The following is a 71,675-nucleotide window of genomic DNA, read 5'->3' as shown; positions in this document are numbered from 1 at the left end:
CCCAGGCTAAAAAGCTCCACCATACAACCAACTACCAGCACAAGAAACACGCTGTGCTCTTGTCACTGACAGTTTCTGTCTCATGGTTGAGATGAACCAGAAGTGGAAAGTGCCTGCAGGGAGCCCCACACGACGAGTCACACAAGCTACTGAAGGAGAAGGTGAATCAAGTGCACTTGCTGAACTCAAAGCCATTCAGCTGGCCCTGGACACTGCTGAAAGAGAGAACTGGCCAAAGCTCTACCTTTATAATGAATCATAAATAGTAACCAATGCTCTGTGGAGTTAGCTAGAAAGGTGAAAAAAGGCCAGCTAGCAACATAAAGGAAAACCAATTGAGGTTGCTGATGAGTGCAAAAACATTGCCACTCAGAAAAACTCTCTGTAAAAGTCCATCATGTAGATGGCCACGTCCCCAAAAGTCAGGCTAATAAAAAACACTAAAACAAGGAGCAAGTAGATCAAGCTGCAAAAATAGAGATGTCAGAAATAAATTTAAATTAGTAACATAAGGGAGAGTTGTTCCTAGCTCAATAGGCCCATACTGCATCAAGCCATCAAGGCAAAAATGCCACCTATAAGTAGGCACAAAACTGAAAAGCAGATTTAACTATAAATTGCATTTCTCAAGTTGTCCATAACTGTAAGACATGTGCTAAAATAAAGCAAACCAAGCCAAAAAGGCCTCTCTAATATAGGCAGCAATATTCCAAATACAAGTATAAAGAAGTCCAGCAAATGAACTACATCACACTGCCTCAAACCCCCCAAGGCAAGTGCTACATGAGCACAATTGTAGAAGCCACCACTAGATCATTAGAAACCTACCCTGTACCTCACACTACTACTCAAAACACCCTCTGAAGCCCAAAAAAGCAAGTCCTATAAAGACACAGCACCCCTGAGAGAATCATCAGACAACAGGACCCATTTCAAGAACAGCCTTAGAAACACCTCAGCCAAAAACCAGGATATGGAATAAATAGATCATATCCCCTATCACACACCAGCTGCCAGGAAAGTTGAACTGTACAACAGACTACTTCAAATTACCCTAAAGGCACTTGGCAGGGAAACATCCAAAAATTGAGAAATGAACTCAACAAAAGCCACCTAAATAGCCAACACCTGAGAGTCCATCACTCAAGCAAGTCCTGCCCAGTCTGAAGCCTTGCACACAGTGGATGGGGATAAAGTCCCTGTAGGACACATAAAAGGTATTTTAAGACTGTTTAGATTACGCCCATCTCAAGCAAAGGCAAACCAATCTGTACAATTGTTTTTTGCTCAAAATCCCAGTTACACTTAGTAGGTAATGCAGACAGATAAAGAAACCCATTGAGTACCACAGAAAAACCTAATCTTTAGTGAGAACTGTGTGTAAAGTTTCAATGTGCATAAAAATATACAGCAGAGTTGAAAGAAGGTATTAATTCAGGTAGGATGCAGATGGTAATAGAATAAGGAGTAGATCCTGTCTGAAGTTGCAATGCAAGATGCAAGCAGAAGTATACATTCTATCACCATCTGCTGAAACCAGGTGGAGCAGGGCTCCTTATCTCTGCCATGACCCATCCCTCACAACTCCTCCCCACAAGGAGTTATACCTTATGGGTACAACCAAGGAGAAAAGCCAAGTATTTCCTACCTAAATAAAATCTGAAATTTGAAACATCAGAGCAGCCTTTCCCACTAAATTCCCAGAAGAAGACCAGGCCTATCTTCATCACCACTAGATGTTAAAAAAGTAACTACACCCTTCTCCAAAATCATTGGTTTAACAAAACCACATCTGTCACTCCAAGAAAACTACAGGTACCATTATTCAGACTGTAACCAACACCCTGAGCAACAGGGTTACAGGCTGCATTCTGACCTTGCCAGTGTTTTGGTCTTTGTATTACTATAGTTTTATTTTCATTTTCCCCTATCTTTGCCTGAGAGCAAATCTAAATCCCCTATCTTTGCCTGAGAGCTCCTTAATTTCCAAGTCATATTAATTTAGAGGGAGGGAGTTTACATTTTCCATTTCAAGAGAAGCTCCAGAGCTCCTTAGCAGACACCTGTCTTTCAAACCAAGGCAGTGCCCTGCTGCAGCTCCATCCCCATGGCAGGATCCGCGCTGGATGATCCCCAGGGACCCCCGGTGGGCAGAGCCCCCCTGAGCCCTGGTGCTGCTGATCCGTGTTGGGAAGACACCTGGCTGGGGCTGCACACCCTCCCCGTGGCCTGGATTTTCTCTGCATTTCTCTTTGTCCTTCCCAAACACCCAAAAACAGAGTAAAAATAGAGATGTTAAATAACGACCTGCTTGGGGACACGGGGGGATCTTCCAGGGGATGCGGGGGACGCTCGGTTCCAGGGATTTGAGGGGTCCTGGGAGGGATCTGGGGGTTGCTCAGGGCGTTGGGCACCCCAGTTCCAGCGGCTCTGGCTGCGCTGGGAGACGGCTGGGAGCGGAGGAGGAGCGGGAGGAAGAGGAGGAACGGGAAGAGACGGAAGAGAAGCAGCGGGAGGAAGAGGAGGGACACAGGAGGAGCGGCAGGAAAAGGAGGAGCGAGTTTGAAACCACTCGCTTCTCTCTCCCCTTCGATCACGTCGCAGCTTCCCCGGGTCCGGCAGCATCGCCTCCGAAATCCCGCAGGTGAGCGGGGAGAGGGAGCTCGCCCCAAATCCATCATGGGGGGCTCCAGGAGGGTTTTACTTTTCGTTTCAGGGGATGTTTGGATTTTGCAGGAGCCCAAAGCCGAGCGGGAAATGGCCCTGGCGAGATCCTGGCGGCTCCCCCGTGGCGATGGCCCGGTATCGGCGGGGAGGGGGCGATATCGGTTCTGGGGATCCCCGGCAGAGCCGGGGGGGAAGGCGGGAGCCCCGGAGCGGGGAGAGCTCCGAGGGGCGATCCCGAAGCCGGGGGACCCCCGGCAGCCTGGAGGGGTGCGGGAGGTTGGTGCTGAGCGGGCTCCGGGCCCCCGAGGCTGAAAGGGGCGCTGACTGCTCCAGCTGCCCTTGGGCAGCGCCACCATCAAACCCAACGCACTCAGCCCTTGTTTTCCCCCCAAACCAGGATTTCCCAAACCTTGGCTGCATTGAGGAGGAGGAGGAGGCTGTGAGGACGAGGTCGATGGCCCGGAATCCCCAGGCAGGTGAGGAGGAAGTCAGTGCCCCTTTCTCCCTGTGTCCTGCTCCATCTCCCAGCCCAGCACGGCCCCGGCTGCAGCACAGCCTTGGGGGATCTCCTTGCCCTTGCCTCTGGCACAGAGGCAAATCCCATCCTGTCCTTGTCCTTCCTCCCCCAGACAAGGAGCTGAGCACGGACAGCAGGGAGGACAAATCCCCGTGGCACAGCCTCGGGCAAGAGGCCGTTTGCAGCGGCTCCACGGCGCAGGAATGCAACGGGGAGGAAAAGCCCCGCAGATCCCGCAGCAGGAGGGGCTGCAAACGCACAGCCCGGGGATCCCAGCAGGAAAGAGCCAGCCCGGGCCGGGGAGGCGGCCGGAGCTCGGAGCTGGGGCTGTGTGAGCAGCTTCACCATGGGGAGAAGACCCACAAGTGCTCGGAATGTGGGAAGGACTTCAGGAGGAGATGGGACATGATCAGACACCAGAGAATCCACACGGGGGAACGGCCCTACGAGTGTGAGGAGTGTGGGAAGAGATTCATCCAGAACTCAGACCTGACTGTGCACCAGAGGAGCCACACTGGGGAGAAGCCCTACGAGTGTGATAAATGCAGGAAGAGGTTTGAGAGCAGCTCCAGCCTTCTGAAGCACTATCGCACTCACTGGGATGAGAGGCCCTTCTGCTGCCCCGACTGCGGGAAGGGCTTCAAGAAAAACTCCAACCTCGTCAGCCACCGGTGCATCCACACCGGGGAGAGACCCTACGAGTGTCCCGAGTGTGGGAAGAGCTTCTCACAGCGCTCTAACTTGACCAGACACCAATGGACTCTCCACTGAGAGAAGCCCTGCGAGTGCCTTGAGTGCAGGAAAAGCTTCGTGCTGGCTCCCTTGTGGCCTGGATATTCTTTGCATTTCTCTTTCTCCTTCCCAGACACCCAGTACTGGGGTAAAAATGAAGACATTGAACTAAGACATGCCTGCAGACACAGGGGGATCTTCCAGAGGATGTGGGGGACCCTGCGTTCCAACGAGTTCAGGTTTCCTTATGGGTTGCTCAGGGCTTTGGGCTCCCCAAGTCCAGTGGCTCTGGCTCCACTGGGAGATGCTGACGGAGCTTCTGGGGCAGCTGATCAAGGACCCACTGCCCTGACACCCTCCCCGTTTCCCCCTGACCCAGCTCCTGCTGTCCCCTGTCCAGGATCCTCCTCTCCCCACTGTCACTGCCCTTGCCCCCAGTCCATTCCTGTCTCACACCACTCCTGCCCCTGTCCCAGTTCAGATCCCATTCCCAGTATCATTCCCTGTCCTGTATTCTCTGCCTGGTTACTGTTCACATATTCCCAGTCCCATATTCCCTGTCCTGTTCCCCTTCTAGTATTCCTGATCCCAGTCCCATTCCCATATTTCCATTTCTATATTTCCAGTCCCCTTCCCATATTCCCATTCCCAATCCTGTTGCCTATCCCCATGTCTGTTTCCTGTCCCATATTCTGAATCCCCATCCCATATTTTCTCCCCAGTTTCTATTTCCATATTTCCTGTTCTGTTCCCATATTCCTATTCCCTGTTCTTGTTTTCATTCACATTCCAATGTCCTTTTCCTAGTCCCCACTCTCAGTCCCTGTCCCCATTCCTGGTTGTTGGAGAGTGGAACAGAGAAGCCTCTCTGACTCCCTCTGAGGGAGAACAGTATACAAGAATTAAATTTAAAATGTTTTCAGAAATTAAAATACACGAAACCACACAGACATTAAATAAAGGTCTAAGTTTTAGTTTAAGGAATTAGAAATATTAAGTAGCATAGATATGAAGTAGAAGTTTAAATCTTAGTATGAAGTACATAGAAATATGTGTTAAATACTATGAAAATTAAAAGATGTGGAATCTCCTATAAAATACTGGCTGCATTGAGACATTAAAAACTTAGTTCTAGAAAAAATAAAATTGCAGTAGGAATATTTTGTATATTCTTCACATAGAACAGATAGGCCATATGCACAAGTTATGTGTAGACTTTAGTATTACGGAATTCTGACAGGTTTAGGAGAAATTCGTCAGGTTCACGATTTTGGCTCATTGGGTAATTTGTTAATAAAAATCTATGTATTGGATCCAGTGCTCTCTCTTGCTTCTCTCTCATCACTCTTTCTTCTTCCACCACCATCATCATCACCACTACCAGCACGGGAGAGAAGAAGAAGAGGAAGATGAAGAAGAGAAGAACAGAAGAAGAAAGGCCAGGGAGCATCTGCCTCTGGAGACTCTGCACCAGCCGCAGCTTCGGCCTCTTGCAGCAGAGAGCTGCTCCTGCTTCCATCGGGACTTTATGGCAGAGAGATTGAACAGGGACTGGAGAGCCTTGGGCTCTTTGCCTTTGGAGCCTGACGTGCCTTCACAAGAAACAACTTTACAGCAGCCAGCAGCTGCTCTGCTCTGGGAAGATCTAAAGCCACAACCAATCCCCACAGCCGGTGCCAGTCCCAGTTGTGGACACTGCTGGAGGCCTAGGCACATTTTAGCTAGGCCTTTTTTCTCAAGTTCTAAGTATTTTTCTCAGGCCATGAAATTTTCTCAGCCTCTATCCAGGATTTTTCCCAAGCTGGAGACTTTTTCTCTATTGTAATCATAAGACAAGGAATCATAACAGAGATAAACACCTGCAAGGTCCATGAGAAAGTCAGGGAGGAGAGGTGTCTCCTTCTCTGACCAATGATCTGTTTGTATTTTGTTTTCCACGAATTGTCATATTTAAGGCAATGGTTTCTTTCAATAAATTGCTCTTTCTTGCTCTTTTCTGCACCAAGCCAGAGAGTGTCTTGTTCCTGGTTTTTCACTGCTCCATAACCCTTCCATGGCAACAGAGCCAGACACAGCATCAGCAAATCACCACTGCTGTGTTTTGGCAGGACTTTGGTTCTGCACGTGCAAAGCAACAGCAGCTTGTGGCATTTTTGTCACTGAAGCTCAGCACTGACTGAAGTGGCATTTTTAATGCACTCCCTAACTGCAAAACACCTTCTGACACACTTTAATGACAGACAGGCAGCAGGAAAATCTGTGCTTTGCTGCTATGAGACAGGTCAGAGGGGCAGAGCATATCAAATAAAGGGACTGCTGCTTTAGCTGCCAGGCTGTGCAGAACACAGCAGCACTGCAAGTTAATTCACTGCTCTCACATTCCAGTCATTGGATTGCAGTCTTTACACACCAGTGGTCTTTGAAATACTAATTATTTATTAAAACTCATCTTCAGAAGATCTTCAACAGCATGTGACTGACAGACACTGCTGTGAATACCATGAACTGTGTGGACCACTCTGAAAACTTAAGCTTGATGAAAGTAAGATCAGCAACTTCTGTTTCCCAAAAGATCAAAAGGCACTGTAAATGCAGGAAACAAAAGAATTATCTTTCAAAACAAGATAATTATCAAATTCAAAAGAACTATCTTTCATCTTTCTGCTGATGGCAGTTTCCCTAAAACTCTCCTTACTGCACTCAGAGGAAGCAACAAGTTTCCCCCTGCCCAGCACCCGGTCTTGTATTTCACACTGCAGTACAAATGCAGGTATCCTAACAGGACTGTGCAGTCCATGTGCAGTTTTTAAGGACATGCCCAAATGGATGATTGGCTGTATTTACACTGACCAGGACACAGCCATGTTCACTAAGTGTGCCTGACAAGGAAGAATTTTCTCTAGCATAAATTTGGAGGTTTTTATTACTTATATCCATTTTGTTCTTAGTGACAACAGAGCAATTGCTCAAATTTAAGTTTCTGTTTTCTTCATCTCCTTAATGCATGCAGCAGAAGAACCTGCATCCTTTAATGCAATGGGAAGCTTTTGACAGCCATGACAGAACTTAAAATTGGAGTTTGAGTAAACCAGACTGGATGTCAGTGTGACTCTCCTCAGTTTTGGCCATGCTAAATTGTATTAGAATCATATATTCTGACATCTGCACAGTCTAACTAAAAAAGTGCAGAGCCCTTGGTGTTATGGGATTGCTGATGTAAAAGACCTTTGCTTCCACACCACTTTTCACTGCTGACTCACAGCTTTCTTTCAACTTCCTACAAATTCCTGCAATCGAATCTTAAGAGCAGATAGAACTCTGTTTCATGCCATTTCTGTGTAGGATTCAGTAAATTATTTACAAAGATATAATAGCTGCAAAATCTCTGCATGGAGCAGTGCAAAAAAATACTTTGGCATTTTCCTGTCTTCATAAACAAATGTAAATGTCAATACTAACCACCTCAAGCCAGTGCTGCAATCAAAATGAAATCACAAAAGAGCTGATAGCCTAAGTAAGCCTAGGCCTTGCTTGCATTTAATCACTTTGTAGCTGATGTCTGCCTAAGGCAGCCAGGAAAATCTGTTTTATTTGGAACATTTTATCCGGGCTTGCTGTAGCTGCCAGGGGCCATCCATGTATTGCAGTATCATTACTTGGGGGAATTTCTCTTGGGTGAAAGTATCCTTGCCATGTACCATTGGCACATTGCTGGGGAGTTCCACATCCCTTGTGGCAGGACGGTCCTATGGTGCCTTTTCAGCAGTGATTGTTGATGGATGGAAGGTATGGAAAAGGAGAATCTTGACACAAACTCTGGATGTAAAGAGATCCTGAAAAAGCAATCCTTCAGATCAATAATCATTAACAACCAGTCCCTGGGGATTGTGTAAGGAGAGGGGCAATCCTGTCTGCAACAGTCCATCTCCTCAATGGTTTCATTTATTCTTCTCGGGTCTTGAAGCAGCATCCACTTCTCACTATGTGGCTTTCTGATAAAGAAAATGGGGATATTCCAGGGATTATATTTAGGGACAGCATGCCCTTTATCCAGTTGTTCACAAGCCAGAGACTCTAGTGCGGACAGCTTTTTGATGGGAAGGAGCCACTGATCAACCCAGACAGACTTGCCTGAGGTCCAAGTGAGTTTCACAGCACCGTGCTCATCAGTGGTCCTTGCTAAAAATTTTTCTTGAGTCCCAGTCCCCAGTGGGATAGGAGGTCCCTACCCCAAACATTCACTTTGTCTTTAATAATAAACGTCTTGGTGGTGGCCACACGGCCCCACAATCCTTTAAAGGAAACAGGATGTAAACTCCTCATTGTGTTGCTGTGCCCCCCAATTCCCACAAGTGTGTTGAGTGAAGAAACAAGAGTCCACTCTGGTGAGTTGTGTGAGATAATGGTCATGTCTACTCCCATGTCAAAAAGACCCATACATGTCCCGGCTCTGAGGGTCTCTTCAGGTGTGAGACCTCCCCAGAGAGGGCATGCAGGTGGTCAGAAGTCTGGTTCTCTCAGAGACACCAGCAAGAAAGCAGCTTGGGATGACCTTGTGTTGTTTCAGGGCTGTTTATTTATCTTATCTTTAAAAATGTTTCAGCCAGCCCAACACAGGTCCGCTCTGCAGGTTGACCATTGCAGAAGAACCCCTGGGAGGGCTGTGCCAAGGTCTTTATACTCTAAACTACATATACAATATTTACATATTTTCCCCAATGCCATGCAACCTCTTTACAATATCCAGTTCTTTCCCCATCTAATCTGTGGTTCCCAAAGTGCAACTTCAGCATGGATGACACAAAGAAGAAGGAGGAAGAAGCCCACCACACCCAAGATCCTCCATCTTGGCCACGTGGCCCTTAATATAAACAATCTAAAAACCTACTTACAGTACATCCTAATATTCTAATTTACACTCTACTCATCATTATTTTCTGTGTCTCTTCTCTCAACGTGAGCAAATTCTCCCAAGGAGCCAAATCCAGCCCCTGCAGCTCCTGGACAGCACTCGAGGGTCTCTAAGGAGTCTGCCAAGGGAGTCTTTGCACCCCAAAAGAGCCAAGTATACCCTGGACTCCCACAATACAGATGAGGGTTTTCCCCATGTAAATGACATCACAGGTGATTTTGATTTTTCCAGGCCAATCTGCTGGGTCCATGCAACGTGGTCAGTGTCATCATTAACCATAGGCAACAAGAGAGCCTGAGTGAAAGGTATTTCCTTGGAAATAAACAAGGAGGATTAGGGCACCTAGCTAACACTGATTTCTTGATTAGAGGTAACTGTTAAAACAGTGGGCAACACATAAAAACCTTCAGTATTACATTGGTCAAGTCCAATAATGAGAAAACTTCTTGTCTGCAGTTCTGGTTCTAGCTGGCCTGTAGAGATAATGAGATGGATAAAATCAGTTATCATTACTGACCGGGCAGGTGACAGCTCCAGTCAGGAGCTGCACGGTACTGAGGCAGGCAGGTGCCTGAGGAGGTGTTGCAAAAAGAGGTTTGGTGGGTTCCAATGTCTGTTTTGCCAGTGTTCAGCCATGGGGGTTCTTGTGTCTCCACGTGCCACTGTCCTGTGCTCTGCTTGGAGTTTCCTCATGGCTGCAGCAATGTACCTGGACTTCATGACAAGAGTTTGTATCTGGCCTGGTTTATTCCAGTCACAAAGTTTTTGAGAGTTCCCTTTTTGGGTTTGCAATAGTTTCTTTCCCAGTGTCCCTTTTGACCACAATTAAAGCATTGTCCTGGCTTTTGGTTCTGCTGTCTTTGAGGATGCTTTTGAGATTTAATCAAGGCATTAGATAATACTTTTCCTTGGAAGGAGGCAACATGCTCTGGAGTAACCAACTTATTGCAAGCCCCCAACATCTGGGGGATGGTGGTCTCAGGGTCAAGGGACAAAGCCTTTAAGCCCTTCTTACATTTGGGGTTAGCATTGACCACTGCTAGCTGTTTCAGCTTCCCAAACCTGGTCCTCAGCCACTTGTTTATCAAGAGTGAGTTTAACCTTAAACAGAAAAGTCATATAAGGCTCTGTAGGGTCTTGCCTTATAACAGCAAAGTTCAATTGCAGCTTACTGGCCTCAGGTACTTGTAAAAAGGCCTTTTTAGCCACTTCCATCATGTCATTTAACACTGGTCTTTGCAAATCTCAGGCCTGCTGGTCTGGGTCAGTTCCCTCCCCTGCCAATTGGGCAAGTGTAATGCCAGCCCATGCTCCAGAAAGCAATTTATTTAACTGTCTCTTCCACCCCAACTTCCATAGCAAAAGCTCAGTAGGGGATAGCAGCAATGCCATTAAGTATTTTATGTCATGGTGTCACGATCCGCCCAACCCGATCGGGAGTCGTGACGGATTCTTTTAAGGATCTCAGTGCGCAAAAGACACAGCAGGGGACAAAACCAGTTTACTTCTACAGAAATGCACTTTATTTAGTGCCAACCAAAATGCGATAGTGGGACAGAGAGAGAGAGAGAGAGAGAGAAAAGGGGGTTGGGATTGTAGCTACCAAGATGGGTAGACCAATCCTCGTGGAGCCAGCCAATAGATGTCTGTTGCCATCTGGGGAGATCTCGGGGGTCTCCTCTGAGAAAGTCACTTTTATAGTCCTTTCCCAAAGCGAGTGGCTTCTGGCCAAAAGGTGGGAAGATTTATGGACTATTGTATGTGGAGCTCGTTATGCTGAGGAAACAGGACATCTCAAGGCACACCCAACCATCTTTGTTGTTATGAACACACACAGGGCAGCCCATACTGACCAGTCCATTGTTCTTCCATCTGTGGGAGCTTTGTTGAGTCAGCGCCCCGTGACTAGTTGTCATGAGAAACCAGTCCTGGTAGGCATCACCTGCTTTTCACAGTCACTTGGCGTTCCTCCCATCCCTGGCCAGCGCAGGCCTCAGGCGAGGGTCATTGGGCAGAAACAGACGAGAGGCTCACACGGACTCTCACATCACCCCGTGACCAACGAGCGTCGCTGAGAAACTCCATCAGCATGATGTTGTGACCTTGTAGCATCTTCAGGACCCGTCATTGGTAGCACATCCCGAGAACAGGGAAAACTAAAAACCAGGGATAAGAAGGAAAATGGAAAAGGAAAAGGAAAAGGAAAGAAAATAAACAGAAAAATAATAAATCAATATAACCGCAACAAAATTGATTAAAATAATTTTTCAAACAAATCACAATGCTATTAGCTAAAATAACTTTCAAACAATCAAAATTAATAAATGAAATAACATTCAAAAATTAAAATTCAAACAATTAGAATTAAAACAAATCAATGAAATAACATCCAAACAATTAAAATTCAAACAATTAAAATTCAAACAATTAGAATTAAAACAAAATCAATGAAATAACTTCCAAACAATTACAATTCTAACAATTAGAATTAAAACTCTAACAACTAGAATTAAAACAAATCAATGAAATAACATTCAAATAATAAAAAAATCTAACAACTAGAATTAAAACAAATAAATGAAATAACATTCAAACAATTAAAATAAAACCAAACAAAATTAAAACAAATCAGCATCCATTATAATATGTTTTTATGATTAAAACAATTATTTTCCAAAACCATTTTCAATCAAAAGCTTAACATTACTAAAACTAATCATACCAATCATAACAAACAACAAACAATTCTAATCAGTTTGCTGTTAAAGGCCTGACTTTTACTGCTCGTGTAATTTGTCTGGTGTCAATAACTTTAGGGGTATCTTTAGCAGATGGAGTAGTGATCAAATTATGTGCTTCCATTGTTGATGCCAATTGTGTCAGCCGTTTTACCATTCTCCAATTCAGGATGTATAGAATACCTGACAAAACAAAACCGATCAAAACCAAAATCAAAAGTACAATGATGGGATGACACAATTTGTTTAGGATGCCGGTAGCAGTAGGTGACCACCCAAAAAGAGTATCCCACCACCTGGGTTCAGCATCCCCTTTTACCCTTTCTAAAACCTGATATATTTCTTTCACATCGTGATGAACTGTCACCAGGGTCTTCTGTCCATTTTTCTTGATTTTTCCCAAGATCCCAATTAAGTCCTGGTGAAGCAACAATTGTTTAATCAAAGTGAAGTTCATCTCGATGGGAGCAGGCACTAACTGATGAATCAGTGTAAAATTGGATTGCAAAAGGTGATAAGACATGACCGGAGCAGTATAGGAAAAGTCACAGCCCATGATCGTGATAAAATTACAAACACAAAAATTTAAATTATTTTTTAGATCCACTGTTACATTTTCTACAAACACTAAGTTGCAAGCACTTCTTACACACACACATCCATTTCCTATGTACACCAGCACTGTTGTAGGAGTCTCATCGAGGTGTATTTCAAAATGACAGATATTTTGCTCTGTGTCTAAACAGATGTCTTGGGCCACAATGGCATTTGCTTTCACAAATGAAACCTTGTTGCTCCCGAACAACGCAAGATTCCAAATTAACAGTTTGTCATTTCTCACCAATTTGACTGACCCATTCTCTGTGCTCGAAAGGATAGAGAATAGTTCCATGGTGATTGAACCCTAATGCAATGATGGGGTATATCAAATGCACTGAAGCGTTGTGTATTGTTGACACAAAGGCTGTGGCTGTGTTTGTGCTGGGGTTGTAGGTAAAGTTTACCAGATTCCACCAGGACTGAAACTTCCTTTCAAAATCATTAGCATTGTCCCAAATTATTGTCCGGATTTCAGTAGGGAAGATGCCTTCTTCCCCTTCCCTTATAATTGAGGCAACACCTGTTTGCATCCAAAGCTGTGCCTGGATACAGCTGAGGGCTAAGGAGATGTTGTTTTGAGCAGTACCAAGAGCATCAATTATCAATTTGTGATCATTTACATTTGCCTTTTCCCAATCTGGTAAAATGTTTGATAATAACCACTGTTGCATCCCCAGGGCTGTTAAAGAGGACTGCAGAGGTTGTTTCAATTTGGTCAGGTCTCTGGTGGTGGCAACCAATTTTTTCATTAATACCTCTGAATCAATGTTATTTAAAATTCCCGATCCTGTTCCCACAACTGTGGTTATGTCTCTTGCCATGCATTTTTTGGAAGGAATCTGCTTCCACAGCCAGGTGGACCACCCCTGAAATGGAGATTGTAAAAAAGGTGAACATTTTAGCCGAATTTCTGAAATTTGTTTTGCATTGGCAATTTGACTTGTTTAAAAGACCATGTCGAATTAAACGATATTTGCTGTTGGCCAGTTTTCTGAATTACCCAAGGTCCAATTTCAAAAATGTTCAGGCTCAGTATAACCAGTGGTTGGGTAGTAGGTGTTACAACATTAACATTGAGTTCTCCCCAGTGTTTAGTGTTGTTCTCACCACACATAATTTTATGGGAAAATTGTACAACAGTTCAATTTTGATTTTGAATCTTCACAAAATAAAACACAGCTGTAAAGTCTGTGCGGTAACTGTATACAGGTTCAAAGAAGAACTCAGCAATTAATCTTCACATTCCATGGTGTTATTCAGTGAAAAGTCAACACAACAGAATCTGCCACAAAGAGGCAGGAGGTTAAAATGATGGAACTATGCAGACATAAATTCTGTTAACTTCCCAATCTTGCTGCCAAGAAGGAAGCCACTCTGTCCCTCTTTTAAACACAGCATAAGAGTCAGTGAAGTTGCAAACAAAGGAGGCACTCTTCACTTCAAGCTGGAAAACACTGCAAAGAAACATCAGCACACCAACCCAAGAGTCATCCCGTCCCCCAGCAATAATTTGTTCAGCAGAAGCATCAGTGAACAAAGAATTAGTAAACAGAGATTGTTTGGGGGAGAAAGCAGAGGCTACTTTAATTATTGAGGCAGGTTTGTCATTGCTGTTGCCCAAGTTCTCAGTTTCTGTTATTGCCAGATTTTTTACAGTTCCTTCTGTTACTGAGGATTTCTGGGTCACCTCATCATGGGGGGTAGTCCCAGTAGTAGCTGTCTTAAAAAACTTCGCTTCCTGAGAAGCTTTTTGAATTTTCCCTGAAGGAATGTTCAAACCAAGGCTTTCTAGGTGGGAAATTGTTTTCTGTTGCACATCCCTCACTTCTTCTTTTTCTTCTCCTCCTATCAATACATCATCTATGTATTGGTACACAGCTACAGTGTCAGGTTTGGGGTTTTGGATTGGCCATACAGGGGAGTTTTGCAAGTCCTGTATAACTGGTTTGATCTCTACTTTGGCACCAGAGAGAAAAAGGTATTGTTTTACATTTACAGATAATTGCATAGGTAATTTATGGCCAGCAGTGAATTTTATTTCATGTATAATTTGCAAGCAGGCAGCTTTGGGAATGTTTTTTAGGAGTTGGTCTGGGGTGCCAGTTATGGCTAGAGGATCACCTCTTTTTAGGGTGCTAAGTACCCCAGCCCAGTAGGCTGCACGCTGTGTCAGAGACCACGGAACACGAGAGTTTCCAGTTGTTAAGAAAACTCCAGGCCCCCAGTACCCACTGGCTTCTTGTTCACTTAATTTAATTTGATCTCCTCCAGTGAGTGAAACTCTAAAAACATACTCGGTCTCAGATTCTTGGGGGGGACGTGAGTATTCTTTCTTTAATTTGGCCAATTCTGTAGCAGTGTATGGGATTTCTTTGGAGGTTATGTGGGGGTCAAAATCCTCGTCATTCAGGTATCTATATTCTGTTTTAACCAGAGGTCTCATTTTAGAGCAGCAATTTTCCCCACAATTTTGTATGTGCACTAGTTCTCTCTGTGGGTATATCTGCTTCATGTGATATGTTTCCTTTTCTTCTGTTTCATTAGGTGTATCTGCATGTTGTGAGGTATGTGATAGTTGTAGCAAATAGCTGTGATTTCTTTCCTGCTCTATTTGGTTTTGCAGAGTTTCTACCTGATTCCTTTCCTGCTCTAGTAGGTTTTGCAGAGTTTTTACCTGATTTCTTTCCTCCTGTTATAGTTTTTGCAAACATTCTGATGTGATCTGCCCAACCCGAGCGGGAGTCATGACTGGTTCTTTTAGGAATCTCAGAGTGCAAAAGACACAGCAGGGGAAAAAACCAGTTTACTTCTACAGAAATGCACTTTATTTAGTGCCAACCAAAATGCGATAGTGGGACAGAGGGAGAGAGAGAGAGAGAGAGAGAAAGGGGGGTTGGGATTATAGCTACCAAGACAGGCAGACGAATCCTCGTGGAGCCAGCCAATAGATGTCTGTTGCCATCTGAGGAGATCTCGGGGGTCTCCTCTGAGAAAATCACATTTATAGTCCTTTCCCAAAGCGAGTGGCTTCTGGCCAAAAGGTGGAAGATTTATGGACTATTGTATTTGGAAATCGTTACCCTGAGGAACAGGTGGAAACAGGACGTTTCAAGGCACACCAAACCATCTTTGTTGTTCTGAACACACACAGGGCAGCCCATACTGACCATTCCATTGTTCTTCCATCTGTGGGAGCTTTGTTGAGTCAGTGCCCTGTGACTAGTTGTCATGAGAAACCAGTCCTGGTAGGCATCACCTGCGGAACAGTCACTTGGCGTTCCTCCCATGCCTGGCCAGCGCAGGCCTCAGGCGAGGGTCGTTGGGCAGAAACAGACGAGAGGCTCACACGGACTCTCACAGGGTGGAAAGTAAAATCCGCTGTCCCAAATGAATTCCTGATGTCAGTCTGCATCCCAATGGGTTTTTGGCCTGCTGAGTCCAGGTGCCCACAGAGAGCCAGGAAGATGTGGAGACCACCAGCCAGGTCAGTTCCCAACATGGATCACCAGGACCATGGACCACCAAGGCTCTGCCCAATGAGGGTCACTGGGGAGCATCCAACAGGGTCCAACAGAGGGGATTGAGCTGGAGCAGTGCAGGAACCTCTTCGCACACGCGGGGCACTTACAGAGCTTCCCTTGCCAGTGCCCCCATTGGTGCTGGGTCATGGCAGAGTTCTGGGAGAAGCTCTTCCCACACTCAGGACACTGTTAGGGCCTCTCCCTGCTGTGGATCCACTGGTGGGTGACAAGGGTGGAGTTTTTCTTAAAGCCCTTCCTGCACTAGGGGAAGCAGAAGGGCCTCTCCTCTCCTCTACATGAATCTGCTGATGCTTTAGCAGACTGCATCTCCTCTGAAACCTCTTGCCACACTCAGGACACTCATAGGGCTTCTCCCTGGTGCGGATACTCTGGTGGACACTCAGGTGGGATCTGTGCCTGAAGCTCTTCCCACATTCCCCACAGTTGTAGGGCTGTTCCCTGGTGTGCACTGTCAGGTGTTGCCTAAGTTCAGAGGTGTCATGGCAGCCCTTCCCACATTCCCCACACTTGAAGGGCCGTTCTCCAGTGTGGATCCTCTGGTGGCGGATCAAACTGGACCTCACGCTGAAGCTCTCCCCACATTCCCCACATTCATAGGGCCGTTCCCCGGTGTGCACTGTCAGGTGTTGCATTAATTCAGAGGTGTCTCGGAAGCCTTTCCCACATTCCCCACACTCGTAGGGTCGTTCCCCAGTGTGGATCCTCTGGTGGCGGATCAGGCTGGAGCTCTGGCTGAATTCCTTCCCACATTCCCCACACTTGTAGGGCCGTTCCCCGGTGTGCACCGTCTGGTGGCGGATCAAACAGGACCTCATGGTGAAGCCCTTCCCACATTCCCCACACTCATAGGGCTTCTGTCCAGTGTGCATCCTCTGGTGGCAGATTAAACCATAGCTCTTGTGGAATCCCTTCCCACATTCCCCACACACATAGGGCTGTTCCCCAGTGTAGGTCCTCTGGTGGCGGATCAGGCTGGAGCTCTGGCTGAATCCCTTCCCACATTCCCCACACTTGTAGGGCCGTTCCCCGGTGTGCACCGTCTGGTGGCGGATCAGCTCAGAGGTGTTTCTGAATCCCTTCCCACATTCCCCACACTCGTTGGGCCATGCCCCAATGTGCACTTTCTGGTGGCGGATCAGCTCAGTGGTGGTTCTGCAGCCCTTCCCACATTCCCCACACGCATATGGTCGTACCCCCGTGTGGATCATCTGGTGGGCAATCAGTTTGTGGTTCTGGCTGAAGCTCTTCCCACATTCCCCACACACATAGGGTCGTTCGCCAGTGTGGATCACCTGGTGGACAATCAGGTTGGAGTTCTGGCTAAAGCTCTTCCCACATTCCCCACACACATACGGTCGTACCCCACTGTGGATCCTCTGGTGGTGGGTGAGGTCGCTGCACATCCTGAAGCTCATCCCACATTCCCCACACTCGTAGGGCCGTTCCCCAGTGTGGATCCTCTGGTGGCGGGTCAAACCGGACCTCACACTGAAGCTCTTCCCACATTCCTCACACTTGTAGGGCTGTTGCCCAGTGTGAGTCCTCTGGTGGATGATCAGACTGGAGCTGCACTTGAATCCCTTCCCACATTCCCCACACACGTAGGGCCGTTCCCCAGTGTGCACTGTCTGGTGCCTGATCAGATCTGAGGTGTTTCTGAATCCCTTCCCACATTTCCCACACTCATAGGGCCGTTCCCCAGTGTGGATCTTCTGGTGGCGGACCAGGCCAGAGCTTGTGTGGAAACTCTTCCCACATTCCAAACACTGAAGGGGCTTTTTGCCATCCTGAAGCTGCTCATGGACCTTCAGCTCAGAGCTCTGGCCACATCTCTGGCTGCCTGCCCGGCCCAGGCTGGGTCTTTCCTCCTCGAATCCCCATGATCTGCGTTTGCAGCTCCTCTTTGTGCGGGATCTCCGTGGCTTTTCCTCCCTGTTGGATTCCTGCACTGTGGAGCCACTGCAAACGGCCTCTTCCACGAGGTTCTGCTGTGGGGATTTGTCCTCCCTGGTCTCCGTCCTCAGCTCCTGGTCTAGGGGAGGAAGGACAAGAAGAGGATGGGATTTGACTCTGTGCCAGAGGGAAGGAGAAGGAGATGCCCCCAATCCTCCCCAGCAGGACAGAGGGGGAAAGGGGCAGTGACTTCGTCCTCACCTGCCTGGCTGTCCAGGGGCATCTTCCTGCTCCTCACAGCCTTTTGCTCCATCTGGATAAGACTTGGGATTGGAAAATCTTGGTTTGGGGGAAAAACAAAGTGACTGATAGGGCTTTGAAGGTCCTGCTGCCTGAGTGCACCTCTAGAAATGCCCGGGCTGTCTGGTGTCCATAAAAACCTCCATAAATCGCGAAGGAGCCCAAAAACACTCTCCCAGAAGATCCCTGTTCACACTCTTCACTTTGTGGTTATGGGGGTTCCTGTTCTCAGAGCTGATGGGGACCCGTGGCTCCTGGGGATTCCCCCTCTCCTGGCTCCTGCTCAGGCACACTGAGGGAGTTTTGTGGGTCCCAGGGCTCATCCTGCCCTGATCCTGACTCAGGTCCCAGGGTCCCCTCTCCAGCATCCCCCCACTCCAGGCACTCGGGGCTTCCCCCGTTTCCTGTCAGCCCTTCCAGGCTCGGGGGGCCCGCACCCCACTCATCTCCCGGCTCCACCCCCCCTCCAGGCTGCCGGGGGTCCCCCAGCTCTGCTGTCGCCCCTCTCCCCACGCCGGGGCTCCCGCCTTTCATCCCCCGCCTCTCCCGGGGATCCCCAAAACCGATGTCCCGCCCCGCCGGGACCGGGCCATCGCCACGTGGGCCCCTCCAAATCCCCCCAAGGAGCATTTACGGCTCAGCTTTGGATTCCTGCAAGAGCCAGAAACATCCCCTCCTCACATCAATAAAACAATACGTCTCCCAGGGACACCCAAATACATTTGGGACTCGATTCCCGAATCTGCGAGGCACAAACACCACCCCCCCATTCCCCCAAGAATCCGAAACCCAACCAGCCGTGCCGGAGCTGCCGCGATAGCCCCGGGCCGAGCTTCCCCTCCGCGCTCACCCGCGGGATGCAGGAATGCGATGCTGCCGGGGCCAGAGGAGCTGCGGGCTCAGCGGGCTCGCCCTGCAGCACCGCGATTCTCTGCCTGCGCCTGCTGCCCCTCTCCTGCTCCTCCAGCTCCTGCTCCTCCCTTTCCCCTCTCCTCCCCTTCCCCTCTCTCCTCTTCCTCCCGCTGCTCGCCCGCTCGCATCCCGGACCCCCCTTTGCCACCCCCTGTGCCCCACGGCCGCCGCAGCAGCGGCTGTTGGGGAGGGGGCAGCACCCCCTGAGCCTGCAGGGGAGACAGAGCAACTGAGAGTTAGGAATCGAGCATCGAGAAATGCTTGGACTAGAAGGGGGCTGACAAAACCCTATGTTTGCTGGAATTTACGGTACTTACAAGAACAGGGGAGAGCAAGGCTGCAGGATAAGATAAAGAGCTGGGGTGGGCGAACAGGATGCAAGGACAAAGGCACCACAGGATAAGGGGGATTCTCCAGATCCATGAACCCAGGAAAACTGGTATCAAAGTCCAGAAGATGGGCAAAGGAGTAAATAGAATGTGTGCAAGGAGACAAGATGAAAAGTGCAACTGAGAGGAAGACTGTTTACTTTTTCCCAAGGAGCAGTGTGGAGCAGAAAGAGGCGTGTAGCTAATTTTAATATGAAGCGGGGACAGGCAATGAATATGTATTAGGTGTATTGTACAATCCTAGTTCGTAGAGAATAAAAAGAGAGGTGCAGGCCGCCAAAGGTGTGCGTGGTTTTGGAGGAGCTATCCCCCTCAGCGCTGAATAAATACATTCCTACTCTTATACCTTATTTTGTGCGGTATAGAGAGTTTTTCCGCGCTTCACAGGGCTGGGCAGGGGGCTCGGGGCCCCCCAGTGCAGATCGTCCGTGCCGTCCCCTCCCCCCAAGCCCCAGTTCCGCTCCCGGGGGTCGCTGGATGCGAGAGGGTGGCGCAGGTGGGGTGGGAGTGGGGAGCGCTGGGCGCTGCGGCTCTGCCGCTGCTACAAACACATGTTATGGCATTGGCTTCTCCTGGATATTCAGATAAATACTGTATGTATAGTGTTAAAATAATTTTCTAAAAATAGTTTTCTTTGAAAGTAGCATAGATTAATAAAGAGTATTTGTAATAAAGAAACTACTTACTTAATTAAATAACACTCAATAAAAACACCTTTTGCTAATATACCAGTTACCAGCACCAACCGTCTCTAAAAACTAAAAGCCACAAATCAAAACTTATTAAAAAAAATAAATTAAAACCACAAATGCTCTTAAAAACCAAACTCATAACATAACCATAAAAACAAATCCTAAATTATAAAATATAATTTATAGAACAGTTTGAAAATATACAATGTCTGTAAATGTACAAGAAGCAAATAAATTCAAAAAATATACCTCAAAAAAAAGTGTATTCTTAACCAAATACCAAACTCCCAACCATTATAACCTTTTACTTTACTATTTGTCTCTTATTTTCTTGTATTACACCTTTTTAAATCAACACAAAGAGGAACACATTTTTCATGCCACTCTCTGGGGAGTCACCACTGAGCAAATTGTTCAGTTTGGGCTCTGGGTGTGCTGGTGAAAGGCGCTGTGCTCTGTGGCTCTTCCCAGCAGCTGCCCAGTCCCAGCCTCAACTCTTCCCTCTTTCTTTTTCTCTATTTCCTATTTCTCTACCTCACATTTCCAGTTCAATCAAATCCATGTTCAATGAAATTCATAGGTTGTGCTCCTATGGTCTCATTTGCACCTTCACTGGGCTTGAGGTGTCTCACCCTGCTGGGCCCCTTCTCAGCACCATCGTTCTGGGATTCTGTCAGGGCTGCTCTTTCCTTTTCTTCTTCCCTCCGCTTTGAGCTGGGAATGGGCTGGAAAATGTCCAGCATGATATAAATCCATATTATGATATTGGTTTTTTGCAAATATTAAAATGCATGCTGTATGTATAATGTTATAGCATTTTTCTATAACGATATAGTTTTTATTTCTGCTATTAACTAAACTTAAACATAGTAGTGAAATAGCTGATATAGTCATGCTTGTGGGAATTGAACTGCCTGCTTGGTTGGGATTCCAATGAAGAGGTGATGAAGTCCCCTGCTACAATCAGCACCAAGTATGGACCGAAGCCCAGGCTGGAGGTGATAATAAGAACAGACTAAAGCCAAGAAATGTGCAGGCTCTAAAAAGGTAAACCCGAGGAGGAGCCATGCTAAACAGTTCTTGGAACATGTAAACTTCTTTGGTGGAAACTGGGAGGGGTTGACCAAGTATCCCAAAGCATATGATGTATATAATATTATATCATATCATATCATATCATATCATATCATATCATATCATATCATATCATTAATCTTATCCCAAGGCCATGGTATTGAGAAGTTTGAAAATGATAATATCAGTAATTGGTGGATAACCAGAAGCACACCTCATAGAAAATTGGTAACTACACTACAGTTGAGAGTCAATGTCTGCCCCAGGAGAGAGATCATGGCCAGGGGTACTTGTGGAAACTTGATAATATTGTGGTGCTGATAATGAAACATCAGCCCATATTAAAGGGAGCTGTCCAATTACTCAAAACACCAGGAATAAAGGCACAAAGAGACACAACTGTGAGCTGTGAGGCAAAAAAGAAGAATTGGACTGTGTTTCAAGAGGTGATGACAACAAGTTATACAAGCCAGATTTGATATTTGTTAAAGGAAGAAAGGCATTCATGGTGAACATGACAGTCAGATACAAGCACACCAACTCCTCCTTGAAAGTTGCTGCCAATGACAAGGTCAGGAAATATCAGTGCCTTCACAGACTAACTCAAGATCTTACAAATCCAGCAGACATTGAATTTTTGGGATTTCCCATAGGAGCGCGAGAAAAGTGGTGTGAGAAGAACTCTTCTGCTGTTGGCCCTAGGTCTCTCTAAGATGAAGCAAGAGAAGACAGCCTGGGCCCAGAGCATCCAGAGCACTGCTCTTCTCCATTGGTATGGTACATAATTTTGTGGACAAAGCTCGATGGATTGTTTCTGTTCATGAAAATAAAAAATAAGGCTGAACAGCATATCTGGACAGTGGGTAGGACATGTGGGAGCAATACAATTCTTTCAATCATACTTTGTTGGCCACTGCCCATATTTGAGATAAATTTACCAATTTGGCCCAGGTGGATGGGCCACCACTACTTAAGCTGGAAAAGAAATCTATTATCATATCTATTTATAAGAAACCATGAATGATCACGATTGGTTCCATCTTGTTAAGACTGTTCTCCAGAATAAGATCAGCAAGGTTAACTGAGGCATGCTCCCTCAAGCCAAGGCAAAGAGGCTTTATGAAGCAGTGGGATGCTCTGAAAAATTGATACTCCAGCAAAAAATAATTTGATCTGCCAGAAGAGAACACAGGCTGCTGGGTGTTGTATTCATGGATATTGGCTAAGGCTTTTGACCACCAGCACTTTCTACGTGCTCTGCAGCAAAGGGAAGTGGACTGCCATGTCACCAGCTTGGTGAGTAACGTGTCAGAGCATACATCTTCACATGAAAACCTCTTCGGAAAACTGACATAACCCAAAACATATACACCATCCCTAGACAAAGATACTTGGCAGACCAAACGGATGCAAAAGCAGGGCTCCTTGAATCCCCTGACCTCCAGATTTGATCAACTGTCAAGGAACGGCAATGCCTAACACCGTGCACATGTGATGTCATCCTGCACTCCAGCATGAAGGATGGAGTCTGGGTATCCCAACATTGATGGGACTCAATCCAATATCTAGGCCCGAAGATTGCAAAGACTTGCCCAATGTTTGGATGATAAATTAATGCTGTGGGGGGATTTTTTGTTAGGGTTGGGATTAAATGTGTGAGATTTTATTTTTTGTTTGGATTTAGATGTTTATTACTTTTTATTTCTATTCTAGTTTTACCAAAGGTGAGTTTTACAGTACTTTAAGTTAAACAATTTAAAATGAAGACTTTTTTTTACAGGTATTTTAAGGATAAATTGCTTAATTAAGAAATGATGCTTAAATTATTTTTACTTTTAACTTAATAACTTAAAACTAACAATTTGTGGCTTGTAATGCAGACTTTTTATTTAACTATGAAATATTACTTAGACTTATGAAGAAGAAGGCCAAAAGGACAAACTTTTGTTCTAAAAGTTCTACTTGTTTTAAATATATATTATTCTATTCTAAAACTTTAAAATCTTATTTCCAGCATTTTAAGATTGTTCCTGGAAAAAGAATGCTTAGGTCAAGTATATAGGAAATTATGGATGAGAGCCAGAGGGCATCAAGAAAAGATCCTGTCAATATGGGAGCTTGACCTAAGATTGAACTGCTGGATGGTTCAGTTGGTGACACAACACCAGAATGGGCAGTAGCTACTCCGAAAACTCAGTATTCACAACTGTGTAACTGGAGGAAACAGGAGTTCTGGTCCTCCCAAATTTCCCCTGCCCTAATCATGCAGCGACACATGGGGAGGGGGACTGGCTCAGGTACCTCATGATGCAGCAGAGATCCACTTGCAGCCCATGGAGGCTCAGAATGCAGCAGGAATTCGCCTGCATCCAGTGCTGGATCCTGCTCTGCAGTAGATCAATTCCCAAAGGAGGCTATGACCAAACAGGAAGCCTGTGATGGAGCAGAATCCTGCAGGACCTGTAGAACCCTGGTGTCCTGATTTAGGACAAATTAAGAGGAAAACTTCTGGAAGGAGGCCCCCCCCCAAAAATCCAGACCCCCACCACCGGGTTCAGGAAGAATTTCCTCAGAGGAAAAGTGGATAAAACCTATTTATTTAGCAAACAAAAAAAAAAAAAAAAAACCCACTCCCCAATACAAGAAAAAAACAGCCACAGATGACAAAAGAAACTCTTTCACCAGTCTGAGAGGATGAACAAACTCAGAAAGTCTCTGGTGCCGGGGAGGGCTGAATGCTTATCATGAAAATGCAGACTCCAGGGGCTCCTCGATGTTCCTAGGTTCTGGTACGGAACAGGTTCAGATGGTATTCAGGAAAACAGAAGAAGGAAAGCAAAGAAAACAGTCCAGAGAAGGAAATTGGGCTGCCTAGCTAAACGAACTAATAAGGAAAAAGCAAAAGCAAAGACAGCGAGCCAAGCCAAGCCAGCAAAGGGAAAGCAAAGCCAGTGAGCCTCCCTAAGCCCAGACGATGGTGGAGGGGCACCCGCTAACTAGACAAAACAAACCTTCACTTTCAGAGTCAATTCTGAAAGCACCAAACATAATTCCAGAAATGAACAGCACACACAATTGGGGATACAAAGCATCGTAACGTCACCCCAGGACACCTGGGGAGAGGTGCTCAACTGGAGCAGATTCTTGGTTTTATTAATGTTCACACGAGATTCCTCAGTAGCATCCTTGGTTCCGTTGGGTCCTATGGGGTCAGAATGGCCCCTTGGTTCTGTTAGGGCCCATGATGTCACAATGGCCACTGAGTTCTGTTAGGCCTCATGGTGTCACAATGGTCCCTTGGTTCCGTTAGGTCTCAAGGTATCACAATGTCTCCTTCCCCATGCTGCCATAATGACTATTTTTATCTGTTACTATCCGTGGTGCTACAATGGCACCTTGGTTCTCTTAGGCCCCAGGGTGTACCAATTCCCCTTTGGTTTTTGTGGTCCATTGGTGTCACAATGGCATTGTGGTTCCACGAGACTCCATGATGTCAAAATGGCCCCATGATTTTTTTAGGCCCCAAGGTAACACCATGGCCCCTTGCTTCTCTTAGACCTCATGGTGTAACAATGGCCCTTGGTTTCATTAGTTTCCATGGTGTCTACATCACCCCTTGGTTCTCAGAGGCCCCATGGTTCCAGAATGGCCCCTTGGTTCTATGAGGCACCAAAGTGTCACAATGGCCACTTGATTCCATGAGGTTCTATATGTTTCTAGGTGTTACAAGGGCCCTTTGCATCTATGAGCCCCCATGTGTCACAATAGACCTTTGGCTCTGTTAGGCACCATGTTGTCACAATACAGCCTTAATTCTATGAGACCCCGCGGTGTCACCATGGCCCCTTTGTTCTATTAGGCCCCATGGTGTTAATAATTGCCCCTTGGTTCTATGAGTTCCCATGGCGTTCAAAATGGGCCATCGGTTCCATGAGCCCGCTTCATGTCACAATGGCACTTTGGTTCTGTTTGGGTCCATGTTGTCAAAATGACCAATTTGATCAGACATACCAGATGGTGCCACAACAGACCCATGGTTCTGTGAGGTCCCATGGTGTCACATTGGCCCCTTGGTTTTATGAGGCCATGATGTCAAAATGGCTCCTTAGCTTTGTTAAGTTGCAAGGTGTCACAATGGCACCTTGGTTCTGTATGGCCCCATGGTGTCATCATAGACCATTGTTCCATGAGGCTCCATGATGTCAAAATGGCCGCTTGGTTCCATGAGGTCCCATAGTGACGCAATGGAACCTGGGATCTATGAGGCCCCATGGTGTCACAGTGACCTATTGATACCATGAGATCCCATGGTGTCTCAATGGACCATTGGTTCTATGAGCCTTCACGGTGTCACAATGGCCCTTTGGCTCTGTTAGGCCACATGGTGTCACAATACACCCTTGGGTCTATTAGGCCCCAGGTGTCACAATGACCCCTTGGTTTTCTGAGGACCTATGGTGTCACAATGGACCCTTGGTTCCATGAGGTCCCATGTTTTTACAATGGCCCCTTGGTGTAATGAGCTCCCATAGTGTCACAACAGCCCCATCATTCTGATAGGCCCAATGGTGTCACAATAAACCCTTGCATCCATTATACCCCAGGGCATAAAATGGTCCCCTTGGTCCTTTTAGACCCCACAGTGTTCAAAATGGCAACTTGGTGCCATGAGACCCTATGGTGTCACAACGGCACCGTGGTCCAGTCAGGCTCCATGGTGTCACAATGGACCCTTGGTTCAGGGAGGCCCCATGATGTCATAATGGCCCCTTGATTCTGGTGGACACCATGGTGTGAAAATGGTCCCTTTGTCTGTTAGGCTCTATGGTGTGACCCAAACCCCTTGCTTCTTTCATGCCCCATGGTGTCACAATTTCCCATCTGTTAAGACCCATGGTGTAACTATGGCCCCTTGGTTCTGTTAGGCCCCATGGTGTTAATAATTGCCCCTTGGTTCTGTGAGCTCGTATGGTGTTCAAAGTGGCCCTTTGGTGCCATGAGACTACTTGGTGTCACAATGGACCTTGATTCTGTTTGAGTCCATGTTGCAACAATGACCACTTAGATCAGACATGCCACATGGTGTCACAATGAACCCATGGTTCTGTGAGTTCCCATGGTGTTATAATGGCCCCTGGAGTTCTATGAGCCCTCATATGTCACAATGGACACTTGGTCCTGTTAGGCGCACTGGTGTCACAATACACCTTTGGTTCTATGATGTCCCATGGTGTCACAATGGTATCTTGGTTCTATGAGGTCCCATCAGGTCACAATGGCAACTTGGTTCCATGAGGCCCGTTTTGTCAGAATGGCCCCTTTATTCTGTTAGGCCCCATGGTGTCACAACGGCTCATTGGTTCTATGAGGTCCCATCAGGTCACAATGGAACATTGGTTCCAGGCAGCACGTTGGTGTCACATTTGTCACATGGTTCTATTAGGCCCCATCGTATCTAAATGGCCCATTGGTTTCATACAGCACAATGGGGTCACAATGGCTACTGTGTTTCCTTAGGCCCTATGGTACTCCCAATAGACCCTTGGTTCTTTTAGGACATATGGTGTCACAATTTTCCTTTGGTTTTGTTAGGACTCATTGTGTCATGATGGACCCTTGGTTCCATAAGGCCCGATGGAGTTACAATGGCCCATTCGCTCTGTTTGGCCTCATGGTGTTACAATTTCCCCTTGGTTCTGTTAGGACCCATGTTCTCACAATGGCCCCTCGGTTCATATAGGCCACATGGTGTCACAGTGGATCTGTGATTCGCTGAGGTCCCATGTTGTTACCATGGCCCCTTGGTTCTATGATTGTCATGTGCCACAATGGACCCTTGGTTCTATGAGGCCCCATGGTGTCACAATGCACTCTGGGTTCTATGAGGACCCATCGTGTCACAATGTCCTCTTGCTTCTCTACGGTCCCATGGTGTCACAATGGCCTTTTGGTTCGGTTAGGCACCCTTGGTTTCAAAATGGCCCCTTGGTGCCATGGGGCCCTATAGTATCAGAATGGCACCTTGCTTCTGTTAGGTTCCATGGTGTCACAATGGACCCTTGGTTCAGATAGGCTGCGTGGTGCCACAATGGGCCCTTTGTTCTCTTAGGCTCCATGGTCTCACAATAGCCCCTTGGTTCCAGTGGACAGCATTGAGTAACATTGGCACCTTGGCCTGTTTGGTCCCATGGTCTCACAATGGCTCTTGGTTCCATGAAGTCCCATGGGGGCACAATGGCCCCTTGGTTCTGTTAGACTCCATGGTGTGTCAATACCCCCTTGGTTCTATGAGGCCCCTTGGTGTCACAATCCTGCCTTGATTATCAGAGGACTCATGGTGACACAAAAGTCCCTTTGCTGTATTAGGCCCCATGGTGTTCAAAATGGCCCCTTGGTGCCATGAGGCCCCATGAAGTTACAATCTCCCCTCAGTTGTGTTAGGACCCACAATGTCACCATGGCCTCTCAGTTCTTTTAGGCCCCATAGTGTTCAAATTGGTTCTTGGTTCTATGAGCTCCTATAGTGTTCAAATTGGCCCCTTGGTGCCATGAATCATCTGGGTGTCACAGTGGCACCTTGGTTCTATGAGGCAAAATGTGTCAATTTGGCCCATTGTTTCCACAAGGTCCCATGATGTTTAAATGGCCCCTTGGTTCTATGGGCCCCCATGGTGTTACAAAGCCCCCTTGGTTCCATGAGCCTCCATGTGTCACAAGCAACCCTTGGTTTCATTAGGCTCCAGGGTGTCTAACTCATCCCTTGGTTCTTTGAGACCTCATAGTGTCACAATGTCCCCTTGGTTCCCTGAGGTCCCATAGTTTTACAATGGCCTCTTGGTTCTATGAGGCCCCACGGTGTCACAAAGGCCCTTTGGTTCTCTTAGGCCCCATGATGTCACAATGGACCATTGGTTTCATACGGCACAATGGTGTCACAACAGCCCCTGGGTTTTGTTAGGCCCCATGGTTTTGCAAAACACCATTGCATCCATTATGCTCCATGGTGTCACAATTTCCCCTTGGTTCTATTAGCACCCATGATGTCACAATGGCCCTTTGGTTCTTATATGTCCCATTGTGTTCAAAATGATTCCTTGGTGCCATAATCCCCCATGGTGTCACAATGGTTCGTTGGTTCCATTATGCCCCGTGGTGTAACAATTTCCCTCAGTATTTTTAGGACCCTTGGGGTCACAATGGCCCATTGATTCTATTAGTCTCCATGGTGTTTAAAATGGCCCCTTGGTTCTATGAGCTTCCATGGTGTTCAAAATGGACCCTTGCTGCCATGAGGTCCCATGGTGTCACAATGGTCCCTTGGTTCTATGAGGCCTCGTCGTGCCAGAGTGGCCCCTTATAATGTTAGGCTCCAAGGTGTCACAATAGACCATTGGTTCCAGATGGCACAATGGTTTCACGTTGTCCCCTTGTTTCTGTTTGGACCAATGGTGTCACAATGGCCCTTTGGTTTCATACAGCACAATGGTGTCACAATGCTCCCTGGGTTCTGTTAGGCCACATGGGGGTCACAATTGACCCTTGGTTTCATGAGGCCCCATGGTGTCCCAATGGCCATTTATTGTATTAGGCCGCATGGTGTCACAATGAACCCTTGGGTTCCATTAGAGTTCATAGTGTCACAGTGCACCCTTGCTTCTATGAGGCCTCATTTTGTTTAAAGGGTCCCTTGGGTATCAAAGGGCGCATGATGTCACAATGGTCCTTTGGTTCCCTGAGGTCCCCTGGTGTCACAATGGCCCCTTGGTTCTGTTAGGCTCCGTGTTGTCACACTGGTCCCTTGGTTCAGATGGGCTGCATGGGGTCACAATGATGCCTTGGTTCCGGTGGACACCATGGTATGACAATGGACCCTTCATATCTTAGGCCCTATGGTGTCACCAAAGCCTCTTGGTTCCATTATGCCCCATGGTGTCACAATTTCCCCTCAGTTCTTTTAGGAACCATGGTGTCACCATGGCCCCTTGGTTTTATTAGGCCCTTTCGTGTTCAAAATGGCCCCTTGGCTCAATGAGGCCCCATGGTGGTACAATGGCCCCTTGGTTCTGTGAGGCCCCATGGTGGCACAATGTTGCCTGCATTCTGTTCATCCCCATGCAGTCACGACGGCCCTTCGTTCTATGAGGCCCCATGGTGTCACTATGACATCTTGATTCTGTCAGGCCAAATGGTGCCACAATATGCCCTTGGTTCTGATATGATCCACAATGTCACCTTGGACATTTGGTGCCATGATGCCCCGTGGTGTAACCATGTAGCCTTAGTTCACTAAGGACCTATGGTGCTACATTGTCCTCTAGACTCTGCGAGCTTCAATGGTGTCACAAAAGCTCCTTGTTTCTGCTAGGGCCCATGGGGTCATAATGGACCTTTGGTTCAATTTGTCACAAAGGTGTCCCAATGGCCCCTTGGTTCTCTTAGGCTCCATGGTGTCACACTGTCCCTTGGTGCCATGACACCCCCTGGTGTCACATGGGCCCCTTGGTGAACTTGGGCCCTATGGTGTCAAAATGGCCCCTTGGTTCTGTTAGACCCAATGGTGTTATAATGGCCCCTTGGTTCTGCTAGTCTTCATGGTGTCACAATGGCCCCTTGGTGCCATGAGTCCCATGGTGCCATGATGGGCCCTTGGTTCTGTGAAGCCCTATGGTGTCACAATGGACATTGGTTTCATGAGACACAGTGGTGTCACAATGGCCCCTTGATCCCACGAGGTCCTTATGGTGTCTGAAGGCCCCTTGGTTCCTTTGGGCCCTGATGATGCCACAATGCCCCATTTTTCTCTGAGGCCCCATGGTGTCACAATGGCCATTAGGTTCTAAGAGTCCGTGTAATGGTTCTGAAAAAAAAACTAGTGAGACACTCCACATCAGAAATCAAATTTAATAAGAAAAAGGAGAAAATACAAGCAGTAGTACAAAAGAAAATTCACTGACCTTGTGAAAACACAATCTGACACCCTATTACTTAGAGTGGTGGTAGCAGTCCAGATGAAGTGGTCTTGAAGCCGTGATCCTATAGAAGTTCTAGGAGCTCTTGTTCTTTGGAAACCAGTGGCTAAGGGCTGCTTTGGTGTTCCAAATCTCAGATTTTATCTAGGTAGGAAACACTTGGCTTCTTCCCCTGGGTGGAGCTCCTAACAATGGGATGATGAAATTTTATCAGTCATGCAGCGGGACTCTGTCACGGTCCGTCCAACCAGAGCGGGAGTCATGACGAGTTCTTTTATGGATCTCAGAGCGCAAAAGACACAGCAGGGGACACAACCAGTTTACTTTTACAGAAATCCACTTTATTTAGTGCCAACCAAAATGCGATAGTGGGACAGAGAGAGAGAGAGAGAGAGAGAGAGAAAGGGAGGTCGGGATTATAGCTACCAAGACGGGCAGACGAATCCTTGTGGAGCCAGCCAATAGATGTCTGTTGCCGTCTGGGGAGATCTCAGGGGTCTCCTCTGAGAAATTCACTTTTATAGTCCTTTCCCAAAGCGAGTGGCTTCTGGCCAAAAGGTGGAAGATTTATGGACTATTGTATGTGGAGCTCATTACCCTGAGGAACAGGTGAAAACCGAATGTTTCAAGGCACACCAAACCATCTTTGTTGTTATGAACACACGCAGGGCAGCCCATACCGGACCAGTCCATTGTTCTTCCATCTGTGGGAGCTATGTTGAGTAAACGCCCCGTGACTAGTTGTCATGAGAAACCAGTCCTGGTAGGAATCACCTGCGGAACAGTCACTTGGCGTTCCTGCCATCCCTGGGCAGTGCAGGCCTCAGGCGAGGGTCGTTGGGCAGAAACAGATGAGAGGCTCACACGGACTCTCACATCACCCTGTGACCAACAAGCGTCGCTGAGAAACTCCATCAGCATGATGTTGTGATGTTGTAGCATCTTCAGGACCCGTCTTTGATAGCAAATCCCGAGAACAGGGACAGGGAAAACAAAAAACTGGGGTTAAGACGGAAAAGGAAAAGGAAAAGGAAAAGGAAAAGGAAAAGGAAAAGGAAAAGGAAAAGGAAAAGGAAAAGGAAAAGGAAAAGGAAAAGGAAAAGGAAAAGGAAAAGGAAAAGGAAAAGGAAAAGGAAAAGGTAGGAATATAAGCAGAAAAATAATAAAGCAAAATAATCACAACAAAATTGATTAGAACAATTTTTCAAACAAATCACAATGATATTAGCTAAAATAACTTTTCAACAATTAAAACAAAAATCAATGACATAACCTCCAAACAATTAAAATTCAAACAAATAGAATTAAAACAGATCATTTAAATAACATTCAAACAATTGAAATTCAAACAATTAAAATAAAAGCAAATTAGTATCTACTATAATGTTTTATGATTAAAAAAATTATTTCCCAAAACCATTTTCAGTTGAAAAATTAACATTACTAAAACTAATCATACCAATCATAACAAGCAACAAACAATTCTAATCAGTTTGCTGTTAAAGTCCTGACCTTTACTGCTCGCGTAATTTTTCTGGTGTCAATAACTTTAGGGGTATCTTTAGCAGATGGAGTAGTGATCAAATTATGTGCTTCCATTGTTGATGCCAATTGTGTCAGCCGTTTTACCATTCTCCAATTCAGGATGTATAGAATGACTGACAAAACAAAACCGATTAAAACCAAAATCTAAAGCACAACAATGGGATGACACAATTTGTTTAGGATGCCGGTAGCAGTAGGTGACCACCCAAAAAGAGTATCCCACCACCTGAGTTCAGCATCCCCTTTTACCCTTTCTAAAACCTGATGTATTTCTCTCACATCGTGATGAACTGTCACCAGGGTCTTCTGTCCATTTTTCTTGATTTTTCCCAAGATCCCAATTAAGTCCTGCTGAAGCAACAATTGTTTAATCAAAGTGAGATTCATCCCGATGGGAGCAGGCACTAACTGATGAATCAGTGTAAAATTGGATTGCAAAAGGTGATAAGACATAACCGGAGCAGTATAGCAAAAGTCATAGCCCATGATCGTGGTAAAATTACAAACACAAAAATTTAAATGATTTTTTAGATCTTTTCGATTTTTAGATGTTACATTTTCTACAAACACTAAGTCGCAAGCAGTTCTTACACGCACACATCCATTTCCTATGTACACCAGCACTGTTGCAGGAGTCTCATCAAGGTGTATTTCAAAATGACAGATATTTTGCTCTGTGTCTAAACAGATGTCTTGGGCCACAATAGCATTGCTTTCACAAATGAAACCCTGTTGCTCCCGAACAACACAAGATTCCAAATTAACAGTTTGCCATTTCTCACCAATTTGACAGGCCCATTCTCTATGCTCGAAAGGATAGAGAATAGTTCCATTGTGATTCAATCCTAATTCAATGATGGGGTATATCAAATGCACTGAAGCGTTGTGTATTGTTGACACAAAGGCTGTGGCTGTGTTTGTGCTGGGGTTGTAGGTAAAGTTTACCAAATTCCACCAGGACTGAAACTTCCTTTCAAAATCATTAGCATTGTCCCAAATTATTGTCCGGATTTCAGTAGGGAAGATGCCTTCTTCCCCTTCCCTTATAATTGAGGCAACACCTGTTTGCATCCAAAGCTGTGCCTGGATACAGCTGAGGGCTAAGGAGATGTTGTTTTGAGCAGTACCAAGAGCTTCAATTTTCAGTTTGTGATCATTTACATTTGCCTTTTCCCAATTTGGTAAAATGTTTGATAATAACCACTGTTGCATCCCCAGGGCTTTTAAAGAGGACTGCAGAAGCTGTTTTAATTTGGTCAGGTCTCTGGTGGTGGCAACCAATTTGTTCATTAATACCTCTGAATCAATGCTATTTAAAATTCCCAATCCTGTTCCCACAACATCGGTTATGTTTCTTGCCATGCATTTTTTGGAAGCACTCCGCTTCCACAGCCAGGTGGTCCACCCCTGAAACAAAGTTTGTAAAAAAGGTGAACATTTTGGCTGAATTTCTGAAACATTGTTCTGCATCAATAATTTAACTTGTTTAAGGGACCACACTGGATGAAACAATATTTGTTGTTGTCCAGTTTTCTTAATTATGTAGGGTCCAATTTCAAAAATCTTTAGCTTCAGCACAACCAGTGGTTGGGTAGTGGATATTGCAACATTAATATTGAGTTCCCCTTTATATTTTGTATTGTTTTTCCCACACATAATTTTTTGAGGGAAAATTGTACAACAGTTCAATTTTGATTTTGAATCTTCACAAAATAAAACACAGCTGTAAGGTCCTGTGCTGTAACTATATACAGGTTCGATGAGGGATTCAGTAATTAATCTTCACTTTCCGTGGTATTATTCTGTGAAAAGTAAACACAACAGAATCTGCCACAAAGAGGCAGGAGTTTAAAATGATGGAATTATGCAGACAGAAATTCTGTTAACTTCCCAATCATTTTGCTGCCCAGAAGGAAGCCACTCTGTACCTCCTTTAAACACAGCATAAGAGTCAGTGTAGTTGCAAACAAAGGAGGCACTCTGCACTTCAAGCTGGAAAACACCCCAAAAAACCATCAGCACCCCAACTCTAGACCCACCCAATCCCACAGCAATAATTTGTTCAGCACAAACATCAGTGAATGAAGAATTAGTGAACAAAGATTGTTTGGGGGAGAAAGCAGAGGCTACTTTAATTATTGAGGCAGGTTTGTTATCACTGTTGCCCAAGTTCTCAGTTACTTTTATTGCCAGATTTGTACAGTTCCTTCTGTTACTGAGGATTTCTGGGCCACCCCATCAGGGGGGACAGTCCCAGTAGTGGCTGTCTTCAAAAACATGACTTCCTGAGAAGGTTTTTGAATTTTCTCTGAGGCAATTTGCAAGTTAGGGCTTTTTAGGTCTGAAATTATTTTCTGTTGCACATCCCTCACTTTTTGTTTTTCTTTTACTCCTATCAATACATCATCTATGTATTGGTACACAGCTACAGTGTCAGGTTTGGGTTTTTGGATTGGTCATACAGGGAATTTTTGCAAGTCCTGTATAACCGGTTTGATCTCTTGTTTGGCACCAGTGAGAAGAGGGTATTGTTTTACATTTACAGGTAATTGCATAGGTGATTTATGGCCAGCAGTGAATTTTATTTCATGTATAATTTGCAAGCAGGCAGCTTTGGGAATGTTTTCTAGGAGTTGGTCTGGGGTGCCAGTTATGGCTAGAGGATCACCTCTTTTTAGGGAGCTAAGTCCCCCAGCCCAGTAGGCTGCACGCTGTGTCAGAGACCATGGAACACGAGAGTTTCCAGTTGTTAAGAAAACTCCAGGCCCCCAGTACCCACTGGCTTCTTGTTCACTTCATTTAATTTGATCTCCTCCAGTGAGTGAAACTCTAAAAACATACTCAGTCTCAGATTCTTGGAGGAGACATGAGTATTCTTTCTTTAATTTGGCCAATTCAGTAGCAGTGTTTGGTATTTCTTTGGAGGTTATGTGGGGGTCAATACCTCATTGTTCAGGTATTTATATTCCGTTTTAACGAGAGGTCTCATTTTAGAGCAGCAATTTTCCCTTCAATTTTGTATGTGTACTAGTTCTCTCTGTGGGTGTATCTGCCTTATGTGATATGTTTCCTTTTGTTTCATTAGGTGTATCTGCATGTTGTGAGGCATGTGATAGTTGTAGCAAATAGTTGTGATTTCTTTCCTGCTCTAGTTGGTTTTGCAGAGTTTCTACCTGATTTCTCTCCTCCTGTAATAGTTTTTGCAAAGCTTCCACCAGTTTTTGCAAGGAGTCTATAACTGCATTTTCCTCACTCACTCGTTTAAAATGAGATTCCACAGCAGCTGAAAGACAAGCACCTAGAACTGAGCAAAGTGTGTTTTTATTTTTCTTGCTCAGTTTGAATTTTGTTTCATGTTGCAAAGAATGTATCCGATCAATCACATTTTCTAAATTAAACCAATTACAGTGTGCCCAGTCTTCCCCCCCTTGGGAGGGTCTGGCATTATACTTAGCTAGTAAAGTGGGAAATGCAGCTTTATCATTTTCAGACATTTTTACGAAGGGACTAAAACCACTCTCAGGGAGACACACTTAAAGTTACACACAAAGCACAGCTGAAACTGTGAATCCCTTCTTGTCCCTGGAGCGGGTGAAGAGACACACTACTTGGGAGGTACTAACTTAACTACAAAAACCACTTGTCTCTTCGCGATCCCAAGTAGTCAAATACAATAATTATACAACAATTATAACCTCTGAGTTACGATTATGTGCAAGGGGGAAAAACCACTTCAGGAAGGTCAAGACTTAAGACCAAGACTTCTGCTCAAAAGGCAGCTTTGTGCATGCTATGCTTTTCTCCTTGTCTCAACTATCGTCCCACATGGCCATGTCACAGGCAAGCAGAATGCTCTGTTTGTGCAGCAGAGCAGGAAAATGAACAACTTTCCTGTTCTCAAACTTGGTTGGCACCATTTGCCACTGGAAGAAGGGAGATTGGCAAATGCCTCATTTTAGAGAATATGGTTTGAAGGGAGAGCCAGCACTAAATGGGCCCTTGCTTCAGCTGCCCCTTTCTTTGCTCTCCTTTTCATGCTCTCCAACCTGCTGTCTTCCGCTCCTGTGCTTTCCTTCTCCCTTGTATCTCATCCTTTCCCCTTCCTTGGCTCAAGCCTGACTTGCGGTGGGATTTTGTTGTGCTTGCAGTAAGAGAACTGTTGGACATGGCCAGCTCCCGGGGCTTTCCCAGGGCAGCAGCTAACCTGGAGCTCACCCTGCACTGCCTGCACCAGGCACGCGGCAGCGCTCCGGTAAGGAGCGGCTCTTTGGGCACAGGGAAGAGGGGACAGGAAAGAATGACTAAGGCCTGGCCACTGGGACAGCCTTTCCACCAGCACAGTTGACACCCCACCAGCACAGCCCACCTCCAAATCCAGGCATTTTCTCAGCTCTTCAGGGTTTGGAGCAATTTCCTTAGGCCAAAAGATTTTTGTGCTGGATGCTCTGATTTCCAGCTTTGTGGGAGGAAGGAAATATTGATGAGGATCCTTTATTTTCCAGATGGTGGGTGAAGCAAAGAGGAGCCAAACTACTCACTTAAAGCCCAGCATTCAGACTGAAACCTTGCCGTGCCCCAACAAGGCACAGCTCAGACAAGTAGGAATAGGCACACCAGAGCTTGCTTGGATGCTGCTGCTGGAATTCAAAAGAGGTTGAGGCAAAAAGAGAAAGAAATCGCAAGGAACTGAAACAACAAAGATTCATGGTGCTGAAAAATTCACCTAGGTGTCTCAGCCTGGAAAGACAGAGAAATACATAGAGAAATGGAAATCTGGGAGATGGGTTTAATGGTGTGTATTGAATGAACAATGGATGGTTTGTTTCCTATCTTCCAGGGTGTTTGCAACCATGAAGGAAAGGAACGCACACAGGAGAAGACATCTCCCACGGAAGGAAGCAGAGCCTCTGGCTAAGAAGAAAAGACCAAATTAGCCCTGCAGCTCTCCAGGCCTAGCAAGAGTTAGCCATCAAGAGGACTAGATTGAAATAGAATGGTTTCTGAAGATTTTAGGCTGCTTTATTTTTCTCTTTAGTTTACTAGATAGGCATTTCTCAATTGATTAGCTAAGATTCGTCAGTATTATTAGAATTTGATGAGTAGTATTAGATTTATCCGTAAATGTAAGAGGTTTGGTGTTGTTGGCTATGCTCCTCCTTTCCTCATTTAGTCTGTGTTAAGACAAAAGCTGTCTTGTTCATTAAACCAAAGTTTGTTCCGTTTTGTCTTTTGTCTGTATGAAATCCTCAAGCAATGTTTGTTCCATTTGTTTGGTGTTACAAACACAGCATTTGCCCCGAGAGAAGAATCTGGGCACGTGCCTCCTCCCGCAGGCCCAGCCCCTTGCTCAGCTGGCGGGACTTACAAAGGTGTGTCCCCATTCCTGCCAATGGAATAACAGTGGGGTTTCATCCTTTGATTCCTGAAAATCTCACCTGGGACTGCAAAGGGAGGCTTGGTTTAATTCAGGCAATTGGGTCTAAATGACTTGGCCTTGTCTCACTATGCTTGCAGGGATAAAAACTGCAGGCTTTAGTCCTTTAACCCAGCAACAAAGCTTTCTTGAATTTTGGTGCACAGATGGACTTGGCCACATCCAAGGACTTTTCTAATCTCTCTGATTCTGTAACATTAATAGCCACATGCACTAAAAAGAAAGCAGTAGTTCAGTTCAGTTTCTCCTGAAAGGACCAGCCTCCCACTCTGGGCCTCGAGCAACCTCCTCATCCGAAGCAAAGCTCGTGTGAACATTACCCTCTCACTTCTCACAGCTTTGGCATCTGCACCAAAGAAGCATCAAACTCGCCCCTTTAGCTGGCCCAGGAAAAGGCATTCCCTGGCCAGGCTTTGGGAGCTGGGGAGCACAGAAGGAGGGGTGGCAATGCAGGGGCAATTGCCAGGCTGCTTCTGGGACACTGACACAAGCTTGCCCTTGTCTGATGGAGCCAGGCAGCATTTGGAGCCTACAAAGTATTGGCTTTGCAGTGGGCCTTGCTACAGCTGCCCCCTCCCTTTGCTGCTGTCTGTGTAACAAGCAGCCCAGGAAGGAAGCAAGATTTGCTTTACTTAACCTCAGGCAGGAAAACAACCCAACCTGCTGGCTTTTGCCGTATCTGGGACATGAGTAGGAAAACAAATGGGAAGACCATTGGTGTGAAATAGGAATTCTGTTACTGTTAGTCTCCTAGAGGAATCCAACAGGCTTTTGAGATGAACATTTGGCTCCTTCAAGGGAGCAGGAAGAAAGACCTAGGAATTCTGCATCAACTCTTTGCTAAGGAATTGCTGCTGGCCTGTCCCCATCATTTCACCTGGAAAACAACCTGTTTCTCCAAGTTTCAAGGAATGAGTGTTGAGCTGAGAGACCAGCTCAGGACCCCAAAGGAGGGAAAACACCAGGCAACATTATTAGGCACCAGACAATTTAGAAAGGGGCAGCACGAATGCCTCCACTTTGAGAGAAAGCATTGGAGTTGGTTCTCCACAGAAGAACTTGTAATTTCTTGCTCTTCTCAGAGCCAAAAGAGAGCCAGCAGCACGAGTCCTTCTGCTTCTCCAGTGCAGGCAATGTGCTCTGGGTCCTTTGACAGAGCCAGGCTCCTGCACAGCTGCAGCTGGAGGCACCTTAGAGAGAAGCACAGAGGAGGAGACCCAGAGCTGCCCCTGCCCTGCTTTGCCCCATCCAGAGGATTGAGCACAAATGCCCAATGGGAGGATGATGCTCAGAGCAAACTTGCACCAGAAGCAGTAAAATAGGCAAAGGTGGCCCATTGCTGTTTGCGTCCCCTGGGTACCCTGGGGTTCTGCATGGAATGTTGGCTGTGCCCGTAGCAACCGGCGTTGTCTCCTCCTCCTGCGGCCGTTGGTGGAACACTGGTGGAGCAGCGGAGCAGCAGCAGCTGCAGCATCTGCTCCTCAGTGCCCCTGAGCACACACCTTCTGGCCTCAGCGCCAGCTCTGGCCTCTGCATCCACATCCTCATCTCCTCGTCAGCCGCCAGGCATCCCCGCAGCACTCTGCCACTCCCCAAGGTAAGGAAATCCCCGTTTGCCCTCAAACCACCAACAGAAAGACAGGAGGCTCCAGATGCCTGTCCCACCAGCCATGACACCCATGGTCTGTGCTCACTTTCCCCAGAGCAGGATACACATGACAGTGGGCTCCAACTTCTCTAGGAATACTGATGGCTCCAGTTGAAATGCAGACCATTCCCTAGGTGACTCAGAGAGGTGTCATGGGGCAATTGCGGATTCTTATCCACTGATGATCCCATTCAAAGTGCTTGGTACCCACTGAAGTCCTAAAACTATGTTGCGCTGACACCAAAACCATCTGCTCCTTACTGAGGAGTTCAGGGCTTTGGGGTCAACAAATCCTCTTGGGCTCTGGCTCTGCTCACACTTCCCCCAAAGCTTTAAAACCACAAAGATGGAACTTCTCCTCGATGATCCCTGCTGTTCAGGACATGCAAGCAGTTGCAAAGGCTTGTCCTCCAATACTGGCTTTCACTTACAAAAATCAGTCTGGTTACAGCCATTATTATGTACTTACATACTTCCCTCACTTACAGATACATAATCCTTTGATATCTTTATAGATTTTTCCTCTGCCACCTCCATGGGATCTCTTTTCTCTAGAGATATTGGTACACATTTGTTGATGTTTTTTCTGTGCTTGTAGGGCTGGTTCTGCGTCTTGGTCAGAGGCAGGTGTGCAATACCATCTTGTGTTGTTCTTCTCAACAACACAATCACAGTATCACCAAATTTGCATGGTTGAAATAGATCCACAAAATTCCTGCACAGGACAGCCTCAAGAATCACACCCTGTGCCCAAGAGCAATGTCCAAACAATTCTTGAGCTCTGGCAGCCTTGCTGCTGTCACCCCTTCCCTGAGGAGCCTGTTCCAGTGCCCAAGCACCCTGTGGCTAAAGAACCCCTTGCTCATATTTCACCTAAGGCTCCCCTGGCACAACTTCCACGCCGTTCCTTTGGGTCTTCTCGCTGGCCTCAAGACTGAAGGCAGCAGTGCATGCCTTCCTGCTTCCCCTCTTGAGGATACTGCAACCATCTGGGGGGTCCTGCCTCAGAAGTTGCAAGTGAAATGTAGCAATTACAGCAAACTGAGGGTCGTTGGGACAGAGGAATTGGTGCTTTGCAATGCTGAGGATGAGAAGGAAGGCTCCTGACACGTGGCGGCAGAATGATTTTTATCTGCAGCATTCTTTTCATCTCTTTCAGGTGGAAAGGAGAGGCACCATGAAAAGGAAAGCAAGAGCCCCTATTCGGCCGTGAGTTTTGCCATAGGGATTACAGGATGGCAAATTTGAGGACTGGCCAGCAGCAGAACTGCTCTTTTGGAGTCAGCTGGGATGGATTCAAGCCTGTGGCTCCAAATTTGCTACCCACAGGGAAAGGACGCAGAAAAGCAGATAAAACAAGTGCCATTGCAGCTAAATTGCCTGCATTTATCTCATGGTCCAACCTTTCTGCACAAAAGCTCCTCAATTAAAAATGCACAGCTGAAGATCAAGGAATGAAAGTGTTTCAAGAGCATTTAAAGCCTGGTTCCCTTTACTTTCAAGGAAAGGGAGATGCTAAATTCCTTAAAAACACCAGTGTGGGTCTATTTGGGACTGCATCCTACAAAACAAGGAATGGAGGTTTAGAGCTGCAGAACTGTTTCATTGAAAAACCATTTCAAGACCAGAGAATCCCCCTAATAATCTGAGGCTGGTAACACTGCCAAGGCCACCTCTAAAGCATATCCCAGGACAGGATGCTCTTGGCCTTCTTGGCCACCTGGGCACTCGCTGGCTCACATTCAGCCACTGCCAACAAGTACCCATGATCTTTTCAGCTGGGTGGCTTTCCAGCCTCTCTGCCCCCAGCCTGGAGCCTCCTATGGCTGTTGTGGCCAAAGTGCAGCATGGAGCACTTCACCTTGTTGAACCTCATACAGGTGGCCTCAGCCCATGGTCCAGCCTGTCCAGGTGTCTCAGCAGACACTTTCTACCCCCCAGCAGATCAACAGTCCCACCCAGCATGGGTGCCTCTGTTCCCAGGGAAACTCGTTGACCTGTTTGGCATGGACACTTTTGTGCAGAGCCCCGGCATTGGGAGTGGAGGTCTGGGCTCCTGGTCAGCTCAGGGGGCCTTGGCCCAGGAGTGTCACGATCCCCTCAACCCGAGCAGGAGTCGTGATGGTTCGTTCAACCCCAGGGTGCAAAAGACAAAAGCAAGAGACTCAGGTTTGTTTAGCAGAAAGCAGCAATGCAGTTTATTGCGTGCTAACAATCAAGTTTTGAGAGAGGGAAAGAGAGAGGGATGAAGTAAAATGGGGAGAGGGAGAAAGGATGGGATATAGCTACCAAAGACGAGATACATCCTCGTGGCCTCCGATGAGACGAGATGAGACGAGTCTTCAATCCATTGGGGAGAAAGAGATCTCAAAGTCAGTTTGGGGAAAGTCACTTTTTATAGTCCTTTTCCAAAGCAAGTGGCCTCTGGCCAAAAGGTGGGAATATTTATGGACTATTGTATGTGGAGGTTGTAGCCCCATGATGCAGGTGCAGGGACAGGGTTGATAACCGGCACCCTGCAGCACCATGACAAGGCACAGCTACAAACAGCCCTTGGTCCGCAAGCATCCACCTGGGCCAGGCCGGAGCTCCGGGTCAGGGCAAGTGGTGCAGTCTCAGGGCCCAGTCTCTGGTGATGGTCGTGAGGCAGATGAGGGAAAACCTCGGACCGACTCTTACACCACCCTGTGACTCACGATCATCAGCAGCAGCACTTCCTTCGTGGTGTTTTTGCGAATTCTTCAGGATTCGTCTGAGCTGATAGCATATCCCAGAAAACAGAGACAGAGAGCTGGACAGAATAGGAAAGTAGGAAAAATATAAGGGAAAGGAAAAAGGAGAGAGAAAACAAAACAGATAATCAATTTTACAATCAATTTTCAATTTCTGAATGCAAAAAGATAAACATGCAGTTTAAATCAATGCTAATAAATTTTTGATTTCAATTCTTTGATTTGATTAAAATATAATAATCAATTTAACAATCATTTTTAAATTTTGATTTAATAATAATAAGATATAATAATTAATTTAGCAATCAATTTCAATTTCTGATTACAAAAGACAAATAAACAATTTAAATCAATGTTTATAAGTTTTCAGTTTCAATTTTTGATTTAACAACAATAATTTCTTGGTTAAAATATAATAGTCAGTTTGAATCAATACTTAAAGAAAATGCAACATAATTAAATAGTAACGAAAAATGAATCTTAATCAATATTCATTATGCAATACAACAAGATAAGCAATTTTAAAACAAGCAATTTTCAAATTTAAAACAGCAATTTTAGTAAAGTTACAGACACAAATATTTAAATTATTTTTAGTACTCACTACCAAAATCTTCTATGAAAATACTATCATAAGCAGTTCTAAAGCATGCAGACTCATTGCTCATATACCCCAGTAGTGTTTCAGGAATCTCCTTTGGATAACTTTCAAAGTTGCAGGCATTCTGTTCCGTGTCTAAGCAAATATCTTGAGCTCTGATTGCATTACTTTCACAGATAAACTCTCATTGTTCCCAGAAAATGTAAGTTTCCAAATTAATGATTTGTTACTTTTCACCAATTTGACGGGCCCATTCTCTGTGCTCAAAGGAGAATAGCTCCATCATGATTCAGCCCTAATGCAGTGATAGGGAATTGTTGGGGGTTGAGTGTTTTTTCTATTACTGTGTCAATTGATTTTTTCCCATTATCATGCCAATGGAGCTGGCCGGGTTACACCCAGGATCTCTGATGACTCCAGACAAAAGGGGTCGGTGTCAGCGGCTTACGGAGGGGCCACTCAGGGTTCCGGAGGGGACTCGTGTTTCTGGCAAGCCTGGAGCAGGACGCCCCATCTGCAGCCCCTGCTGTGGAGCACAGGAGAGCCAGACCCTCTGTTATCACCTGCCCTGCATCTGCCCCGTTCCAGCCTCCTGCCTCTGCAGACACAGCTGATCACCCGGACACACACGGTGAGTGAGGAGCCGCCGCTCCAGCCTGTTCCCACCCGAGACCGGCGTGGCTGCCGCTCCCTCTCGCCTCCGCTCCCGCCTGCCCTCTGCAGCTCTGGGCTTTGTTCCAGCTGCAGCACCGGGACTGAGCACAGAGACAGCGTGCTTGCATCTAAAGAAGGGACTGAAACCGAGTTATCTATTCTGTTCTGTTAGCAATTTTAACAACTGCTGTTGTTTTCTGCTTGAATGGTTAGATATATTAGTAAAAAAGCTGTTATTCCTACCCCCTTATCTCTGCCTCAGAGTCCTTGATTCAAACAATTATAATATCTGGGCAGAGTGGAACTAAAGTCTCTATTTCAAAGGAAAACTTCTGCCTTTACTGGCAGACACCAGTCCTTTCAAACCAGGATAGGAATATTGAATGTACTGAAACATTACATATGGTCAGTGCAAAGGCTGTGGCTGTGTTTATGCTGGGGTAGTAGCTTCACCAGGATTGGTATTCTTTTTTCAAAATTATGGGCATTATCCCAAATTGTTCTCCGAATTTCAGTAGGAAAAGTGGCCTCCTCGACTTCTCGTACAATTGAGGCAGCAACTGACTGCATCCACAATTGAGCCTGGATACAGCAGAGAGCTAAAGAGATGTTAGTCAATTTATTGATACTTCTTAATCAATACTATTCAAAATTCCCAATCTTGTTCCCACAACACCGGTTATGTCTCTTGTTTGTTTCTTTAAAGTATCCTGCTTTTTGCAACCTGGTTGTCCACCCCTAGAAAAGGTGAACAAGCTGTCTGAATTACTGAGACATTGTTTTGCATTGGCAATTTGACTTGTTTAAAAGGCCATGCCGAATTAAACAATATTTGCTGTTGGCTAGTTTTCCGAATTACCTAAAGTCCAATTTCAAAAATTTTCAGGCTCAGTATAACTGACGGTTGGGTAGTAGGTGTTACAACATTAACATCAAGTTCCCCTTTATATTTTGTGTTGTTTCTCGCACACATAATTTTTTGGGGAAAATTGTGCAACAGTTCAATTTTGATTTTGAATCTTCACAAAATAAAACACACCTGTAAGGTCCTGTGCCATAACTGCATACAGTTCAATAAGGGATTAATCTTCATGTTCCATGGTATTATTCTGTGAAAAGTAAACACAACAGAATCTGCCACAAAGAGGCAGGAGGATAAAATGATGGAACTATCCAGCATGTAACACAGACTGGAATTCTGTTAACTTCCCAATCATTTTGCTGCCAAAAAGGAAGCCACTCTGTACCTCCTTTAAACACAAAATGACAGTCAGTGTAGTTGCAAACAAAGGAGGCACTCTGCACTTCAAGCTGGAAAACACCCCAAAAAACCATCAGCGCCCCAAGCTAAGAGTCACCCCATCCCCCAGCAATAATTTGTTCAGCAGAAGCATTAGTCAACAAAAAATTACTGAACAAAGATTGTTTGGGGGAGAAAGCAGAGGCTACTTTAATTACTGAGGCAGGTTTGTTGTAGCTGCTACCCAAGTTCTCAGTTTCTGTTTTTGCCAGATTTTTTACAGTTCCTTCTGTTACTGAGGATTTCTGGGCCACCCTATCGGGGGGGGGGGGGGGGGGGGGCAGTCCCAGTAGTGGCTGTTTTGAAAAACTTCACTTCTTGAGAAGGTTTTTGAATTTTCTCTGAAGCAATCTGCAAATTAGGGCTTTCCAAATGGGAGATTAATTTTTGTTGGGTATCCCCCAGTACTTCTATTTCATCTCCTCCCACAAGGGTATCATAAATATATTGATAAACAGCCACATTGTCAGGTTTGGGTTTTTGGATTGGCCATACAGGGGAGTTTTGCAAGTCCTGTATAACCAGTTTGAGCCCTTCTTTGCCACCAGAGAGAAGAGGGTATTGTTCTACATTTACAGGTAATTGCATAGGTGATTTACAGCCAGCAGTGAATTTTATTTCATGTATAATTTGCAAGCAGGCAGCTTTGTGAATGATATCTAGGAATTGGTTGGGGGTACCAACTAAAGCTACAAGGTCTCCCATTTCCAAAGGTTAAGCCCCCCTGCCCAAAAAACAGCATGCTGAGTTAGGGACCATAAGTTAAATTTGTCACCCGTTGTTAAGAGAGCTCCAAGGCCCCAGTGCCAGCTAGCTTCTTGTTCTGATAATTCAGTAGCAGTGTACAGGATTTTTGTAGTGGTTATTTGTGGGTTAAAATTCTCATCATTGATACAATTGTATTCTGTTTTAACCACAGGTTTCAAGCTAGGGCAGCAATGTTCCCCACTATTTTTCATCAGTTAGTTCTTTTTGAGGATATATTTGATTAGTTTCTTTCTCTTCTGTTTCTTTTGGTAAATCAGTGTGTTTTAAAGTGTTGGTGTGTTCTTTTCTTAAGGCATCTCCTAAAGAATGATTCTCATCTCTCAAAGCATGATTCTCATTCATTTCGTCATCTAATTGCTTTTGTAGAATTTCCACTAAATTTTGTAGGGAGTCAATAATAGTTCTTTCTTCACTTCTTTGCATAAAGCAAGTTTCTATAGCTGCTGTAAGGCCCCCAAAACTGAGCAGAGAATGGTCTTATTTCTGCTCAGTTTGAATTTTGTTTCATGTTGCAAAGAATGTATCCTATCAATCACATTTTCTAAATTAAACCAGTTACTGTGTGCCCACTCTTCTCCCCCTTGGGAAGGTCTGGTAAAGTGAAGAATGCATCTTTATCTTTAGTATTATGCTTTTCTGTCATTTTTGCAAAGGGGAAAGCACCACTTCAGAGAAGTCAAGACTTAAGCACAGCTTTCCGCTGAGCACAGCCCCCTCTCTACCCTGGGGGGGGTGAAGAGACCACACTGCTTGGGAGGTACTACCTTAGTTACAAAACAGCTTGTCTCTTCATGATCCAGGCAGTCAAAAAACAACAACAAAAACAACTAGAGTTACACATGCATTCCTCAGCCTGTGCAGTATTCTCCCTAACTCTAGGGAGGTCAGTACACACATACAAAGTAATAGACAACAAGAACATTACAGTTCTGCCTTTTGCACCAAGAGATCTTTTGTGAATTTCTGAAGACAGAATCCTCAATTGAGTGTAGGGATGCTTTTCACCTAGGTGTGTGCAGTTTGTGAGAAATCTGAAATGTCCCCCTTGCTTTCTAGTCTGGCTCACCCTGTCGAGGTGGCAAGCTAGGTGCAGCTGGAGCAAGACATCCTTCCCCTGTTACAGACTACACACAGCCAGCAACCCTTGTGTCTGTCAGAAATCCTGTGCGTGACACCAGTTTAATGTCACAATCTGCTCAACCCGAACGGGGGTCGTGATGGTTTGTTCGACCCCAGGCTGCAATAGACAAAAGCAAGAGACTCAGGTTTTGTTAAGTAGAAAGAAATAATGCAGTTTATTGTGAGTAACAATTCAGTTTTGAGGGAGAGAGAGAGAGAGAGGTAAAGAAAACAAAGCAAAAAGAGAGAGAGAGTGTGAGAGAGGGAAAGGATGGGACATAGCTATCAACAGACGGGACGCATCCTCGTGGCCATCCGATGAGATGCATCTTCAATCCTTTGGGGAGAAAGAGATCTCAAAGTCTCTTTAGGAAAGTCACTTTTTATAGTCCTTTTCCAAAGCAAGTGGCCTCTGGCCAAAAGTTGGAGAGATTTATGGACTATAGTATGCATAGACCATTGCTCCAAAAAACAGGTGGAACAGGACACTACAGCCAGTACCCTGCTGAGCGCAGTGTACCATGGCAAGCACCAAGCACACCCACAAACAGTCTTTGGCAAGCATCCACCTGGGCCAGGCCAGAAATTCCTGTCCAGAGCGAGTGGTGGGGTCCCGGGGTCTCTGATGATGGTTGTGGGGCAGATCAGAGAAACTTCAGACCGACTCTTACAACCAGCACAGTGACTGGGATCGCTCTAACATCAGGACCAAGACTGACATTGATCCAAGACTGAAAACAGACACTGGCACTGGCACCGAGACTGGCACCACTGTTGGATCCAGACTGAGACCAGCACTGTGGAAGCTGAGACAGAGAGTGCTGTGGATTTAATGGGCATTTGCAGTTTGATAACCAGGACGCCTTGGCAAGAACAAATAGAGCTTTGGTGATTACAAGAAGATTAGATCAAGACTGGCAACAGGAAAGAAGATTGAATCAAATAAGTAGAAATGTAAAGTTTGTTTGGGTGATGTTTATCACAATGAATGTAGTAAAAAATTAGTGGCTTCCTAAAAATGGTGTATAAGCAAATGTAGCTCACAATACATTTGGATTCTGATCATGAGTCAGTAGTTCCTGTCTCTCAATCGTTGATAAAATTCCCTGGGACGGGCATTGAGACCAGCCTCAGAACCTGGGTGGAGATCAAGACTGGGACCAGAACCAAGAGAGGAACCGAGACTGGCACCTCTTCAAGACAGGCCCTGGGATTCGGACCAAGACTGAAACCCTCCCCAGAACTGGCACTGGGACCAAAACTGAGACCGTGACGGACACTGGGACCAGCACCGGGACCAGGAGACCTCCAGAAATAAGAATGAGAGCAGCACCGGCTGCAGAACTGAGACTGGCACCACTCCAGGCCCGGGCCTGAGACTGACATTGGCACTGGGAGCACACTGAGATCAACACTGGCACCAGCACCACCACTGGGACTGAAACCATTCCAAAACCAAGACCAAGACTGAAACCAGAACCAGCACTGGCACCGAGACTGGCACAACTATAGAACCACGAATGAGACTGAGACCTGAACCACTCTGGGATCGAGATTCAGACCAGGACTAAAATCAGTTCTTGGAGTGCTCCAGGACTGCTCCAATCTGAAATTGAGACCGGGACCAGGATGGAGACAGACACCGAGAGTACTCTGGGGCCTCCTTGTTCACTAAGGGGAGTTTTGGCTGCGCCCCCACACGAGACTGGGCAGGACTGGGAGGGACCCCTGGGTGGGGCGGGACCATCTCAGTTCGCATTGTTCTGGTGCAGCCATCCCGGTCCATATGGTCCCAGTTTGTACAATCCCAGTCTGGAAGGCCCTGATCCATCTGGTCCAAGTCTGTGCAGTCCCAGTCTGGAGGATCCCAGCCCATGTGATCCCAGCCCCCATGATCCCAGTCTGGATGGTCCTGCATAGCTCACACTGCCAGGTTCTGGAATTCCAGTTCCCACCCAGGAAAAGTTGTTCCTGCCCATCCTGGTTGTGCTTCTCCAATTTGAGATGTCCCAGCCAAGGCACCCATTTGTGTCACAACTTTAGCATCCCGATCCTGGTTCCCATTCCTGTTCCCAATCTCCATCTCGTTCCTGCTCCTGTTCCCAGTCGTGTTCCCAATCCCTATCTCATTCCCATTCCATTCTCAATCTTCTTCCCATTCCCCTTTCCGATGCCATTCCCAATCCTGTTCCTGATCCCAATCCCATTCCAATCCTGATCCCATTCCTGTTCCACATCCCTATCTCCTTACCCATTCCCAATCTTGTTCCCGTTTCTGATTGCAGTCTCATTCCCAGTCTCGATCCCTTTCCCAATTCTAATCCCTTTCACATTCCCAATCCCTGTTTCATTCCCATTCCAAATCCCAATCCCAATCCTTATGCTGCTCCCATTCCAAATCCTGTTCCCATTTCCTTTCCCAATTCCAATTCCCATTTCCCTTCCCAATTCCAATCCCATTGCCATTCCAAATCCCGTTCCTGTTCCCAATCTTTATCCCGCTCCCATTCCCAATCCCAATCTCATTCCCATTTCTGATCCTTCATTCCCAGTCTCATTCCCATTCCCAATCCCAAATCTGTTCCCAATCCCGATCTCATTCCCAATCTGTATTTCATTCCTGTTCCTGATCCCAGTTCCATTCTTGATCACATTCCCAATCCTGATCCTGTTCCCAGTCCTGCTCCCATTCCCAATTCTGTTTCTGTCCCCATTCCTGATCTCATTCTCATTTCTTCTGATCCCTATCTCATTTGCCACCTCGATCCCTTTCCCAATCCTGATCCATTCCCAATCCCGATTTCATTCTCAATCCCAATCCTGTTCCCAATCCCAATCCTGCCACTGTTTTCAGGGAATTGTTTTGATCTCATCCGCCACCCCAAACCTGGGGGGGGTCAAAACATCTCAATCCTGGAATCAAACATCCCCAACCCCCAAATTTTGGGGTCAAAACCCCCAATTCCCAAACGTTGGGGTTTGAAATATTGGGGGTGTCCAACCCCCCTGATCCCCAAATTCTGTGGTCAAACCCCCTGATCCCAAACCCTGGGGTGTCAAACCCCTCCAAACTTTAGGATCAAACCTCCCTCATCCCCAAACTTTGGGGTCAACCCCACCAGACCCCAAACTGCCCCCCAAAACCACTCCAGCCCTGGGGGGCACAGCAGGGGTCATCTGGGGATGGTTTGGGGTTGATTTGGGATTTATTTGGAGTTGATTTGGGATTTATTTGGGGTGGGGGCAGGTCCATATGCAATGGCTGCAGAGAGACCCTGGGTACAATGCTGGGGGTGGAAAAACCCAAAAAACCCCTGGGGAACCCCAAAAATACCTGGGGAACCCTAAAAGGGGATTTGCGGTGGGAAAAGGAGATTTTGGGGTAAAAGGGGAAGGATTTGGGATGGAAAAGGAGATTCGGGATTGAAAAAGATTTTGGGTGGAAAAGGGGGATTTTGGGATGGAAAAGGAGATTTTGGATGGACAAAAAAGGATTTGAGTTGAGAAAAGGGGATTTGGGGTGGGAAAAGGAGAATTTGGGGTCTGAAAAGGACATTTGGGGGGCACAAAGAAAGATTTTGAAGTTTGAAAAAGGAGGATTTGGGATTAAAAAAAAAGGTTTAGGATAAAGAAAGTAGGATTTGGTGCTACTGAACTTACCTGGGGGATTGGGGCAGATGGAAGGTTTGAGGCAGGGTGAGGACCATTTTTGGGGCAGTTTTCTGGGATTTTTAGTGTTTTGGACTGGTTTTGAGAAATTTTGGAATATTTGGGGACAGCTTTGAGGCATTTTGGGGTGGTTTGGAGGGATTTTAGGTTGTTTCTATGGGATTTTGGGTTGTTTCTAGTAGATTTTGGGGCAGCCTGAAAAGATTTGGGATGTTTTGAGGCAGTTTTGGAGTGTCCAGGGGCAGTTTTAAAGCATTTATCTGGGATTTTGGGGTGTTTGGGGGCAGTTTGGGGTATCCAGGGGCAGTCTTGAGGCATTTCTCTGGAATTTTGGGGTGTTTGAAGGCAGTTTTGGAGTATTGGGGACGGTTTTGAGGCATTTCTCTGGAATTTTGGGGTATCCAGGCAGGTTTTCTTCGGGTTTGGGGGTGTTTGGGCAGGTTTGGGGTCACTTTTTGTTGAAGGAGATCTCTGTGGAGTTGCCTTGGGTGATCCTGGAGCCCTGCAGGGCCCCGTGGGCAGCGCCCACCTGCACCTCGGTGTCCAACTCCACGCCGGTGATGTCGTGGGGCCCGGGCACCAGCGCAGCTCCTTGAACCCGGGAACCTGGCACGGGGAACGGGGCGAGGGACAGCCCAAAAACCGGGAATGGTCCCCAAAAACACCTGGGAATGGTACCCAAAACACCTGGGAATGGTACCAAAAACACCTGGGAATGGTACCAAAACCACCTGGGAATGGTACCAAAACCACCTGGGAATGGTCCCAGAAACACCTGGGAATGGTCCCAGAAACACCTGGGAATGGTCCCAAAAACACCTGGGAATGGTACCAAAAACACCTGGGAATGGTACCAAAAACACCTGGGAATGGTCCCAAAACCACCTGGGAATGGTCCCAAAACCACCTGGGAATGGTCCCAAAAACACCTGGGAATGGTACCCAAAACACCTGGGAATGGTACCAAAAACACCTGGGAATGGTACCAAAAACACCTGGGAATGGTACCAAAAACACCTGGGAATGGTCCCAAAACCACCTGGGAATGGTCCCAAAAACACCTGGGAATGGGACCCAAAACACCTGGGAATGGTACCAAAAACACCTGGGAATGGTACCAAAACCACCTGGGTATGGCACCCAAAAACACCTGGGAATGGTACCAAAAACACCTGGGAATGGTCCCAAAACCACCTGGGAATGGTCCCAAAAACACCTGGGAATGGTCCCAGAAACACCTGGGAATGGTCCCAGAAACACCTGGGAATGGTACCAAAAACACCTGGGAATGGTACCAAAAACACCTGGGAATGGTCCCAAAACCACCTGGGAATGGTCCCAAAAACACCTGGGAATGGTCCCAAAAACACCTGGGAATGGTACCCAAAACACCTGGGAATGGTACCAAAACCACCTGGGAATGGTACCAAAAACACCTGGGAATGGTCCCAAAAACACCTGGGAATAGTACCCAAAAACCGGGAATGGCACCCCAAAACACCTGGGAATGGCACCCAAAAACCGGGAATGGCAACCCAAAATACCAGGGAATGGTCCTCAAAAAGTTCAGGAATGTTCCCTCAAAAACCTCAGGAATGTTCCCCTAAAAAACCAAGAATGGTACCCCAAAACACCTGGGAATGGTACCCCAAAAAACCAAGATATGGTACCACAAAATTTTTGGAATGGCCCCCACAAAATCTGGGAATGGTCCCCAAAAGCTCTGGGAACGGTACCACAAAAACCTGGAAGTGGTACCCCAAAAATTCGGGAATGGCCCGACAAAAACTAGTGAATGGTACCCCAAAACCCCTGGGAATGCTCCTCAAAAAATTCAGGAATGTACCCTCAAAAGTTCAGGAATTTTTCTCAAAATTCAGAAATGTTCCCTCAAAAACCCCAGGAATGTTCCCCCAAAAACATGGCAATGGTCCCCAAAAACATGGCAATGTCCCCCAAAAATCCGGGAATGGTTCCCAAAAAACCTGGGAATGTCCCCTCAAAAATTCAGAAGTGTTCCCTAAAAATTCAAAACATTCCCCCTAAAAACCCAGCAATGTTCCCCTCAAAAGTTTGGGGATGTTCCTCCAAAAAAAACCTGGGAATGTTCCCCAAAAAATTCAGGAATTTTGCCTCAAAAATTCAGAAATGTTGCCCAAAAATTCGGAAATTCCCCCGCCCTCCCCACCCCCAATCCAGAAACATTCCTCCAAAAATCCAGAAACCACCCCAAAATCCTGAAATTCCCCCCAAAATCCTGATATTTTCCCCAAAATTCCACCCCGTCCCCACTCTGAGCTCCCGCAGCCCCTGGAATTCCCGAATTCCCGATTCCTGGTTCTCACTGCTGGAAGAGCATGGACAGCATCAGCTCCTTGATCTCCTCAGGGAGCTTGGTCAAGAACAGAATGTGGTTTGGGGGGTTCTCTGACAGCTGGGAACAGGGGAAACAACCCAAAATCAGCAAAGATCAGCAAAGATCAGCCCCAAACAGACAAAATCAGATCAAAATCAGCCAAAAAGCAGCCCCAAAACCAGCCAAAATTACCGCCAAACCAGCCAAAATTGGCCCCAAACCAGCCCAAAGTCACACCGGATACACACCAAAACATCCCCCCAAATCTCACAAAAATCCCCAAAAATCTGCCAAAAACTCAAAATCCCCTGGGGATGGGGCCATTCCTGGGGGGATCCCAGGATTTGGGGCCATTCCAGAGGTGGGATCATGTGACCCCATTAACCCCATCGATACCCCATTAACCCTATAAATCCCTTTAACTCTGGTTAGGGGGCCACTCACAGGCTATGGGGTTGGCATGGGGGCCATTCCAGGGTTTGGGGCCATTCCCAGGATGGGATCATGCCCGGGGGGATGTAGGGCAGTTCCCCCCCAGGTGTGGCAGCATCTGGGGCAGCTGCGCCAGCGGCAGAATCCCCTGAGGAGAGACCCCAAAAACTGCCCAAAGTTACCCCAAAGCACAGAGAGAATCCCAAATTATCCCAAAAACACCCCAAGTTATACCAAAGGCATAGAGAGAACCCCAAATTACCCTCTCCCAAATCCCATAAGTGACCCCACATCCCATAACCCCATCTCTCTTAAGTGACCCCATAACTCACAGGCACAGCTCCCTGTGCCCCCTGTGCCCTATTCCCTTTTTGGGGCCAGGTGCATCCCCACCCTTGGCCTTGCGCTTGTTCCGTTTGTGCTCCTGATCCTGATCCCAATCCCAGAACTGACCCCAAATCCCAGAACTGACCCCCAAACCCCAGAACTGACCCCATAACTCCCAGGCACTGTTCCCTATGTCCCCTTGTCCTGTTCCAGCTCCACGAACATTCCCTTCATCTTGGCCACGATGTCCGAGTCCATCTTGATGAACTGGATCCTCTTCAATGGCACTTCCCACATTTTGGGGTTTCTGAGGGGTTTGGGGGCAATTTGGTGGGAGTTCCGAGAGATTTTGGGGTTTCTGAGGGGTCTGGAGAGGTTCCAAGAGGGTTTTGGTAAGGATTTTTTTCTGAGAGATTTCCAGGAGGGATTTCAGGGAGCTCCAAGAGACATTTGGGGGTTTCTGATGGATTTTGGGGCAATTTGAGGAGGTTCAAGAAGGGATCTTGGGGTTTCTGAGGGATTTGGGGGTTTCTGAGGGATTTTGAAGAGGATTTGGGGTTTTTTGAGGGATTTGGGGATTTCTGAGGGATATTTGGGGGATTTCCAGCAGGGATTTTGAGGTTTCTGAGGGATTTGGGGGAGTTCCAGGAGGCATTTTGGGAGGTTCCAGATGGAATTTTGGGGTTTCTGAGGGATTTGGGGCATTTCTATGAAGCTTTTGAGGGTTTTCTAAGGGATTTTGAGGGGTATTTTTGAGTTTCTGGGAGATTGGGGATTTCTGGGGGATTTGGGGCATTTCCAGCAAAGATTTGGAGGTTTTCTGAGGGATTTGAGGGAATTCAGAGAGATTTGGGGGGCGGGGGGGGATTTGGGAGTTTCTGAGGAATTTGGGGGGAATTCAGAGAGATTTTAGAGGAGTTCCTAGGGGGATTTGGGAGTTCCCAAAAGATTTTTAGGGAATCCAGGTAGAATTTGAGGTTTCATCGTGGGCTTGGCATAGAAGGGAAACCTTTGGGAATTGCTGGCTGGAGTTCAGTTTTTTCCCCAGAATTTTGGGATTTTCCCCAGAATTTCAGAGGATTTTCCCCAAATTTCAGGGGATTTTTCCCAGGATTTAGCTCTCACCATGAGTTGCTTGTATCACAGGAAGCCTTGGGGCAGCTCCTGGTTGGGTTTTGGAGCATTCCTGGTTGGATTTGGGGTTTTTTGTGGGATTTTGGGGGCATTTGATACTGGGGTTTTTGTTTTTTCCCAGAATTTCAGGGGTTTTTCCCCAGAATTTCAGAATGTTTCCCAAAATTCAGGTATTTTACCAAAGGATTAGGCTCTGACCACAGGTTGCTCATAGAAGGAGAAGCTCTGGGAGGTTCCAGGATGGATTTTAGCAATATTTGAAGCTGCATTTTTGGTTTTTTCCCCCAGGAATTCAGGATTTTCCCCAGAATTTCAAGATTTTTCTACAAAGTTTCAGATTCTTTCTCCAAATCTTGGTATTTTCTCCCAAACTTGTGTCTCACCATGGCCTTCTTGTAGAAGAAGTTTTGGGGTTATTCCCAATTTAATTTGAGAGTAATCCTAGGGAATTTAGTTGTTCGTTTGTTTTTTTGGTTTTTTTTTAATCAGTATTTCAGGCTTTTTCCCAGAATAAGGGAGTTTTTCAACTCTGGGGACACAGGGACAGCACGGTCACCATGGAACAGGTGACAGTGGGGACAGCACAAGGACATGGGGACAGCACAGGGACAATGGGGACACAGACCCCTTTAGCACTGGGGTTGTAACAGTGACAACAGGGACAGGGACGCCTTCAGCTCTGGGGACAAGGACAGAAAGGACAATCACAAGGACAGAGGTGATGATGGGGACAGGGTGAGAGGACAGGTGACCATGGGGACAGGGACTGCTTTGACTCTGGGGACACATAGGACAATGACAGGGACAAGGAAACGATGGGGAAAAGGTGAGGGCACAGGGACAGGGACAGCTCTGGGGACAGTGACAAGGACAGATGACAGTGGGGACAGGGACAGCTCTGGGGACACACACAGGACATAGAGAGAGGTGACAACGGGGACAGTGACAAGGACAGGTGACAGTGGGGACACACAGGTGACAGTCTGGACAGGGACAAGAACAGGTGACAATGGGGACAGCCCCTCAGCAGCCCCTTACCATCCTTCTTGATCTCCTCGTTGAGTTGTTGATGTCGATGGTGTAGTTGGGGCAGGGGTCCTGTATGGCCATGGCCAGGACCCTCTGTGGGGACAGGGGGTTTCAAGGGGAGGCTGGGACCTCCAAATCCACCCCAGACCCACCTGAGATCCCTCCAAACTCGGTCAGAACCACCTGAGACCCCCCAAAATTTACCCCAGTCCTACCTGAGAACCCCCCAAAACCCCTCACTCCCCCAAACTCCCCAGACCCATCCAGTTCCTCTCACAACCCCCACAAATCCACTCAGACCCCACTAAAAACCTTCTGAACGCTCTCAAGCTCAACCCAAAGCCCCTTCAGACCCCCCATTTCCCCCAAACCCACCTTAGACCCCCTATTTCCCTTTAACCTCCCCCAAATCTGTCCCAAATCTCCACAATCTCCCACTTCTCATCAGAACCAACTCACAGCCCCCAGTTCCGTCCACCTCAGAACGCAGCCCCCCCCCCCCAAATTTCTCCCCCAGATCAACCTCAGACCCCGCAAAAACCCTTCAAACCGCCCAAATTCCCCCCAAATGCATCCTGGACCCACCTGAGACCACTCCATTTCCTTCATACCTACCTCAAACCGGCCCAAATCCGCCCCAGACCCATCTCAGATACCCCATTTCTCACCAAAGACACCCCCAAAAAGCAGCCCAGATCCTTCAATTCCCCTCAGATTCCCCCCAGATCCCCCCATTTCCCCCGGCCCCACCTCAGCTTCTTACACGGCCGCTCTCCCCTCACACTCTCCAGCTACCGCGTGCGCGGGCCCCTCTCAGCCAATAGCGACGCCTCTTCCCAAACCAACCAATCAGCGCGCGGCTCCCCTCAGCAGCACCCGCCTTCCGCGCGCCACTGAAGCCAATGAGAAGCCAGGTGGGAGTGGCGCCTTCTGACCCGAGGGCCGGCCATGGAGAGGCGCCCCCAGCCCCCGGGACCCGCCCCGGGCTCGGGCGGGCGCTGAGGGAGGCGCTGCAGAGAGCGGGGCAGGCGCTGGGAGAGGCCGAGGGGCTGCGGGAGCTGCTGAGGTGGCGCAGGGACAGGTGGGGCAGGGGTGGGGGGCATCTGGGAGGGCTTTAGGGGTGTCTTGAGGAGGGTCCAGGGGGAGTTCTCAGAGGGTTTCGGGGGGGAGTTTGGGGGAGGGAACTTGGGAGGGGTCTGGAAGGTCTTGGGGAGGAGTCTGGGGGTCTCAGACGGGTCCTGGGGGAGGTTTTGGGAGTGTCCTGAGAGGATCTTGCTGAGGTCTGGGGGATTTGTGGGGGGATACTGGGGGCTCTGGTGGGTCCTTGGAGGGTTTTGGGGGCCTCAGGAGATCTGGGAAGGCTCTGGAGGGTCCCGGGTTGGGATTGGGGTTGGGTCTGGGGGATTTTGGGAAGGGGCCTGGGGGAATCCTTAGGGGTTTTGGAGGGGGTCTTGGGGTCCAAAGAGGGGTCAGGTGGGGTTTAGGGGCATCTGGGAGGTTCTAAGAGGGGTCATGGAGGGAGTTTTTGGAGGAGTCTGGGGGGCTTTTGGGAGGGGTCTGGGAGAGATCGAAGCGGGTGCTTTGGGAAGAGGTCTTGGGGGAGTCTGGATGGGGTATTGGGGCGCTTTGGGAGGGTGTGGGGGTCCTGTAAAGGGTCAGGGGGGTCATGGGTGGGATCGTGGGGGGTTTTTGGGAGGGGTCTGGGGTAGTCTGTGGGTCCTAAGAGGGGTCGTGGGGGCACTTTCGGAAGGGCTCTTGGTGGGTCCTGGGCTGGGTTTTGGAAGGGGGCTGGGGGGGTCCTTGGAAGGATTTGGGAGGGGTTGGGGAGGTTCTGGAGGGACTTTGAGAAGGAGTCTTGGAGTCTTGGGTGGGGTCGTGGGGGTCTTGGTGAGGGGTCTTGTGTTGGGGGGTCCTGGGAGGGGCCAGGGAAGGTCTGGGGAGGGGTCATGGTGAAGCACAGAAAAACACTCTCAAACCCACAAAAAGAAGTTCTAAGAGCAGGTGTGTATTTATTCAGCGCTGCGGTGCGTGGGGGACAGCTCCTCCAAAACACGCACACCTGTGGCCACCTGCGCCTCTCCTTTTATTCCCTACAAACCAGGAATGCACAACTCGCCTCACACAAATCCATCGCCTCCTCGCTTCATATGGAAATCGCTTTCACGCCTCCTTGCACATTGCTCCTTTTAGGTTGCTCTGCTGTTTGTCTGGGGGTCTTTGGGATGACCCCTGGGTCTCACAGGCTTCATGCCAGATCTTCGCTGTCATATTTCAGTACCTAAAATTCCCCCCCTCAAATTCCCACATTTGGAACCAAAATTCCCAAATATTCCCTACGGAGATCCCAAAAATTTACTATAGAGAACACAAACTTCCCATTTTGGGACCCATGTTTCTCTATACAGACCCCAAAAACTCCCTATGGGATCCTCCAAAATTCCATTTGAGGACCCCAACATTGCAAAAATTCTCAATAGAGACCTAAAAATTCCCATGTTTGAACTTAAAAAAAAAAAAAAAAAAAATTCCAGGCGAAGACCCCACACTTCTTAAAATTCTCAACACAGAGTCAAAAATTCCCTACAAACCCTACAAAATTCCCTTTAATTGCCCCATTTCCTTATGGGAACCCCAAAATTCCCAAGAGACCTCCAAATTCCCTTTAAGGACCCCAAAATTCTCAATCAGAACCACAACATTCCTATAAGGACTCCAAGCATTCCCTAGACAGAGCCCAAAATACCCAGAAACACCCTTTAAGGACCTCAAAATTCCCCTCTAGAGACCATGAGACCCCCCTGGACCCTCTATAGGTTCCACCAGGCCCCTATAGATCTCCTATAGACCTCCCAGACCACCTTTAGGGACACCCAGAGCCCCCCAAATCCCCTATAGACAAGCCCAAATCCTCTATACAGACACTAAGACCACCCCAGTCCCCTATAGATCCCCTATGGGTCCCCTCCAGCCCCACCGCAGCTCTGACACGCTGAAGCTGGAATGGAGGACTAGAAGCAAAGATGGCGGCGCCCGGGAAGCACTTCCAGGTGTTCTGAGCATGTGCGGGGTGAATGCGCCAGGAGATGGGCGGGGCTTATAGGGGAATGGGGCGGAGCGAACACAAGGGCTCGGCGCGAATGAAAGGGGAGGGGATAATGATTGACAGGGGCTGTGAATAGAAATGGAGGAGGCTAATGGGCAAAAACTGAAGGGAAAGGGGCGGGGTCAAGGAAAAAGCAGGAACTATGAGGGAAAAGGGGCAGGGTCAGAAAAGGGCGGGAACTGTGAGGGGAAAGAACTGGGCCAAAAGGCCAAATGGTCCTAAAGGGGCCTGGTTTGGCCTAAAATTACCTAAAAGGGGCACAAATTCATCCTAATTGCAGCAGGGTTGGCCTAAAATCAGCCAGAGGGGCCTCAAATCCACACAAAGAGGTCTAAAATAATCCAAATTGGCCTAACATTGTCTGAAGGTGCCTAAAATCCAGCCTAAAACACTTTAGCTTGGTATAAAATCACATAAATGGGCCTAAAAGATTTGGGACCGAGACCAGCAACCAAACCACCAACAGCACCATTTCTGAGGCCAAAATCAGAATGGAGACCGAGACCAAGACAGGGAACAGAACCAACACCAGAACTGAGACTAGCACCGCTCCAGAACTGGAACTAAGACTGGGACTGAGACCAACACCAATACTGGCACTGGCACCAGGAGAGCTCCAGGACTGCTCTGGGACTGGGACCACCATCAGGAGAACTCCGAGACTGAGACTGACATTGCAACTAGGAGCACCAGAACCAGCACCAAGACTGATACTGGCACCAGGACCGAGACTGGCACCAATATGGGACCAGGACTGAGACTGAGATTGGCGCTGGAAGCACACCGGGACAAACACCGGCACCAGTACCAGCACTGGGACCGCTCTAAAACTGAGACCAAGACCAACATTGAGTCCAAGACTGAAAACAGAACCAGCACCAGCACCGAGACTGGCACTGCTATCGGACCGAGACTGAGACCAGCACTTTGGAAGATGAGAGAGTGCTGTGGATTTAATTGGCATGTGCAGTTTGATAACCAGGACGCCTTGGCAAGAACCAACAGAGCTTTGATGATTACAAGAAGATTGGATCAAGACTGGCAACAGGAAAGAAGATTGAACTAAATAAATAGAAATGTAAAGTTTGTCTGGGTGATGTTTAACACAATGAATGTAAGTAAAAAAATGACTGCCTTCCTAAAAATTGTATATAAACAAATGTAGCTCACAATAAATTTGGATTCTGATCACGAGCCCGTAGTCTCTGTCTCTATCATTGATAAAATGGCCAAGGACTTGAACGAAGACCAAGACCAGGAACAGAACTGACACCAGAACAGAAACTGGCCCATCTACAAGACTGCCACTGGGACTGGGAGTGAGACTGAGCCCAAACCAGCCCCAGAACTGGCACTGGGACTAAGACTGAGAGTGGCACCAGAATCAAAACTGAGACTGGTGCGACTATAAGACCCACTGGGACTTAGACCAGCACTGCTCTGGGATCAAGACCAACACCAGGACTGGAATGAGCACAGGGAGCACTCCGGGACTGCTCCAAGACTGAAATAGACACTGGGATCAGAAACAAAACCGAGGTCGACGCCAGGAGTGCTCTGAGACAGAGTGATACTGAGGCCGGCACCAGGACTGTGATCAGCACCAGGATCACACTGTGAGCACTCTGGGACCTACACATTAACTCTGGGGACTTCTGGCTGTGCTCCCGAGTTGGACTGGAAGGGGGCCCTGGATGGGGAGGGGCCCCCTCACTTCGCATCCTTCTGGTGGAGCCATCCCAGTCCATGTGCTCCCAGTTTGTACAATCCCAGTCCATGTGCTTCCAGTTTGTACAATCCCAGTCTGCATGGCCCTGATCCATTTGGTCCCAGTCTGTGCAGTCCCAGTCTGGAGGATCCCAGCCCATGTGATCCCAGCCCCCATGATCCCAGTCTGCGTGGTCCTGCAGGGCTCACACTGCCAGGCTCTGGAATTCCAGCTCCCAGCCAGGAAAAGATGTTCCTGCCCTTGAAGGCAAAGCTCTTCAGAAGGGGTCAAAAGCCAAGAGCAGCAAGATCTTACAGGGACATTTCACTGCCAGCCTTCAGAACTTCACCTATGGCTGTTGGAGCTCCTGCAGTGGAAATCAAGTTAGACAGTGTCTATGGTGGGAGCTGCCCTGGGTCAAGGGAGACCCTGAGAGAGAAACAGAGCAGGCAGAGAGAGGCAGGAGAGAAAGGAGAACACAAACACAATCAACTGAGAAGGTGCCGCTGAAAAAAGAACTGGAACTGACTGAAAGTGAATGGGACAGAAATCAGGAATTGTCAAAGTTTTATTTACTATCAAATCGATCCCACCCAGCCAGCCCTACACAATCCCAATCCCACCGCTCCAAATTTGGATCCCACTTCTCCCAATCGCCTTCCAATCCCTTCTCATCCGCTCTGGAATGAGTAATGGCTCTGGAACCCAGTAAGGTTTGTTTGGGATTGAGTTGTTTTGAGGAGGGAACAAGGCATTTTGAAGTGACAGATTGATCTTGGCATTTGGAACACAAAGAGATGGAGAAGAGAGAAGGCAGGCCAAAACAAAAGGATAACTAGGCAGGTGTCTTCCCAACATGGATCCCAGGGAATGTGGGTCACCAGGGCTCTGCCCAGCGTGTGTCCTGCAGTGAAGGATGGAATTGGAGAAGCACACAAAGCTCTTCATACACTCGGGGCACTCACAAGACTTCCCTTACCAGTGCCTCTGTTGGTGTTGGGTCGTTTGATCTCTGGGAGAACCTCTTCCCACACTCCTCACACTTGTAGGGCCTCTCCCCAGTGTGGATCCTCTGGTGGCGGATCAGTTCCGAATGCCACCTGAAGCCATTCCCACACTCCTCACACCTGTAGAGCTTCTGCCCTGTGTAGATCCTCTGGTGGCAGATCAGCTTGGAGCTGTGGCTGGAGCTCTTCCCACACTCACACTTGTGCGGTTTTTCCCCAGTGTGGATGCACCGGTGGTTGGTGAGATTGGAGTTTTGTCTGAAGCCCTTCCCGCAGTCGGCACAGCGGTACAGCTTCTCATCTGTGTGCGTGCGCTGGTGCAGGAGGAGATTGCCTCTGGTGCGAAACCTCCTCCCACACTTCCCACACTCGTAGGGACGCTCCCCTGTGTGTGTCTGGTAGTGTTTGAAGAACTTGGAGCAGGTGGGAAACCCCTCCCTACACAAAGAACACTCATAGGGCCTCTCCCCAGTGTGGATCCTTTGGTGAATGATTAGGTTGGAACGGTGACTGAAGCCCTTCCCACAGTCCCCACACTTGTAGGGCCTTTCCCCAGTGTGGATCCTCTGGTTGCGGATCAGTTCCAAACACCACCTGAAGCCCTTCCCACTCTCCTCACACTTGTAGGGCCTCTCCCCTGTGTGGATCCTCTGGTGGCAGATCAGCTTGGAGCTGTGGCTGAAGGTCTTCCCACATCCCTCACACCAGTGGGGTTTTTCCCCAGTGTGGATGCGCCGGTGGTTTGTAAAGGCTGGAGTTTCATTGGAAGCTCTTCCCCGCAGTCAGGGCACAGGAAGGGCTTCTCTCGTCTGTGTGCGTGCGCTGGTGCAGGAGGAGATTGGCCTCTGGTGCGAAACCTCTTCCCACACTCCTCACACTCGTAGGGATGCTCCCGAGTGTGGATCCTCTGGTGATGGATCAGGCTGGACCTCCATCTGAAGCTCATCCCACACTCTGAGCACTTGTGGGGCTTCTCCCCATTACAAGGCTGCTCATGGACCATGAGGTTTGAGCTCTGGCTCCATCTCTGGCCGCCTGCCCAGCCCAGGCTGGGTCTTTCCTCTTCAGATTCCGGTGATCTGCTTTTGCAGCCCCTCCTGGTGCAGGATCGCCGCGGTTTTTTCTTCCCCTTTGGATTCCTGCACCGTGGAGCCGCTGCAAACGGCCTCTTCCATGAGGTTCTGCCGCAGGGATTTGTCCTCCCTGGTCTCCGTGCTCAGCTCCTTGTCTGGGCGAGGAAGGAGAGGTTGGGATTTGCCTCCGTGCTAGGGGGAAGGGGAAGGAGATCTCCCCAGTGTATCCCCGGCAGGACAGCGTTGGCAGCTGGGGTTATCCTGAAGACAGGGCCATGCTGGGCTGGGAGATGGAGCAGGACAGAGGGGGGAAAGGGGCACTGACTTCCTCCTCACCTGCTTGGGGCTCCTGGACCATCTTCCTCTTTCTCACAGCCTCCTCCACCTCCATCAGGCCAAGGGTTGGGAATGGGAAATCCTGGTTTGGAGAAAACATGTGATGAGAGTGTTGTCTTGGAGGTTCCTCCTGCCCAAGTCCATCTCTAGAAGTCCCCGGGCATCCGAGGTCCATGAAAACCTCCCAAACACCAACACTCAGCCCAGAAAATGCCTCCCAGGAATTCCTGGGAAAGGTCCCTCCCCTTTGGTGTTCAAGAGGTCCCCGTCCCAGCTGCTGGGGGTCACGCTCCTATTGGGGGTCCCCCATCTACTCGGTGCCCGCCCTCCCCAGGCTGCTGGGAGTCACAGGAATCTGAAAAGCTCTCCTCTCTTCCCTCTCCCCATTTAGGGATGCTGTGGGATTTTGGGATCCCAGGGTCCCTTGTCCCCTTATTCTCTGCTTTGGGGTGCTGGGGGTCCAAGGAGTCCCCCCTGCCCCTCTCCAGGCTGTTGAGGGTCCTGCCAGTAGTGGTGCTCCCCCCTCTTTGGGCTCCCCACTTTGGGGTCCTGGGGGACACAGGGCTCTGCTCCTCCAGGCTGCCTCTTCTGGCAGTCGCCACTGGGACCCCCAGTGTCTCCCCAAGGGGCATTTTCTGCTCAGCTTTTCAGTCCTGCATTCTCCAAACATTCCCCCTCCCCAAAAAAAAATAAAACTAATGATACTGAGAGGCACAGGGACTCTTCTAAAGGTGACTGGGATAAAACTGGGGACAAGTGAACCAACCTGAGTGTCCTGGGTTGATGTTATGACTAGCTCCTCTCCCTGCCCCCGCCATGGAGCTGCCGGCGGCCCCTCCCCCGGGCTGCTTAGCTCGGCTGCTGCTTCTGCTGGCCCCCGGCTCGCTTCTTGCTGCCCCCAGCTTGCTACCCTGCTGGCTACCATGGCTGCCCCCTCCCTCTCTCCCTTCTTCTCCTCATCCCGAAGATTTGCACTGGCTCCAGAGGAGACGGATCTGAACCTCAGAGACTGCCTCTGGAAGTCTGCCAAAGAAGCTCTGCCGCCCTTCCCAGCGAAGATCAACCGAGTTCGTCCCTCTCTCTCTCAGTGAAATTTTTTTTGGTCATCTGGGTCTGTGCTGGGAAGTGTTTCTCTTGTGTTTTTGTTAATAAATAAGTTTTTTCCACTTTCCCCTGAAGAAAATTCTTTCCGAGCCCAGTGAAGGAAGGAATTGGGGTGGGGGGGGCGGGGGCGGGGGGCGGTCCTTTGGAGGTCTTTCCCCAAATTTGTCCTAAACTCGGACACTGAGGTATCTTTGAGTGCCTGAAAATGGCTATAAAATTGTTCAGGGCAACTGGGATATACTGGTAGTGTCTGAGACCATATGGGTGGTGACTGGGACCTAACTGGGAGTGACTGGGACTGTGGTAGCAGCAGTTGGGAGAACTGGGAACATGCTAGACCGAAGTTGTGTTGGACAACCTATCCATTTAAAAATTTTTCTATAAGTTTAATCAAGGGGTTTTGTTTGCCTTTGCCCTAAAACACTTTTCATTTTCTTTCAAAGGCAAAGATTTTGGTATCTTCAGTAGAGGCTCCAGGCCTGCAGTTGTATACAGGACTTAAGACATAACTGAGTTATAGTAAGAATATTGCTGACATTTCTTAGATAGAACACAATTGAGTGTTTGCATCCTGTTATACGTAACCTGGTGAGCTCAGAAACCAGGATTCTAATAGGTTCAAGAATAGTGGTCTGAGCTTGCATCTTAGCTTCTGGGGAAAACCCTATATAACAGTATGTATTCGGAGAGTTGTTGCTTTTAGCTACTCAGCTTCTGGCCACTTGCTTTAGCCATTCTGGCTTCTAGCCATTTGCTTATTGCTGCTGCTTTTGCCATTGCTTGCCATTGCTTTTGCTACTGCCTGTTGAGACTAATGTGCTTTGTAATAAGAGGTGCTTTGTAATAAATAACCATTTTAACTATTAGCTGCTTTGCTTATTTTAGGATTACCCAATGAACTAGGAGCCTAAGAGCTCCAGAGATAGGTGCCTGTAGAGCATCTGGAAGTCTGGTGCCTCTAGAGCACCTGGGGGTCAGAAAGAACCCCCAGCAGCAGTTTCCACAAGTGGGAGCTACTACTCTATACTGGGGGCCACTGGGCATGACTGGAACCATGCTGAGAGGTACTGGGATCATCTATGGAGGGACTGGGACTGTGCTAGAGGCAATTGGGGGTAGCTGGGATCACACTGGGAGGAACTGGAACCATGCTCAGAAGGACTGGGATCATACTGGATCATACTGGCAGCAACTTGAACTGCATTGAGGGTGATTGGGAGAGGCTGTGAGCAACTGGGAACAGTCTGGAAGCAGCTGAGGACAACTGGGAGTGACTGGGAACATGCTGGCGGCAACTGGGATGCTCTGGGAGACTGAAACCACAATGAGGGGAAACGGGAGCAACTGGAACCACATGGGATGATAATGGGAACAGCTGTGCCCATGACAGAGTCATACTGGGATCCTACTGGAACTAGCTGGGATCATACTGGGAGTGACTGGAATAATACTGGGAATATCTGAGAATGACTGGGATCATACTGCAATCAGACTGGGAATGATGGAGAAGGGCTGGTTACATCTGGAACCATACTGGGAGTGACTGGAATAGTACTGGGAATATCTGAGAATGACTGGGATCATACTGCAATCAGACTGGGAATGATGGAGAAGGGCTGGTCACATCTAGAGCCATACTGGGATTGACTGGGATTCACTCTGGGCATGATTAGAAGAATAATGGGAGAATCTGGGAGTGACTGGGGTCACACTGGAAATGACTGGAACCATACTGGGGGTGACTATAGGTCCTACTGGGATCATCCTTGGAGCCATTGGAATTACAGAGGGTGGGAATGGAACCTGACTGGGGGTTACTGGGAGCTACTGGGCCAATGTTGGGAGGAAAATGTGGACACATTGGGAGCAAGTGGGATCAACTGCAAGGTACTGGAACCATGCTGGGGGGACTGAGGCCAGAACAGAGATCATACTGGGAACAACTGGGAGTATGGGACACTGACAGAAACTGGGATCAGGCTGGAGACAACTGGGAATAACAGGGAAAGACTGGCATCATTCTGAGGTAACTGGAACTTTACTGGAGCAACAGGGATATAATGAGAGTGTCTGTAATCACACTGGGGGGACTGGAACCACTCTGTGGGCAACTGGGAGATAGCAGGACAATGTTGAGAGAGGCTGGGGCCATTCTAGGGATCATCTTGGTAGGAACTGGGAACAACTGGAACTGTTCTGGCAGCAACTCTGATCATCCTGGGATCACAGGGAGAGCAGCTGGGTCCATGCTGGGTGAGACTGGGATCACACTGAGCGTGACTGGAATCATACTGGGATGGACTGGGAATGGCTGTCAACAACTGGAATCAGGCTGAAAGCAACTGGGAAGGAATGAGAGTGACTAAGAGCATGCTGGGGGTGACTGGGATATACTGGGAGTGACAGGGATTATACTGGAGGCTACTGGGGTCATGCTGGCATTGACAGGGAGCAACTGGGGTCACACTGGGGACCACTGGAATCAGGCTGTGAGTGACTAAAATCAGCTTGCAAGTGACTGGGATCATAATGGGATCATACTGAGAGTTGGATTAGAGTGTGTGTGATTGGAGCCCAACTGGGGGTCCTTGGGAGCTATAGGGTCCATGCTGGGAAACAAATGCCCACACACTGGGAGGAACTGGGAGGAACTGAGATAAAACTGGGGGCAAGTGAACCACACTGAGGTAACTGGGAGTGCCTAGAAATGACTATGAGATGGTTCAGGGCAACTGGGATATACTGGGAGTATCTGAGACCATAGGGGTGGTGACTGAGACCTAAGTGGGAGCAAGTGGAAATGTGCTGGGGGGAAAACTGGGACCATGCTGGGGCAACTGGGGGAGAGTCTGAGTCAGTGGCGCTGTGCTGGCAAAGACTGGATTCATACTGGGATAGTACTGGGAGTGACTGGGACTGTGCTAGGAGAACTGGGAACATACTGGACCAAAGTGGTGTTGGAAAACATATCCGTTTAAAATTTTTTCTATAAGTTTAATCAAGGGGTTTTCTTTGCCTTTGCCCTAAATGTAATTTTCTTTCCAGGGCATTGCTGCATAAGGAGGGGCCAGATGAACTCAACACATCAACACACTGGAAGCAGCTGGAATGCTCAAGGGCCATCAGTGGCCACCAAGGAACATCCACCCCAGACTCTGCCTCTGGCACAGCTGCAGACATCTCTGAAAGGACTAATAAGAAAATGAGGGATGGAAGATCTAATTAACATCAGAAAGGAACAAATCCGGATCCAAAAGGAGACCAAATACTAGGAATTGAGTGTTTGCAAGTTGAGACCAATGAACACTGACCCAATTAATTTCTATGAGTACTGACTGGATAAAAGATCACAAAAATCTCCTAAAAATGAGAGTCATGGAATGATTCTCTCTGTACACATGGGTTATGTGTGGATGAGATGATTTCTGTGGTACATCCTGGCCACAACATCCTCCCCAGATAATAAAGTTATGCCATGACTCTCTAAAATTGTTGTTGGGTGCTTTGGTTTCTTTCTCTCATTTTCGGTGACCGTGGGAGGAACTGAGAGCAACTGGGACCGTGCTGGGGGCAAATTCCATCATAATGGGGAATGCCTGGGAGTGACAGGGCTCATCCTGGGAGTGCCGAGAAAACTGGAAGCACACGCGTGGAGCAACTGGGCTCACGCTGGGAGCAGCCACTGGCGGCACCGGGAGCCCCGAACCCCTTTCCCGGCCGTGCCGCCCCTCCAGCCCCAGCAACCCCCACCAGGGTCCCGGCAATGCCAGGGGTCCCCCCCTCTCAGGCTCCCCGCTTTGCCCTTCTGGGGCTCTCCTCTCTCTGTGCTCCCGCTCAGGGAAGCCGCGCCTCTCCCGGGGCTCTCCCAAACCGCTGTCCCGCCACCGATCCCGCTGCTCCCGTGCGCTCCCCACGGGGCCCCGGCAGAGCTCGCAGGGCCCGGCCCGGGAAGCCCAACCCCCACCGAGGGGGGACTCGCATCCCCCCGCCCCCGCCGGGGCTCTGCCCACACCCACCAGCACCCCCAAAAACACCTCCCGGGGACCCCCCGATGTCCCCCCGAGGGGCATCTGCGCCCCTAGAGCCCGGCAAGATCCAAACATCCCCCCGAAAACCTCCAAACCCAGGGACCCCACCCGGGATATTGGGGGCGAGCTCCCCTCCTTGGGCACCTGCGGGATGGGGGGCGATGGTCCCGGGGGGGCTACGAGTTCAGGCAGCTCTGGGCTCGCGCTCAAATTGCTCCTTGTCTCCTCCTGCTTCTGCTGCCGCTGCGCCTCTTCCTCCCTCCCTCCTCCTCCTCCTCCCCCGTTCCAAACCCCGAACTGGGAGGGGATGGGTCAAGGGAAAGACGGGAACTGTGAGGGGAAAGGGGCGGGGTCAAGGGAAGGGCAGGAACTGTGAGAGGAAAGGGGCGGGGCCAAAGCACCGAGCAGTCCTAAAAGGATCTGGTTTGGCCTCAAATCACCAATAAAGGGCCTCAAATGCACACATTCACACAAAGGGGTCTAAAATCATGCAAATGGCCCTAACATCATCTAACAGGTCCTAAAATTGGTCTGAGAATTGATCAGGTTTAGCTTAGAAACAAAGATCCATAAATCCACCCTGTATCCTCACATGGTTTGGCATAAAATCAGCCAAATGGGCTTAAACTCTAACCAAAGGGTCTAAAATTTTCAAAACTGATTAAAAACCAACACAACTGGCCCAAAATCACCCTTCAATCTCCCCGATGGCCGGAAAATCAACCCTGGAAGTGCCCATTTTTTCCTAAAATCACCCAAATGGACTTAGACATACCCAAACTGGCCTGAAACCCCCCAAGGGAGCCAAAATCACTCTAAAATCAGAGCCCTGGGTCTCATAGGGTTCATGCCAGCTGTTCACTTCTTAATTTCAGCACCCAAAATCCCTCACCCTCCCCCCAAATTCCCACTTTTGGACACTGAATTCCCAAATATTCCCTTATGACATTCTACAAATTTCCTCTAGAGAAACTAAACTTCCCATGTTTGACCAGTTTTTTTATAGAGATACCAAAAATCCCAAAAATCCTCTATGGGATCCTTCAAAATTTCATTTGAGGACCCCAACATTGCAAAAATTCTAATAGAAACTTTAAAATTCCCATGTTTGGATACAAAGTTAAAAAAATAAACTTCCTGTTGCAGACCCCATAATTCTCAAAATTCTCAATATAGGCCCCGAAATTCCCTACAAACACAGCAAAATTCCCTTTACTTACCCCATAATTTCCTTATGAGAATAGCAAAATTCCCATGAGACCCCCCCAAATTCCCTTTAAGGACCATTCCCAAAAATTTTCTATAGGAACCACAAAATTCCTTAGAGGGATTCCAAGATTTCCCTGGGGAGAGCCCAAATTTCCCAGAAATACCATTTAAGAACCTGAAAATTCTCCTTTAGTGACCCTGAGTTCCCCCTGGCTGTTGCAGTGCTGAATGGGGTTTGGAGCCCGCTGGACATGTCTGTGTGTGTGTGTGTGCCCCAGCCAATAAACCATATTGAGCTGCTGTGTTTTGCTGGTCACTTATTGCTGCACATTTTGCTGTTAGTTCTCACATCCCTTTCACACACTCGCTGTCTTTGTGTATTTCTCAGTTTAGATCAGTGTTTACAGCAGGTGCACAGCATGAGAAAGGTTCGGGAGTTTTTCCATAACTTGTTTGAAACCCCCCAAGGACGCTGGAACATCAACTGTGCTAAATCGGGAGAGAAGACGTTGAAAACATCAAATACCAAGATTAGAAGATTCAAGATTGCAGGGGACAGTGAAGATTGTGAAGACCACCAATGACAGACTTTTGGGGGGTTGAAGGGGTGGATTCATATTCTAAAATTACTAATTGTAAAGTGTGTTCCCATGTGGGTGATGGTTCTAGAAATGTATAATTGGGGTCAATTGTAAACAATAAATTGGCTTCTGCAAAAATCACATTGATTTGCTGTTCAGAAGTTCAGTTTCTTCCTGCATTTGGTGACCTTGGCGATGTGGTAAACTGTACACATGGTGCATGAAGCGAGCCGAAACTTTTTAGACTTAGTGTGTCTTAGTGTCTCTTAGTGTTTTAGCCTTAGTGTCTGAAAGGGGTCCGCAGAGTGAAGAAGCAGAAGCGCAGCCTGGGCTGCCGCGGCAGGACCACGGCAGCGGGGTCGGAGCGCGACTCCGGAGAGAACCCGAAGAACGCAGAAGAGAGAGAAGATGCCGAAGAGCGGATGGGAGGAAAGCAGCAGGAGCACGGGACGAAGAAATTCCCGAGAAAAGCTCCAAGAGAAAAGCGTGCGCAGTGCAGTGAAGAACCATGGAAAAGGAGAGCAGCTGGGGCTGGAGGGATGGAGAAATTATTATCAAAAGAAAAGCAAGAAATGCGGACAAAGTTAAATATCCTCCAGCATATCCTCTCTGTGACAGCAGTCAAGTGCGACCCAGAGGGTTTTAAAAGACTATTTAGATAGAGTCAAGAAAAGGATTTATTCCGGGTGACCCTGTGGCTGCCTTTGCTGCGTTTGCACGAGTGCTTGGTGAGGGAAGAGACAGTCACTCCGTTCTTACCATCAGCGGTCCCTGAGACAGAGTTGCAGGCTCTGCGGAAAGTCTCGGGCAGCCACAGCGCGGACTCGGAGCCAGAAGAACTTACGGGCTGTCCCATGGTGTCCCCTGAAGAGTTAACAGCAGCCCTAAGAAGAGAGTTACCAGAGCTCAGTCAGAGCGGGCATTCAAATGTAGATCACGAATATTCAAATGCAGAGCGATTGCCCCGAGAAAGAGAAAATTAGCCTAACTAAGAACTTTAGTCAATCGACAAATCAGAGAGAGAAAAAAAGCCCGACGGCTTCTGATCGCGGGGGCGAAGAGAAAAGACAGCAATGTCCCCGCAAAAGCTGCGTGTGGCGGTGCCGGTGCCGGTCTCACGGCCGCGGTGCCAGCACAGATCACCGGGTTCGGCTCTCGGGAGCGAGTGGTCCCGAGGAAAGTTTGTTCATTTTAGACTGTGCCGAGGAATGCGAACAATGTCGGATCCTCCGTTTCAGTCCCTTAGTTTGGAGCGTATGCAGCAAAAGAAGGGAGCAGGGGGCCCGGCCAGGTGAAAGGAGCTCTGGGCATGGGGGTCATTGCCCCAGACATGGTGCTGGGATAAAGGTCTTTTTCCAGCCCGATGCTCGGCGGCGGCACAGGCTGTGATGTTCCTCCGAGGGACGCGGTTCCCCCCGACCCGACAAAAACAAACAAACAAAAAAAACCCAAAAACAAGAACAAACAAAAACCAAAACCAAAACAAAAAAGAAAAACAAAGAAGGCGGGACAGTTAAAAGCAGTTAGTGGTTAAAGTGGTTTTTACGGTTTTACTAGAAGAGTTCAAAACTATATGAGTGCACTGTAGCATTGTTATAACGTTATTAGTTTTTACTGTAATAATTAGAAATTTATATACCCAACAATATTTACAGGCAGATAATGCTTGTGTCATTTTTATTCAGAGAGCTCTTCCTTCACGGGTGTTTTTTTTTAGAGTTCAAATATGTTCTGCTAAAATTAACTAAGGCTAAGTTCTATTAAGTTAATTCTGTTAGATTTCATTTCTATTAAGTTTCAGTGTCACTAAGTTTAGACAATGTTTTGTTCCAGTTATGTTTAATATTAATACTGATTAACTGAGTTTTCTTAAGCGTGCTTTTATTTTACTTAGGTGATAATTAACACTATTGATTGTATAGTGTGAATTTACCAATTTTGTAATAGGCAAACTCGTAAGATGTTGATATTGGATTTGTTGTATGCACAGACAGCATTTTTTATGTGTTTTAACATCTCTGGTGTAATTATCTATGAGACGTGTCATTTTCAAGATCTTTTCTCTTTCTTTTTTAATTGCATATGTATCTCTTTTATCCAGGCTGCCTCTCTGTTGTCTCATGATTTTTAGCATTTTCAGAGTTCCAAGTAATGATATATGAGCTTCGTTGGAAGTTTCCTCTAAACTGATGATCTTGTAGTTCTTGCGAAAGAAAACAAGTCTAAAGAAAAACTTGAGAGAGAAACGAATGCTGAATGGGTTTAGTTGCTGTCTCACCCTACAGTGTTTAGTTGCAGCTTCTGTTCTTAAAAGTCTTAGCTTTTTTTTAAAGATATGTCAGGGAATTCTCTTCCAGTTAAAGCCTGGGCTCTGGCCACGCCCTGGCTCTGCCTGGATGGGGAACTACCAACAGACCCAGGTGTTTTCTGCAGCAAAACCATACTCGAGTTGCTTTGACTTGGCAATTTAACCCTACCAATATGACAGCTAGACATATTTTTTTAGTGAGCTTAGAAATCATTTTCCAAAAGTGATTATCTAATTCTTCACCGATTTAAAGTTTATCAGCTGTTGCAGACACTGGGATGACAGTACAGTGTTTTAGTCCTTAGTAATCATCTAATGTCACATGTATAATTAATTATGTCTGATAGTAAAATTTTTTTAATTGTTATATCTGAATTATTACTGATTGCTGCAAGATTCTGATCTCACTAGATATTAAATTCCTCAGTTGAATGTATAATAACAAAGCCTAATTGCTTTACTAACTTAAAGAGAAGATGTGCATGTGTTTCTATCATTAGCAAGTTCAAAGTAATCATCTATTCAATTGTGCA

At 47.4% G+C, this 71,675-nt stretch overlaps 3 long non-coding RNA genes across 5 annotated transcripts; 1 reads left to right on the top strand and 2 right to left on the bottom strand.

The window, feature by feature from the left end:
- Nucleotides 1–48,699: 48,699 nt before the first annotated feature.
- On the top strand, nucleotides 48,700–49,040 carry LOC306815186. Its single transcript, XR_013777342.1, has 2 exons — nucleotides 48,700–48,910; nucleotides 48,955–49,040. It is a non-coding gene; the product is annotated as an uncharacterized lncRNA (long non-coding RNA).
- A 742-nt stretch (nucleotides 49,041–49,782) lies between these two features.
- Nucleotides 49,783–55,467, bottom strand: LOC306815183. Of its 3 annotated transcripts, none has more exons than XR_013777337.1 (4): nucleotides 55,436–55,467; nucleotides 54,695–54,778; nucleotides 51,753–51,841; nucleotides 49,783–50,094 (listed from the first exon to the last, which is right to left on the bottom strand). It is a non-coding gene; the product is annotated as an uncharacterized lncRNA (long non-coding RNA). The 3 variants fall into 3 exon arrangements; XR_013777338.1 differs by lacking the exon at nucleotides 49,783–50,094 and adding an exon at nucleotides 50,759–50,799; XR_013777339.1 differs by lacking the exon at nucleotides 49,783–50,094 and having other exon boundaries at nucleotides 51,604–51,841.
- Nucleotides 55,468–61,628: 6,161 nt separating this feature from the next.
- LOC306815184 lies at nucleotides 61,629–67,591 on the bottom strand. The gene is made up of 3 exons (XR_013777340.1): nucleotides 67,189–67,591; nucleotides 61,913–61,994; nucleotides 61,629–61,731 (listed from the first exon to the last, which is right to left on the bottom strand). It is a non-coding gene; the product is annotated as an uncharacterized lncRNA (long non-coding RNA).
- Nucleotides 67,592–71,675: the final 4,084 nt, after the last annotated feature.

Source organism: Erithacus rubecula, assembly GCF_903797595.1.
Source record: "Erithacus rubecula genome assembly, contig: scaffold_105_arrow_ctg1, whole genome shotgun sequence".
NCBI classification, from domain to species: Eukaryota; Metazoa; Chordata; class Aves; order Passeriformes; family Muscicapidae; genus Erithacus; species Erithacus rubecula.
The sequence above is the reverse complement of the archived record's forward strand: the minus strand, read 5'-3'. Positions and strand labels throughout refer to the sequence as shown.